Here is a 72,089-nt window from a genome sequence, read left to right as displayed (position 1 = left end):
TACGCAGCAAAGTCAATACACAACTAATACAAATAACGATTTGGTAAAATTTCATTTTCGAAAATAATCTCATCCGTCTATTTGGGGTTTGCTTTCGTTTTGAAATTTGTACTGATAAGAAATTGAAATTGGAAATTAAAAAAAAGAGAAGATTGTCTTCTAAAAAAATTCTTATCAATTCCAACAATTGATTTCTAGGTCATCGGCTTTATGAATTATTTAAATAGGCTTACAAATTATAAAAACAAATATTGAAAATTATTCAAGATCAAAGCGATCTTCTCGGAACTAAATATCAAATGAAAGACGAGACGAAATAGGAATACCCTTTACCATCAGAAAAGAAAATTCTGACAAATATGTATACAAGAAAGGAAAGGTCAAAAGTCGGGCGGGCCGACTATATGCTACGCTACAACAATAACCGCAAAATCGGATGAAGATATATATCGAAGCTATATAAAAATCCGAACAGATCTCCATAAAATTTGGCAGAGGTATTTTCGAGCAGTATCTGATGTCCGATATCAAATACAATTGTTGTGGAGTGCACATTACGCATGTGAGGGTTCTTAACACCAAATAGCTGTATGTGTGGATACACATTCGATCAAGCACCTTCAAGCACTTGTTACCTAGGCACAAAAATTTAAGAATAATTTTGTGGTGGACAAAATACTTGAATATTGGTTTTTCACCATTTTTAATTTGAATACTCTTTGGATTGAGTTGAACTAAATATCAAAAAATGCAAAGTTTAAAGAAAGTCGGTAGATTATTCAGTATTTTAAAAGTGTTATGGTCATTCAAATTGTTGACCTTTTTGCGAGAGATGTTATGAGAAGTACGTGGTACCCATCTAATGTCTGATGAAAGATATACACAAAATTATATAACTCATGTAGCTCTATGACTGAGAATATAAATAATTGTGCGTCGACTTTCGGAATGTCTGGGACAGTTATCACAAAAAGTAAAATGATCTGGGGGGGGGGGGGGGGGGGGGGTTTCCCGAGCACGCTGGAGCTCTGTGGCTTGCTTAGGGAAATTATATCATGTCAAAACCAGTAAAGAAAGTCTTAAAGTCGGGCGGGGCCGACTTTATGAAACCCTACACCACTTTGCTAATTTAGTAGAAATCCGCATAACAATTAAAAGTGTTTATGGGAGAATTCAATCATACACGCTATGATTATAATTTAAAGTTCATAGGACTAAATATGCCGAAGAATTTGTATCTTTTAAATTCGGACTTGTATTGCCAATTTGGTGCAAAATTAATTTGAAATCGAATAAAAATATATATGGGAGCTATATCCAAATCGGAACCGATCTCGATAAAATTTGGCAAAGATATTTCTGGGCTGTATTTGATATGTTTCCGTGAATATCGTTGTTACGGAGTGCATATCACGGCGGTGTGTAACAAATCTAACAAATCGGATGAACAGTATATATTGGAGCTATAGCTATATCTGAACCGATCTTCACCAAATTTGACGTACTAGCTTCTAGACTCAATTCGGTCGTAAGTACAAAATTTCATCCCATTTGGGTAAATATTAGACGTTTGGTGCGCAATCAAAGTTAAATCGGACGAAGTTATATATGGGAGCTATATCCAAATCTGAACCGATCTGGATAAAATTTAGCAAATGTATTTCTGAGCTGCATTTGATATATTTCCCAAAATATTGTGGTTACAGAGTGCATATTACGGCTGTGGAGGACAAAAATAACAAACCGGATGAACAATATATATGGGAGCTACAGCTATATCTGAACCGATTTCGATCAAATTTAACATACTTATTTTCAGGCCTAATTTGGTTGTATGTGCAAAATTCCACACTATTCGGACTGATATTACACGTTTGGTGCACAATAAAAAACAAATCGGACGAAGATATATATGTGAGCTCCAGATACAATAGTCCAACGGATTGGTATCCGCAGATTTTGGTGGCCATTGTGCGCTGAAAAGAAGCGAGGAACCTCATTTTGTAACCATTCTTGAGTGGCGCGTGCTGAGTCCTGTTGGGATGTCCAAGGTCTGCGGCCAAAATGTTTGCGTGCCCAAGACTTTAATACACCCCCCAGAATAGTTTCGCGATAATATTCGGCATTTATACTGATGTCACGGTCAATTAATACAGCGGAGAGCGACCATCGGCTGTTATGGCGGCCCAGAACATCATCATGGCCGGCGCTTGAGTTCTGGTGGCCAACCGAAGGTTCACATTTTCAGCTGATCTTTTTGGCAAGTAACAACAATTATTTTGTTTGTTTACAAACTGCTGGACAACGAATGTTTTCTCAACGGGGAAAACCAGTTTGGGCAGTTCACCACTTTTGGCCAAGCGAAGTAACTCTTTAGTTCTTTTGAGTCTACTTTCTGTCCGTTGCGGTGTAAGTTCTTGCTCTTTTTGGATTTTCAATGGCTTTACCCCGAGCTCATTTTTCAATATTTGGCGAATGGAATATTCTCATATGTTCAGCTCACGAGCCATTTATCGGCCACTGCGACGCGGCGGTTTCGATCAAGTTACTTCCTTACTTTTCGAACCATTTTTGCTGATTTTGCTCTTTTCTTCCGTCCACTTCCTTGACGTCGGGCTACGCTCCCGGTATCACAGTAATGAGCGATGATACGAGACAGAAAATATTTATTCACATTAAATGCTGGAGTGTTCTAACGATAGCCACTTGTTGTTTTCCGGACAAATATAAAGAAATCACACTATCACACATGAATTATATCACGAATAACTTTTTTCTGGAAAGTTCTCACCAAATGCTGTACGCTTGTAAACTATATAATGAGGTGTCACTGGAATAATTTTAACAGCTGTCGGAGGAATAGCTTAGAAATGAGAGCATTCTGACGCTGGTTGAAGTTTTTAACATCACCATGTATTTCTTTTTTAAAACAATTTTTTAAATGACGAACAATGTTTATTTATTTATTTATTATTATTTTTTTTTGCATTTTATCCTTGTTTTGTTAACTTACCATTTTCTTTTTTTTACCAAAAAAAAAAAAAAAAACAAACATTGTGACTTATTTCTTAAAACACTTCGTATCATTTATTTCTTTGCTTTAAATTTAATTACCAAATATTTTACAAGAGTTGGAGGAGGATTTTTCAACAATTTCGAAAAAGAATTAAAATTGAATTATTCAAATCATTGTTTTTTTTCTTCTTATTCTAGAAACAAAACGAAAATGTTTTCATACAAAATTTACATTTAATTGCCATTCGATTGAAATGATGTACAAGTTCTATTTGTTATTTATAATAACATATGTTCTTTTTTTTAATTTTATATGACTATAAAAATATCTATAAGTAAATTACATACGTAGACACATCCACACACCAACAAATATTTTCATGAATATGAAATTAACCACATCATTTAATGAAATTTTATTTTAGCTCTCAATTTTTTTTATTGAATGGGAAATAAAAAATATTCTGGACAGTTGTTTCATAACGAATAAAAAATAATAATATTTGTAACAATATATATATGAAGACATCCATTATCATCTGTACAGACAGTTAACATTTAAATATATATATATATTTTTTAATTTATATATAAAAAAAATTATGTTTGCTAAATGTGACACTTGTCGTTTTACTTTTTTTTTTGTTTGTTACATTTTTTTCTCTATAATTAAATTCTTAAATAATACATATTTAATGAATACTATTTACTTATTTTTGTATTTCTTTTATTATTTAACATGCCTGTGGTTTGCGGCCACAGTTTTTGAATGACAATTATTGTCAGTTTTTGTTATTGAACTACGGGGCTCTTAGTAGTTGAAAAACAAAAATTCAATAATTGTCATTTTTATTTTATTTTTGTTATTTTTGTATTATATTTTTACATCCGCTTAAGGATTTCAAATCAATGTTTGGGAATTAAATAAAAAACCGGATCGAAAGAACACTTTGCTACAAAAATACTTATCAGGTATTCTATAATATGTATCGTCAGGTATCTTTGAAAATGTTCATAAAACCACCAAATACTACAAATCGTGGGATATCTTCTAATGGCGACCACACTTAAACGTGAAGGCAAGTTGGAAAATTTTGGAAAGGATATATTTCATTCATAAAAAAAAACATTTGGGGTGAAAATAGTGAACGAAAAATAAGTAGTTATTTTGACCGAACGGAACTTTTAATATCCTCCAACAATTGGAACTGACACTTGTAAAAATATGTCTATAAGTGCAGAAAACTAAGTATTCGTGCGATATATATTATTTCTGTTATTAGGAGCTTACAATGCCAAATTTAACAAGTTAAAAAGCGACAAGTTCGGCCGGGCTAAACTTTGAATACCCTCCACCATTTGGAACGAATTTGGAAATTTTTAAAAAATAAAATCCGTTAAAAATTCTTTTGAAATCTTAAAAATATTGAATATAGCCGTAATATTGGGTCTCTACGACGTGAAGCTACATATGCTTTGTTTGTCATAAGCCATTACCATATTCAAATTCAAAACTTGAAAGAAACGGTGAATAATGTAGCTAAAAGGATCAAAATACCGTATATAGGGAGGTACCGTTAGATCGGAGCTATACGAAGACCTGAACCGGCACATACAATTTTCTATCACAGGCTGTAACATCCGTTACGAACTTCAAATACGACATCTCAAACAATTTCGGTGAGTATTGTACCTAAAATCGTCAAAATACCGAATATAGGGAGGTACTGATATATGGGTCCCATACGAAGACCTAGACCTGCATAGACAATTTTCTGTCACAGATTGTAGTTCCCATTATGAACTCTCAATGCATAATTTGAAACCACTCCGGTGAATAATGTCGCCAAAATCATCAAAATACTGAATATAATATAAGACTTATATGGACTCTCTTCTAGGGGATAAAGTACTCACAAGGAACTCCTTGAATGAATTTTTAGAAAATTCGATTGAAAATTGTGGCTAAAATCATCAAAATCGTTATATGGGGGCCATACGATATCGTGGACCGATGGAGACCATCTTCAAAATTGACCTGCCTGCTGACAAAAGACAGATCAGTGCAAAATTTAAATCTAAATCGTCTTAGAATTTTACCCTGATCAAGAATATATACTTTGCTGAGTCTAAAATTATTATTTCGATGAGTTACAAACGGAATGACGAATTTAATATACCCTCCATACTAGGTATGGTGGAGGGTATAAAAAACGAATATTGGCAGGTATAGATATATGGACTTGTAGACGAAGACGTAGGCTTGCATATATAATATTCTGTCAGGAAAGATGGTAATTATTGTGAACACCAAATTAAAACTCTGAAATAATTTCGTTCAACAATGTGGCTTAGATTTTCAAAATAACTAATGTAAGGGTATAAGACCCATTTTTAATAACAAAAAATTTATAGACATAAAATATATTCGACCAAAGTTTTATCAACCAACATGATTTCGGTTAGATGTTAGCAATAGACGGATATCATTAAATCGACTTAGATTTTATATAATATACCCTCCTTTCTGTTGTGGAGGGTATACTAAGAAAACGCATTTTCCAAAAAAAAAAAAAAAAAAAATATATATATATATATATATATATATATATATATATATCGAGTTTTTGTCACCCTTGTAACAATAATGGGTTAGTAGGTTGATTTGGAAGTAGTTACAATTACCAAAGGTTAACAAGGAACTCATTATTTGGTAATGGACAATTTTCTCGGTATATGTTGTGTTGTGATCATACATGGCATTGGATGATGTTTACTTCAACCATTTGTTGGTGAGGGCTGTAGCGTATTTAAAAGGTACAGGGTATCCCGGAATAAAGCACACGAAAATCCATGGGTATGAAAGTTTGTTCATGAATAAGTATTTTAAAAACTTGAAATAAATCGAATTGAAAACCAGTAAGGAAATCGGGCGGGCCGACTTTATGATATTCTACACCCTGTAACAAAATCTATATGTTTAACTCTGAATCGATTTTTAGCAAATTTGACAGAGCCTTTTGTACCTCTAGTACCAAATAACAATGCTGTAGAGTGCATGATATGACTTCGATATGAATTATATTAAAATACATTTATTAGAGCAACTGATATAGATATACCGGACTGAGCTTCAACAATTGAAAAAATTCGGTTGAATATGAAAAAATCTATCCAATTTGGGCTGATATTAAATATGCAGCGAGCAATAACCGTAAAATCGGATGAAGATTTATATTGAATGTATATTAAAATCTGAGCAGATCTCGATAAAATTTGGCAGAGATATTTTCGAGATGTATCTGATATCTGGTACCAAAGATCGTTGTTGTAGAGTGCATATTACGAATGTGATGGACTCAACACAAAATCGGATAAATATATCTGAACCGATTTTCACAAAATGTGATGTACTTGCTTCGGGAGGAGATTCAGGTCATTGGAATTGATATTGGCCATTTGGTGCACAATTAACCCGAAATTGATTGAAGATATATATGGGAGCTATATCTAAACTTGAACCTATTCTCACCAATTTCAATAGGGTTCGTTCTTTCTCATCTCAATCGGATAAATAGTGCGACCTTCATTTTGTTCAGAAAAATATATGGACAGACGAACGGACAGACAGACTGACATTCATAAATCGACTCAGAAAGTGATTCTATGAAGATCCTCAAAAATAACTATGGGTCTATCTCGCTTCCTTCTCCATGTTAAAAAACAAATGCACAAAGACATAATACCCTTGCCACTATGTGGTGTAGGGTACAAATATATGTGTATGAGAAAAAACAAACTTTCTTGACTCAATTGTTTAGTAATTCATAGGAATTGAATCAGAGAGATCGGAAAGGGATAACTATATCCTTAGCATAATCACTATTTAACACAATGATTTAAGACCCTTAGCCTTTCTCGACGAAATACGTTTCAGGACATTCGGTGTCAATAAAACCATCTCCCTTATCTGGCTGAATAGGGTAACCAATTTGGCCACAACTTGGTCACAACGTGGCAAATCTCATAGGGAGCAAAGGATGTACCCGCTATAGGTCAACGTTGGCACTGTTATATATTTTTATGCAATTCAGGTAAGGTGTAAAATAGACAATATTGGCCTACTCCTTCTTCCAGAAGTGAAAAGTTTGAATAAAAGTTTACGTACAATGAAAAACCTGTTTCCGATTTTCTCGACATATAGCACATATCCAAATAATAGCCTACACTTGAGCGAGTGACAACAAAGATTCGAAATTTGAAGGAAAAAAATACAAATCTTACATGGTTATATTGAGGTAATACTTAGGTCAAAATTGGATAGAGATAATGTTGGTCCACTCCTTACGCTACCTCGCCCACAAAAGGATTATGGATAATAATTTCCAATACAATTATGGGTATTATGGCCGTTATTTCGGTCATAACCCCCATAATAATGGAAACTTAGTGCAAAACGATTGTGGACATAAACCCCATTGTGGGGTAGGTATTTTTAACCTGATTACGGTAATGTAAATTTTTCTTGGATTAAATACCTGGTTACCCGATTAATCGACTTGAAAATTCGGTTAAAAAATACGGGGTTTATACGGTTCTACAAAACTTCTACAAATGTACAAAATGGATATCATATGAAAGCATATGGAAATACCTGTCTAACAAGTGGTCATATAATAGGGTTGTTTAAACCGGTTGCGAAGTAATACAAGAAAATTTGTATATTTGTACCGGCACTTTTTGAAAAACCTCTAAAATGTCGAAAATGGATCTATTATGGGATATAAATATCTACAAACTACATTATAACCTAAACTCTTGCCTATCTAAAATGGTGTCAAATGTGCCGAGATTAGTGATAAAAATCATGAAATTGAGATTTTCTCCACAAATATTATCTAACCTTTTCTTAACTGGTGTATGTCCAACACCGTCTATGGGATCCATAGTTTTTCTAAACTTTATAACGTTTGTAAACTCAATTTAAGCCTTGTTTTTCTGTCAACGGTCATAGTCCCCATATAGACTATATATGTTTTAAAAGCGGACATAACCCCCCCTTTTTATGGGGGTTATGACAAAAAAGTGGAAATAATCCCCATAACTTCAAGGGGCATTATGTCCGGGAACTGAAAAGTAGAATATATAGGTTCACCCTTTCTAGTAAAGTTTAAAAACGTCAAAAAATCGGATATCTCATATAGACCAAACTTGGTTTGTGGTAATATGTACACGTAAAGACGTAGGTCGTTGTTTTTTGTACCTCCCATATATTGTTATAAATAGCATACGATTTTCTTTAAACTTATATCATTACCATATCATTAGAAACGCAAAAGTTTTAGAAGCACTGTGCAACATTCTTAAGACCATCGCGTGCTAACAATTTCCACCGAATATTTTAAAAAAGGTCGGACCTCAATAAAAGAAAACCCTTAATTGAGGTTTGTGTCGACAGATCCTTTTTTGATTTTATAGCCTTATCTAAACTTGGATAAGCATTGAATATTTCGAATAAATGGTGTATCACTAAAACCAATTGGAATCTTATTTTGACCCCTGGTTGAGAATCTCTGACTTGTTTCGGAAATTATGAAAAATATTATTATTGAAAATTGTGACCCCTTTGTGGGGGGAGTGGGGGTACCAAAAATAGGGGTGGGTCGATTAGAATCATTCATTAGTAAAAAATTTGGGGTAGTGAAACATTTTTGAGTGTTTCGGTTATTAAAATGTTACCCTTTTGTGGGACAGGTATGAGAAGGAGTGGACCAATATATCTAATCTTCACACCAGATCATGTGCTTATAAAAATATTAAGATGTGTTAAATTTGATGAAAATCGGATGGTTATTTCACATTTTTGAAAGACATAGTTATTCAAAGTTTTAACCCGTTATGGACCGATATATCCCATCTTCACATCAGATCTTGGTTTAGTAGCAATATTAGGCCATGTGAAAAATTCGCATTTTATGATAATTTTGGTTATTCAAAAATTTGACCCTTTGTTGAGGAGGTACTTGATGAAGTCGGTCGATATTGTTCATTTTCACACCTTATTAAAATGTTGGGGTTTGCAAAGTATGCCCAAAATCGAATAATCCTTTCTATTTTTTTTTTTTTTAATTTTGTTAAGAGGATACAAGTTTGGCAGAATTGTTGAGGTTTTTAGTTGTTTTCGAAAAAGTCATTGTTTTTGAAATCCGCTCCAAAAATTTCCGTGAAATTTTACTTTGTTAGCCTTTAATAAAATTTAGATAAAAATGTAAAAGAACTTTGATGTCAGCAAAATTTCCAGAAATAATTAATTAATTAATAAGGTTTGAAATGTTTCCCAAGTTTTTAAAACTTACTGCGTTAAAATTTTTTCTCGCTGTTTTATTACCATAAATCACCAAATTTGTAGCACAGTGTCAATTATCAAAACAAAAAATAAATAAAAATACTACTTAAAACAAAACAACTTTTAAAAGCGGATCAATGGCTTATGTTTAATGAATTTTCCATATTACATAAAAATACTGGTTTTTTTGTTTTTAATTTCTTTTTGTTTTGTACAATTATACTTTTTTAACTATTCCTTCAATTATATAATAGATAAATTGCACTTGTTCAAACAAGTTGAGTTGTTTAAATTGTTGTTGTTTTTTTATTTTTGTTTTGTTAATATAATATTAAATAATAATAACGTCCAATTAAATATGACTTAATCATAGCTTATCGGGTATTCACTTTAAGTGATATTTTAGATGCATTCATTGCCAATTAACCTTAAATATTTAAATACTTTTTCATAAATAATTTATTCATTATTTAATTACTAATCTTATTAATTTAATGCATAGAGTCATTCATTTATAATTTTTGTGTAATTAATAAATAAACAATTTAAATTTGTAATTTACATATTTACATTGTGATGTGAAATTAATGACTATAGATTAGCGCACTCATATATGTATGTACTCACACGCATATATATAAATAATGTTAGTTGGAAAAAAAGTTTCAAACCACTTTTGTTGCTCCACAAAAATGTATTGGCAAACAACAAACACAAACCCTAGTTGACAAAAAATAAAAAAAAACTTAAGGCCACTAATTTACCACTAATCGCAATTGAAAATATGTTAAAACTTTTGAGTTATTTTGAAACGATGGTGATGGAGTTTGGGTTTTGAAAATAATAAAAAAACACACTTATACACATATATTAGAGGAGTATTAGATTATGTACAAATACACATACATATATATATATATACACCAAATTATGGGAGCATATTCAATTCATATATATATTAGATATCTGGATATATCTGATGTCTGGGACTAAACAATGATTTGCTTGTCATAGCTTGATGCAGCTCTTCTGAAAAATTGAAACTTTTTTAAGAGGTGGCCGAGGATTGCGCCAAATATTTATCATTAATTACAATAATGGATCAAAACGAAGAAAATAAGGTCATCTCAAAGACTTTTTTGGTGTCTTCCTTTAAGCTCACTATAAATTTTTGAAGTTTGGCCAGGATATTGTACGCATTTTTAATTGAAAATATACAATTATTATATGGAAAGCTGTAATATCTCAAGAATACATATTTTTTAAAGGACAACCTTGTTTTTTGTAGAGAGGACATCAGAGATGATGTGGTGAATTTTTAAAGTCCAACGTAGCAATTAGAATTCAAAGATTATTTTTTTAAATAGGAAACCAGTAAGAACGTCTTAAAGTCGGCGGGTCCGACTTTATGATACCCTACACCACTTTGCTAATTGAGTAGAGCTCCTCATAACAATTAAAAATTTTTATGGGAGAATTCAATCATACAAACTATGATTCTAATTATAATTTAAAGTTCAAAGGTATAAATATGCCGAAGCATTTGTATCTTTTAAATTTGGACTTGTATTGCCCATTTGGTGCACAATTAATTTGAGATCGAATAATGATATATATGGGAGCTATATCCAAATCGGAAGCCATTCCGATAAAATTTGGCAAAGATATTTCTGAGCTGTATTTGATATATTTTCCTGAATATCGTACTTACGGAGTGCATATTACGGCTGTGGGTAACAAATATAACAAATCGGATGAACAGTATATATGGGAGCTATAGCTATATCTGAACCGATCTTCAAATTTGACATACTAGCTTCTAGACTCAATTCGGGCGTATGTGCCAAATTCCATCCCATCTGGGCAAATATTAGACGTTTGGTAAATCGGACGAAGTTATATATGGGAGCTAAATCCAAATCTGAACCGATATCGATAAAATTTAGCAAAGGTATTTCTGAGCTGCATTTGATATATTTCCCCAAATATTGTTGTTCCAGAGTGTATATTACGGCTGCGAAGGACAAAAATAAAAAGTCGGTTGAACATTATATATGGGAGCTATAGCTATATCTGAACTGATTTTTATTAAATTTGGCACACTTTTTTTCAGGCCTAATTTGATTGTATGTGCAAAATTCAATACTATTTGTGCTGATATTACACCTTTGGTGCACAATTAGAGGCAAATCGGACGAATATATATATATGGGAGCTATATCTAAATTTTGACCGATTATCTCCAATTTCAATAGGGTTCGTTCTTGGGCCAAACAAATGACTTGTTCAAAATTTCATCTCAATCGAATAATAAATGCGACGTGGATTTTGTTTATAAAAATACATGGACAGACGGACGGACATGCATAAATCGACTCAGAATGTGATTCTATGCAGATCACCAAAAGGAATCTCTATCTCGTTTCCTTCTCCATGTTACAAACAATGCACAAAGACTTAATACCCTTACCACTATGTGGTGTAGGGTATAAAAAGAACAAGTTAAAATGTATCAGTCGGTTTTGCTGGCAGATATATAACCTCAGCCAATGTTCGATTATTTAAATATATTTTGACTTCTGTTATGAATGGGCCAATATTTTCCATTTCGTATCGGACCAAAATAAATATGATAAAAATATTGCGATGCACCAGGTTTCGACTATATTGGGTACTTCCTTCACTTTATGTGAGATATGAGATAATTCTTAGAAAATTTTCAAATGTGCGTGAGGTACCGATATATTCAACCGAAGTACTCCATTTTCATACTTCATCTAATGCAAATAAAAATAATGGTATGGACAAAATTATAAGAAAATTGAACATTTATATCCAATCTTATGCCAAATCTTAAATCTCTCAAGTTTCTGGCTGAGAGAAATATTTAGATATAGCAAGCTGTAAAGAATCGCAGACTTGTTTCGCAAGTTATGACTCATAAAAAAACAAGAACAATTTGTATTGGGTCTAAAATGGTTAGTATTGAAAATGAGATATATCCGTCTACGTTTTGGTATAGTCCCCATATAACGGTACCTCCTGATATTCGGTTTTTTTATGATTTTTGCCACATTTTTTCACGGATTTGTTTGAAATTTGGTATTTGTAGGTCATAATAGGTTCTAGCATGTATAATTCCATGATTTGGTATAGCCTCCATATAATGGTACCTCCTGATATTCGGTATTTTGATGGTTTTTGTCACATTTTTTCATAATGGGTTCTGGATGTGGTGGCGAAATATTGTATATATAGGTCCACGTTTTGGTATAGCTCCCATATAATGGTACCTCCAGATATTCGGTATTTTGATAATTTTTGCACACATTTCTTCGCGAATTTGTCCAAAAATTGGTATTTGTGTGTTCTAATGGGTTCTTGCTCCGTTGGCGAAACATTGTATGTATAGCGGTACCTCCTGATATTCGATAATTTGATGATTTTTGCCACTTTTTCCTATAAATGTGTCTATAAATTGGTATTTGTTAGTCATAATGGGTTGTTACGTTTCCTTTACCCAAAGGTGAAAGTTATTAAAAGTTCGGCCGAACTTAATGTTTTTTTTTTTTTTAATCCTGAACCCGATGTGGGGGAGGTACCAGAAGGAATGGTCCGATATCTACCATCTTTTTAACAGATCTATCGTTGACAGAATTATTGAGGCGTGCCAAATCTGTATGGAATCGGATGTCAATATCGCGTTATATGAGCTTCATGGATATTCAAAATTTTGAGCCTTTGTGGGAGACGCACTTGATGGAGTAGGCCGATATTATCCATTTTCATACCTGACCTAGCAATAATGCAAATATTAGGATTGGCAAAGTTGGAGCAACATTTGATTATCCTTTTTCTTTCTGTGCAGTAAAATATTTCTTGGAAAATCTTGACCTTGAGTGGGGCGATATTGCCCATCTCCGAACTCGATCTAAGTTTGATAGTAATATTACTATGTTCCAAGTTTGGACCAAATCGGATACTCCCATCATGTGCACCAGCCAAACGGACGAAGGGACATCGCCAGGTACTTAGAGTCGACCTGGCGATGTCCCTTCGTCCTAAAACGGATTTGGTCCCAAGATATTTAGGGTCTAAAACCGTTATTTGGAAGAGGCACGTTTTGGCCGTATCAAATGATATAAAAAAAGAAAACCTCATATTGAGCGAAGGGAGTACCCAATATGTTTCAATTATGACACATCGCAAAATTTAGAGAATACTTGGATCAGGTTTGTAAATGAGCATTATCGGTACACTTACTCCTGTACCTCCCTCGAAAAAAAAACGGAATGAGCTACAATTCTAAAATTTGGATGGAGAGTCATTGATGGAGTATAGGATAGATGTACCAAAGAGTTTTTGGAAATTCGAACTTTAAGGTAATTAAAAGTTCTAAAATAGTTCAATTTATTATTATGGTATGAGAGTCAAAGTTGAAAAATAAGTTTGATACATAAAGGTCGTTTTGGAAATGTGTACTACGTGTGCGAACAGTATTAAACGCTACTACATTTAAGACAGTTTGGTGTTGGGGTACACGGATGAAGCTGGGAGTTTGAAATTGTACGAATAGTACTAAATTATGTATTGGGTGAAGGAATAAAGCTGAAATCCTTAAATTTGAAATCGAGGTCTCTGTTGGTATTTGGAATTGAGATATGGTGGTGTTGGATAATTGCATCGATATTGATGTCTCTGTTGGCATGTAGAATTTAATGAACAATTTTCAAAATAAAAGATTTTAAAAACTTTTTGGTTTAAAATGTAAACAATTTTCTTCAATTCCTTCCGAAAAGGTAATAAATTGAATAATACATAAAACCTTGAAAATTGTAAAATTTAGTATGATGTTTGAAGTTCTGGTTTAAAAAAAATTGACAAACTAACCGAATTGTGCATTTTGAGTATAAAAAGCCTAACACGAACTGTTAGAACGAATCTAAAATTTTATGCTGGACTTTTCGCTGACGAAGTGGCGGGCCTTTGCTAGAATAGAATGAGTGAGTGACTGTCTGATTCATCAACTTCCAGCCGAAAGGACAGAAGCTAGAGTCGTGAAATTTTGCATGTATGTCAATGTTGGTGTGTAGGTGTGAGATAACAAGAAAGTACTCTATATTGTATTATTGGTGTAAAACGATTGCGAAGTTTAAGAATTTTTTTATCTAGGTTTCGATGCAATAAATGAAATCGTTCACGAAAAAAATTTCGTACTCAATGGGCACGAAAGTTAGAAACAGGATACTAAATTTTGTAGTACTGGCCTGGAAAGAGCAGATGTCTGTTTTTGGTATTTAGGGTTGTACAACAAGTAAGAATGCATTAAATTCGATTGGATCAAACTTGGAAAAAGAGAAAAATCCCTAAAAATAAAAGTAAAGGTTCCACTTACATTCTTGTCAGCGATATCGGCTGGTTAAACGTCTTCACAATACCGTAATGTCAATGGTACCGTTTTCTTGCCACAGAGGTTGTTATCTCTTGCAAGTTTTAAATATTGGAATTTAAAAAGATGTAAAAAAAAAACAAACAACGGTTGGGCGAACATTCAATACTCTTCACTATTTGACGTTAATCGAATATTTTTCGCAGAGAAACAACAGACCTACCAAGAATCCCAAATGGCGAGTTTCGCTTATTTAGTTGGAAATTGTGGCAAAAACCTTCAAAGTACCGAAAATCTGGAAGTACCGTTATATGGGGGCTATACCGTCAACCAATATAGCTCATTTGCATTGTATCCTCCATATCATAACCGAAAAATATTTAGATCTAGAGTGGTGTGAATTATTCAGGACAATCTCCTTTTGACAACAGCACTTGCATGATTTCAGCGGAAGTTGCGAGCCTAGATTGCGGGAGGTAGGATTGAAGACCACAAAAACCGGAGGATTTTCTCGAATTCTACATTTTATGGCCTTTATAAGTTTTTCTCGGATTGTAAAGACTAAAAAAAATATTTCTATTCGATTTATGGTAGGCATTTGCTTGATATTATGTTTCCAAATTCCAAATTTTTATTCTCTCCCTTAAAAAAACTGTTGCACGAAATGCTAAGCTGCATTAGTAGGTTTTAGGATCCGACTTTAGCGATATCCAATCCAATTTTCCCTACGAATTACCTTTATTTTCAATATCCAAAAACTGTAGTTTTTTATGATTTCCACTCATATTTTATTACACAAGAGGACACCCAGAAACCCTTTCAGATATTCATATGAATCGGGGATAAAACTAAAATAGTAACACATATATTCTCACTTATTTTTCAAGTGATTTGAAAATATCTCGACTTAAAAGAAATATTAAATTATTTTTTCTAAAATTATTACAAAAATTATTAAATTCGTATTTTTTTCTGTATTGTACACATTGTCGAATAGTATTCAAACAATTACAATTGTTATATATAAAAATCTACATTGTGTTTTCTAATAACAAACAAATACTTATACTTACTTACTTATACATACAGTTACAGTTTTTAATTATAAAATATTTAAATCTAAAATGTACAGCACTTACGTTGGGCGCCATCTTCGAGTCTTGGGGGGAAACGTGTTTATTAAACTTCGACTTTATCCTCGTTGATAATATCCATCACAACAAAATGTTGTGGTTGTTCGCTGCAACGTCTGGATGCAGTTGTGGGAACAGCCCCACCAACTCCTGCCGCATTTGTTGCACCCAGGACATCAATGCTGCCCACACTGCTGCGACTAACAGCATACGATACACTTCCGCCACTGGTGGTAATTGTTGTATTTCCGCTGCGACCACTTAAACTGGTGCTGGCATATTTGCCAGCGCCATGACCTACACCACTACCACCCCCACCATTACCCCCCGCACCCACTGCAATTTCCGTAATACTGCTACAGTAGCTGGAATGCCGTCTCCGTCGTTGCCAACTTTTGCGAAACGGCATTAACAAAAACCTTTACTAGATGACCGTTTCATTGGTATTGGTGCAGGTGCGTGGTCCATTGACAATGGAGTAGCGCGAATGCGGCTCCACCATACGCCCCAGGAAAATCTCCTTGAATGTTTCACGAAATTGCCTCGACATGCCGCAATAAATGCCGAAATTAATCGGATAGCTTACAACCAAAAAGAAATTGGTGAAAGTAATAAAAATATTGGCTATCTCATAGTCCAGAAAATTATTTGTCAGCGACGAAACAATGTGCATGGCTGTGACCACAGCTATGGGGATTTCGACGATTAGGAACACAGTGACGACGACAATTAACATTAGGGTGGTACAGTTGCTTTCGCGCAGTTTCTTACACTCCTTTTTGCGATTTTCACTTATCAGTAATTTTCTTCGCTCCTGGGCTTTGCGCATTGCCCGAAATAGTAGGATGTTGAGGGTGACTAGTATTATACAGGGCAACAAATGGACGAACAGCACCCGAAAGAGAAAGAAGAATGTGTAATAGAGATCTTCACCCACAAACTCTTGCACCCAACGGGCATTGTCGACATGACACACCTCCACCATTTGGCCGTTCCACTCAATTGTCAGCGCCTGATAGCTGCGATCAAATATTCGCGTACTTTGATGTAGAAAGGCAGCTAATGTTATGTAAATGGTGCAGCGTTTCACGCGCGGCATTGTACACCATGTCCGGGCCATGGGAGCGTGACACACATAAATGTATCTGGAATAAGAGGAACATAAAAAACAAACGGGCAATTAATAAAGTGCGGAAAATGAATTTATACTAATTTAAATAAATAAATAGAAGTAGCAGAACTTTAGTTTGTCGATCCAGTAAAAATACAGATCCGGAACATTTAATAATAAATTAAAAAAAATATTTTTAAAATTTAACAAAAAAAACCACAATTATAGTAACATTTAAAAACCATCTCCATATCTCAATTCCAGGTACAAAGAGAGAGCTCAATTTCAAATTTGAGCATTCCAGCCCCATTCCTTTCACCTAATGCCAAATTTAATACCATTTAATACTTTCCGTACAATTATAGTACACATTTCCGAAATCACCACCATATACTAACAACACCACAAACAGTGACATACACAAAAAAATTCAGGATTTCAGCACTATTCCTTCACCCAATGCCAACATTTAGTCCGAATTAGTACTTTTCGTATAATTGTAGTACACATTTTCAAAATCACATTCATATCTCAATTAGGGATACAAACAGAGACCTTAATATAACATTTGAAGATTTCAGTCCTATCCCTTCGCTCAATACAAAATTTAGTACGATTAATTACTTTTCGTACAAATATAGGACGTATCTTCAAACCAGCGCCTATTCTAAAATACAGATACCGTCTGTGATCCAAATATTAAATTTCAGAATTTTATCTCTATCCCTTCACCCAATACCAAATTTAGTACCACATAGTACTTTCTAAACAATTATAGTAAACTTTTCCAAAAATATAACCATAACCTAACCACAGACACTAACAGTGACATCCATATCAAATTTGAGGATTCCAGCCTTATCCATTCACCCAATACCAAATGTTGTACTATTTAGTACTTATCGTACAAATATTGGCCGTATTTTCATACCACCGTCTCATACACAAAACTTTTTTTCTCTGCCCCTTCTTCCAATACCAAATTGGGTACTTCTTAGTACTTTACGTACAATTATAGTACACATTGTTGAAACCACTTCCAAGTGTCCATTCTACACATGAATGGCGAACTTAATATAACGTTTCAGATTTCAATCGCTATCTGTCCACCCAATACAAAACTATACCAAAACAAATAAGCAAAGGCTACAGTCGAGCGGTGCCGACCGTTGAATACCCTACAACACTATAATAAACGATACAGTTTATATAGGCGAGACACTCGAAAGAATTGCACAAGATATTGTGACAAATAATAAAAGAAAACCATCAGGTTTCGTTCTCTAATTTTCGAAAAATAGCAACTTAAACTAATTTGCTCATTTCACAATTTATTGGTAGATGTTGCACGTAAATGGTCTTCATAGATCTGGAACCAATATTTTCCAAAGACCCATAAACTCTCAGAAGTGGCAAAAGATTAACATTTATGATTGGTTTTTGACTAAAACGCATCTATATGAGATACAGATATTTGACTATATTCTTCAACGAAATCAGCGTTAACGAAATAGTCAGAAGTGCGTCTTTCCTGTATTTGTGAATTCCCCAAAAAGTCACTGGAATGGACATTTTCGTATTTTGTCTACAAAAGTTGGCAAACTATTTCACACATTGAATATTTTTCGATGGCCATCCAAAACTGCTTGGCTTTTGCAATGTCCGGTAACCCCCATTCAAATGTGCGTGAGGATCGGGCGATAATTACGACCTGCTGACAATTTTGCAGTTTTTTGGTCCATTTCAACCCCTAAATATATGGCGATCATCTCCAAAAAGAGTTGGCATCTATTCTGACCCTCATCTTATCCCCATGCAAAATTTCGTAAGTATCGGGCCATAAATGCGATCTGTATATGATATCCTGATATCCTAACTACTTAGTTTTGTTAGCTGTAGAAATATTACCAAATGTTTAATTCAAAATGAAAATATGCCAAAAATATTACAAAATTGTAAAAATATGAGAAAATGTTACAAAATCAATATTTTCATCGTTAGAGAGATATTTTTATGCGATTTTTTTAGACGTTTCTTCTTTCCATTCTGAATTAATGAGAACTGTCGAAATCAGTTCAGCCGTTCTCGACATATAAGAGATCTTTCAAGCATATCTTCTTTGATAGACATATATATCTCACATATTTTGCTATATATCCGATTTTTTGGATGTTAACATCAATTTAAAGATCAGAAGTAACCTTGTCATGGTTTTGTGATTTCGCCGGGATTTAAAATATTCACGGTTTAATGAAAAATTTTGAATTTTTTCAACACAAAAGATATGGTCTATTTTACCTGCAAAATATTATCCGATGACCACCCAAATTGGTAGGGTTCTTCCCCGCTCTAAACTCTAGCTACATGCGAAATTCCGCGATTGGTCTATATTTGCGACCTGTATAGCTACTGCAAAATCCGAAATTTTTTCAGTATTTGGTCCATTTTAACCCCTAAAAATTTGGCGATCATCTCCAAAAGAAATAGGCTTCTATTCTGACCCTAACCCCACCTTCGTGAAAAATTTCGTTAGCGACCTGTAGCGTGATTACAAATTAACATGGACAGACGGAGAGACGGACGGACGGACATACATACCTAGATCAACTCAGCTCGTCGAGCTAGGAAGATCCATATATACTTTCCTATGTGGGAAACCAAAATTTCGAGGTGTTACATAAATTCTGGCCTAATCAAACTTATAATACCCTCAACACATAGTGTTGTAGGGTATAAAAAATAGTTATATTTAGTACTTTTCGTGCACTTGTACTTTTCGTGCACTTCCGTGCGCATTTCCAAAACCACCTCATATATATCAAACTTAGTTTCGAACCCTGATTCGCATACCAAAGTTTTTAGCTCTATCCGTTCATGTAATACCAAATTGTACCATTTTAGAAGTTTGGTACCACTTTAGAATTTTTCAAAAACTCTTTGGTACATCTATCCTGCACTGCATCAGCGACTCTCATTCTGAATTTCAGAGTTCTTGCTCATTCCATTGGTCCAACATAAAGTATTACATTTTTAGTAATTTTCGTACCATATTAGTATGAATTTCCAAAAACACACCGAAAAGCCCGGTAAGCGTGTGACAACGTACCAAGACTTACCCTCGCGCAAAATTTCAAGTTTTTAGCTACAGCCATAAAGTTTTTAGCTACAGTCATTCATTTCACTACTCTTTGTGGGGGAGGTACTAGTCGGCGTGGGCCGATATCTATCATCTTAATAGCAGATCTTGTGAAATTTGAAGATAATCGTTTTTTTATGATTGTTTTGTTTATTCAGAATTTTAACCCCTTTTTGAGAGAGGTACCAGAAGAAGTGGTCCGATATATTCCATCTTCACACCAAATCTTGTGTTGATAGAAATGTGGCGAGTTTGAAATAAATCGGATGTTCTTTTTGCGTTTTATGAGCATCATGGCTATTCAAAATGTTGACGCATTGTGGGAAAGGTAGCTAAAGTAGTTGTCTGCTCTATCCGTTCTGCATGCCAGATCTTGTGTTGGTAAAAAATATTGAAATGTGCTAAAATTTGAAGGCAACGGAACTCTTATTTGATAAATTATAACAATTATAATTATTCTAAATTTTGTCATTTGTGTGGGAGGTACTGCATGGAGTGAACCGATATTCTCCATTTTCATACCTGACCTTGCACTGATGTAAATATTTATTTCTCTTTCTATGAGGTAAAATATCTTCTTTAAATATCTTGGCCTTTGGTGGAGAGGAGTGGACCGTTATTGCCCATCTCCGTACTCCCTCTAAGTTTGATAGTAATATTACGTTGTACCTAGTTTGGACCACATCGGACAATTTCTTCAATAGTTATCGTGTCCTCTAGGTAGACAGACAGAAGATCGGATCTTTGGTTAACTAAAAATGTCCTGAAACGAATTTTGTCCAAAGAGACCTGGGGTCTAAATCCATTGTTTCGATGAGGCACGTTTTGGTCATAACAAATGATATATACACTCTGTAGCCATATGGTTGGGAGTTTAGTCAAATGATATATACTCTCTGTAGTTTAAGTGCCACCTTTAGAAGCCTCTACAATATTCAAACAAATTTCTAAAATTCTGTAAAAATCTTCTTTAAAATGTCTCTAATATTGTTAAAAAAATCCACATTTAAATACTTCTAAAATTCTTAAGATATTCACTTCTAACTACCTATAAAATTCATAAAAAATTCCTAGAAAATCGCTAAAATTCTTAAAAAAATTCTCTAAAATTCCTAGAAAATCGCTAGTATTTTTAGAATAACACCGTTTGAATGCCTCTAAAATTCCTAAAAAATCTCTAAAATTCTCAAAAATACACGTTAAATGCCCCTAAAATTCTTCAAAACTCCTCTTAAAATGCCCCCAAATTCTGTAAAATTCGACTTTTAAATGCCTTTAAAGTTCTTCAAAAATCCACGTAAAATGCCCTTAAAATTTTGTAAAAATCGACTTTTAAATGCCTCTAAAGTTCTTCAAAAATCCACGTTTGAATGCCTTTTTTAAATTCTTTTAAAAAAATCCAATTTTAAATGTCTCTAAAATTATTAGAAAATCTCTAAAATTCTTTAAAAAAAATCCACGGTTAAAAGTCTCTAAAGTTATTAGAAAATCTTTCAAATTCTTTAAAAAATTCACCTTTAAATACTTCTAAAATTCTTAAGAAATTCACTTCTAACTGCCTCTAAAATTCTTAAAAAATTCTGTAGTTTAAGTGCCACCTTTAAATGCCTCTACAATTTTCAAACAAATTTCTAAAATTCTGTAAAAATCTTCTTTAAAATGCCTCTTAAATTCTTAGAAAATCTCTAAAATTCTTAAAAAAAAATTCACTTTTAAATACTTCTAAAATTCTTAAGAAATTCACTTCTAACTGCCCATAAAATTCTTAAAAAATTCATAGAAAACCGCTAAAATTCTTAAAAAAAAACTCTAAAATACCAAGAAAATCGCTGGTATTCTTAGAAAAACAAATTCTAAAATTCCTAAAAATCTTTAAAATTCTCAAAAATCCATGTTAAATGCCTCTAAAATTCTTCAAAAATTCACTTTAAATGCCCAAAGAGTCTCTAAAATCCTCGTTTAAATCCCTATAATATACTTAAAAAAATCACTAAAATTCTCTAAAAAATTCAAATCAAAATTTTTTAGCAAATCTCTAAAATTCTTCAAAAAAAAACTAATTTTGAAGGCCTCCATATTCGTTAATATAATGACATTTAAAGACCTAATATCGTCAATCAATCTCTCTGAACAGACTTAAAAAACGTCCCTAGTTTAATAAACTCTACTGACTAAGGTCCAGTAAAATGTGCCGAGTATTCAAAATATAAATTAACCAAATACAGATAATACTTCCTAGGGCACACACACACATACATATATGTGCCATGGCCTATTAACGAATGGACAGGAACACGTAGACCTTTTAACAGTGCCCATGCTCTCTGAAGCATTTACATCCATGTATTCCCTCAGGTTGCTGTTTTTGTGCTGAGTAGTCCAGTTTTCGGTGTACGTGTTGAAATCATTGATTCAGGGCAGCGGGCCTGCAACGATGAAGTTAATATGATTATGAAAATCTAACGGGGTGGGGGAGGTATAAAAAAAAGTAAGGAACATAAAAGCTACTTGCTACTGCTTCTACGGGTGATGGTAATGTATTGAAACAGCTCGAGTTGACCTAATTTATTTCGATTTCGTAGTCGATGGGCGAACGTTGCATATTGAAATTGGCCTCTTATAATGCTATTATTGATATTGAATAAGAAATCAAAATCAATTTGCCACCGAACACGACCTGATGGCCAGAATATATGTATGTATGAGTGCGTGGTTTTATCTTAAGTAGTGTTTGTGCGTGTGGTCTCCGAAAAGGTCTTCAAAGTTGCCACAAATGATTATGGAAATAATAAGATTTTTTTTGTGTCCATCTTTTATTCTGCACCACTTCTAGGACCTCACTTATAAGTTAATAAAGAATGTCAATTTTTATTTTGAGTGTGAAATCATCATTTAAGATTTTCTTTTATACAATTTTGGCAACAAATAACGGAAGAGACGTGTCACGTACTGTTTTTTTTTTTGCCGTGACAAGAGTTTGCCTTGAATACGGAACAAAGAGAACATTTTTTATTTGTCAACGATGTAATGGAAATGTTTGCTAAAAGCAATAATATATTACGTGTCAGGGAAATGAGAGTGCCCATAATTTGATATCAACTTTGAGTGGGTTTTTGTTAGGCATGACTGTGCCCACACAAAGTGTGAAAATACTTTGCCGTTGGTCGGTTTTAAATGCTTTTAGCTTTGGACCAACTTATAACTGGCTACATGTTCCAAAATATATCTTAAATTTTTTTTACTTTCTTCATTTCGATTTTTTTATAGAGAATATCTGAAATCGGACATTATCTTTACAGGGGACATCAAAATGCGGACCACTTTTTTTATACCCTCCACCTTGGAAAGGAGGGTATATTAACTTTGTCATTCCGTTTGTAACATCGTCGTAGACCCCATAAAGTGAATATATTCATAATCAGCATAAAATTCTAAGTCGATTTAACGATGTCCGTTCTTCTGTCTGTCCGTCTGCCTGTCTGTTGAAATCACGATACAGCCCACATTATTTGACGTAGAGCGCCAAAATTTAGTGGAGCAATTTGTATTGTGTCTAGGATGGTTGGTATTGAAAATAATATCCTCGTTTAAATCCCTATAATATACTTAAAAAAATCACTAAAATTCTCTAAAAAATTCAAATCAAAATTTTTTAGCAAATCTCTAAAATTCTTCAAAAAAAAACTAATTTTGAAGGCCTCCATATTCGTTAATATAATGACATTTAAAGACCTAATATCGTCAATCAATCTCTCTGAACAGACTTAAAAAACGTCCCTAGTTTAATAAACTCTACTGACTAAGGTCCAGTAAAATGTGCCGAGTATTCAAAATATAAATTAACCAAATACAGATAATACTTCCTAGGGCACACACACACATACATATATGTGCCATGGCCTATTAACGAATGGACAGGAACACGTAGACCTTTTAACAGTGCCCATGCTCTCTGAAGCATTTACATCCATGTATTCCCTCAGGTTGCTGTTTTTGTGCTGAGTAGTCCAGTTTTCGGTGTACGTGTTGAAATCATTGATTCAGGGCAGCGGGCCTGCAACGATGAAGTTAATATGATTATGAAAATCTAACGGGGTGGGGGAGGTATAAAAAAAAGTAAGGAACATAAAAGCTACTTGCTACTGCTTCTACGGGTGATGGTAATGTATTGAAACAGCTCGAGTTGACCTAATTTATTTCGATTTCGTAGTCGATGGGCGAACGTTGCATATTGAAATTGGCCTCTTATAATGCTATTATTGATATTGAATAAGAAATCAAAATCAATTTGCCACCGAACACGACCTGATGGCCAGAATATATGTATGTATGAGTGCGTGGTTTTATCTTAAGTAGTGTTTGTGCGTGTGGTCTCCGAAAAGGTCTTCAAAGTTGCCACAAATGATTATGGAAATAATAAGATTTTTTTTGTGTCCATCTTTTATTCTGCACCACTTCTAGGACCTCACTTATAAGTTAATAAAGAATGTCAATTTTTATTTTGAGTGTGAAATCATCATTTAAGATTTTCTTTTATACAATTTTGGCAACAAATAACGGAAGAGACGTGTCACGTACTGTTTTTTTTTTTTGCCGTGACAAGAGTTTGCCTTGAATACGGAACAAAGAGAACATTTTTTATTTGTCAACGATGTAATGGAAATGTTTGCTAAAAGCAATAATATATTACGTGTCAGGGAAATGAGAGTGCCCATAATTTGATATCAACTTTGAGTGGGTTTTTGTTAGGCATGACTGTGCCCACACAAAGTGTGAAAATACTTTGCCGTTGGTCGGTTTTAAATGCTTTTAGCTTTGGACCAACTTATAACTGGCTACATGTTCCAAAATATATCTTAAATTTTTTTTACTTTCTTCATTTCGATTTTTTTATAGAGAATATCTGAAATCGGACATTATCTTTACAGGGGACATCAAAATGCGGACCACTTTTTTTATACCCTCCACCTTGGAAAGGAGGGTATATTAACTTTGTCATTCCGTTTGTAACATCGTCGTAGACCCCATAAAGTGAATATATTCATAATCAGCATAAAATTCTAAGTCGATTTAACGATGTCCGTTCTTCTGTCTGTCCGTCTGCCTGTCTGTTGAAATCACGATACAGCCCACATTATTTGACGTAGAGCGCCAAAATTTAGTGGAGCAATTTGTATTGTGTCTAGGATGGTTGGTATTGAAAATGAGGTATATCGGTCCACGTTTTGGTATAGTCCCCATATAACGGTACCTTCCGATATTCGGTATTTTGATGATTAATGCCACATTTTTTCACGGCTTTGTCTGAAAATTGGTATTTGTAGGTCATAACGGGTCCCAGTTCGTGTGACGAAACATTGCTATATAGGTCCACGCTTTGGAATAGTCCCCATATAAAGGTACCTCCCAATATTCGGTATTTTGATTATTTCTCAAAATTGGTATTTGTTGGTCACAATGGGTTCCAGCTCCGGTGGCGAAACATTGCATGTATGGGTCCACGATTTGGTATAGCCCCCATATAACGGTACCTCCCGATATTCGGTATTTTGATAATATTTGGCACATTTTTTCACGAATTTTTCTGAAAATTGGTAGTTGCGGGTCATAATGGGTTCTAGCTCCTTTGGCGAAACACTGTATGTATAGGTCCACGTATGCTGTAAGTTGACTTACTCAATGAGAACTCTGAATACCAATTAATAACCAGTTTCATTAACAAATTTCGTCAAACTTCTAAAAATACCTGGGCCTGCATTTTTAAAACTAAATAAATAACAAGTTAAGTTATGTATACCCTAAGTCTATACATATCTATTCATAAGTCTGCGATAAATATTGTGACGTGTCAGGGTTAGACTACATCGACTACTCCATCCGCTTTATATGATATATGTGTAGGTGCACAACTTGTTTAGTTTGATAAAATGTTTAGTCAAAAATCATGCCTTGTAGTAAATTTTCAGATTTTCAAGGTTCTGTATATTATTCAAAAATTTCAAGGAAATCTGAACTAGCACTGATATAATATTACAACGTTGCCGATTTGGACTATGTCGATTACTTCCTTCATTTTTGAAATTTTTATAATTTTTGGAAAATGTTGGAATATGCGTGAGGTGCCAGATATAGAGGAGCAAGATATTCCACGTCATCTAATACTGATAAAAATAGAAAATAAGAGATGTACATATTCGAACGATATATCCATCTTCACACCAAATTTTGCATTAGAAAAATATTGAAATATATATGGAATTTGAAGAGAAACAGAAGCTCATTTCACATTTTATTAAAAATTTTGACTCGTTTGGGAGAGGTATAAAGGAGTGGACCGATATATCCCATCTTCACACCAGATTTTGTGTTAATAATATGTAGAAAAGCTGTAAAATTGGCGGGCCGCACTTTAAGTACCATATATCATTTGGAAATTTCCAAAAAAAAAAAAAAATAAAATCCATTAAAATTCTGTTAAAATCTTAAATATACTGAATGTAGACATTATATACATATACGACGACGTGGCCCAGCACAGGCAACTTTTGTGATATGCCATTACAACATTCAAATGCGAAAAAAGTCATCAAAATACCGAATAAAGGGAGGCACCGTTATATGGGGGCTATACGAAGACTTGGACCTGTTAAGACAATTTTCTATCTTAGGATGTAGTGTCCATTACCAACTTCAAGTACTAAATTTGAAACAATTTCGTTGAATAATGTCGCTGCATTCATCAAAATACCGGTAGCTGCCGTTTTATAGGGGGGCTATACGAAGGCGTGGACATGCATGGAAAATTTTCTGTTATAGGCTGTAGTATCCATTACGAACTTCAAATAACAAATTTTGGGGGGTCTAAAATGTATATATCGAGGTGTTACCAACGGAATGACAAATTTAATATACACTACATACTATGGTGGACTCTTATTTTGACCTTTTGTGGGAGAGGTACTTGATGGGGTGAACCGATATTGCCCATTTTCGCATTTAACTTAGCACTGATACAAATATTAGGATTTAAAAAAAATTATTTTCTATGAAAATGTTGAGAAAGAGTGGACCGATATTGCCCACCTCCGAACTCCATCTAAGTGTTATAATAATGTTACGATGTACCAAGTTTGGATCAAATCGGATACTCCCTTCGAGAGTTATCGTGCACCAGTCAGTCAGACCGACAGACAGATGGACGGACGGTCGGACACCCTTAAATCGACTCAAATCCAACGGATCCTGAAAAGGATTTGGTCCAAAGAGACCTTGGGTATCAAATGACATATACCCTTTAAGGCTGAGGGTATAAAAATTATACCTTGCGGAAATGGGTAGAAGTGCTGGATGCTCAGTTCGGAATAGAATTGTGAAATACCAACAAAGAGTAGAAACATCGAATTAATAATTCTAAACATAACAATGTTTATATATTCTTGATCAGCGTAAAATTCTATCCGTCCGTCAGTCTGTCCGTATGTCCGTCTGTCAGCAGGCAGGTCAAGTTCGAATAGTCCCCACACAACGGAACCCCCCGATATTCGGTATTTTGATGATTTTAGCCACATATCCCAAAGGATTTGTCTGAAGGGAGTTCTTTCTAAGTACTTTACCCCCTGTAAGATTATTGTCTATAAATGTCCACGATATCGTATATCCTATATATCGATCTTAGCTACATTATTCACTGAAACTGTCTAGAAATGCACGATATCGTATAGCCCACATACAACGATATTCGATATTTTGGCAATTTTAGGTTGTAATCACGCTAGAGTCAAAACGAAAAAAAATTGCCCCGATCAGTCTGTGGTCTGCAGGCAGGTCAAGTTCAAAGATTGGTTATACCGGTCCACGATATCTTATAGCCCCCATACAACGGTACTTATATAGGCCCCATATATCAGTATGTCCCTACATTCGGTATTTTAAAGATTTTAGCGACATTATTCACCGGAATTGTTTAAAACTTGGTTTTTGAAGTTCGTAATGCATACTACAGTCTGAGACAGAAGATTGTCTATGCAGGTCTAAGTCTTCGTATAGCCCCGATATAACGGTACCTCCCGATATTCGGTATTTTGATGATTTTAGCGACATTATTTACCGGAATTGTTTCAAAGTGGGTTTTTGAAGTTCGGAATGGATATTACAGCCTGTGACAGAAGATTGTCTATGCAGGTCTTCGTATAGTCCTGATATAGCGGTACCTCCCTATATCCCGTATATTGACGATTTTAACTACATTATTCACCGGATTATTTTTATACCCTACACCACAAGGTGGTCAGGGTATTATGTCTTTGTGCATTTGTTTGTAACAGGCAAAAGGAAACGAGATAGACCCATAGTTCCTCTTGATGATCTACATGGAATCACATTCTGAGTCGATTTATGCATATCCGTCCGTCCGTCCGTCCGTCTGTCCGCCAGTCCATGTATTTGTGTAAACAAAGTACAGTTCGCATTTATTGCCCTATCCAGATGAAATTTTGCAAAAAATCATTTGTTTGACCCAAGGACGAACCCTATTGAAATTAGAGATAATCGGTCAAAATTTAGATATAGCTCCCATATATATCTTCGTCCGATTTGCCTTTTATTGTGCACCAAACATGTAATATCAGTCCGAATAGTATGGAATTTTGCACGTACAATCAGATTGGACCTGAAAATAAGTATGCCAAATTTCATCGAAATCGGTGTCCTCGGCAGCCATAATATGCACTCTATAACAACAATATTTGGGAAAATATATCAAATACAGCTCAGAAACACATTTGCTAAATTTTATCGAGATCGGTTCAGATTTGGATATAGCTCCCATATATAAAGTCGTCCGATTTACATTTTATTGTGCACCAAACATCTAATATTTGCCCAAATTGGATGAAATTTGGCACTTACGACCGAATCGAGTTAAGAAGCTAGTATGTCAAATTTGGTGAAGATCGGTTCAGATATAGCTATAGCTCCCATATATACTGTTCATCCGATTTGTCATATTTGTTACCTACAGCCGTAATATGCACTCCGTAACAACGATATTCAGGGAAATATATCAAATACAGCTCAGAAAAATATTGGCCGAATTGTATTGAGATCGTTTCCGATTTGGATATAGCTGCCATATATATTTGTATCCGATTTCAAATTAATTGTGCACCAAATGGGCAATACAAATCTGAATTTAAAAGATACAAAAGCTTCGGCATATTTAGTCCTTTGAACTTTAAATTATAATGATAATCATGGCGTGTATGATTGAATTCACCCATAAAAACTTTTAATTGTTATGCGCAGCTCTACTAAATTAGCAAAGCGGTGTAGGGGATCATAAAGTCGGCCCCGCCCGACTTTAAGACTCTATTTACAGGTTTTCAATTTGAATATTGTAATGGCTTATGACAGAAGTTACCTATGCAGGTCCACTTCTTCTTATACTTAACGGTTATTCTCACCAAATGGTGGAGGGTATTCAAGCTTTTTTACTTGTTTAAATAAGCTTTTTGTACTCTTTGTCTCAACCCACTCAATTGCCACTAAATATAACCCAGCAGGAGGCGGAAAACGTGTCGTCAAAATATACCCTCCCATTACAAAGGGAATTAATATTTTCCCCTTTTGATGCCCCAGGAGCCACTTCTTATGAATTCCATCGTTAAACTGATTTTTTTTATTCAATATTTTATTTGCATGCTCATATTTATTCATTAAATAATCCTATTTTCTCTGAACAGAACAAACAAAAAACTGATTGAGTTATAAACAAAGGACATTAAATAAATAATGGCCTTAGGTGTCGGCAATATAAACGAGATTTTCATTTATATCAATTGTGTGTGTGTCTGTGAAAAGTTTTTCGACAAAGTGTCGGTCCTAATTTATTAATCGATTGCCATTATGATTGACATTGCAATAAATCACCATTTCATGTCCAATGATTAGGTTATGGCTTTTACGTGGTGGTCATTTGCCACACGCAAAACTCAATATTGATGGGTGATTATCTGGTCGATTGCTCGAGCCGGCCGAAAAAAAAGAGGCGCGGTGTGTTGGGGGAAAAATTGGTGGCTAAAAGTCTTAAATATTAATTAAAATGTTTTAATAGCCGAACAAAAGATAATCTTTGCACAAAGTGAGGAGACGGGGGTAAAAGCAGGACAAAAATCATTTATTTTTTCAATAATTACAGTAAAGCCTCGAAAGATTACACTGTGCAACATAAAAAAAATAGTAAGCAAAGCTCAGCGGTCGGGTGGGCCGACTTTATGATACTCTACACCACTATGCCCATTTAGTAGAGCTCTTGTAAAAGAAAGGTTTATATTGGGCATTTCTGAGCTCCATGAGATATCTGACACAAAATATGATTATGGATGAATGCATATTCCGAAAGTTGGAGATTTAAACACCAAATCGGATGAAACATATATATGGGAGCAAATATGAAATTCTTGCTTCGATGGTAAATTTGGTTAAAGCGCGAAAATCCATTTGGACTAATATTAGCAATTTGGTGCACAATAAACCTAAAATCGGACGAAGATATATAGGGGAGCTATATCTAAATCTGAACCGATCTTGATAAAATTTGAATCATGTATTGCTGCGCTGAATCTAATATCTGGTACCAAATATCATTTTTATGGGGTGTATATTACGAATGTAAGGAACTTAAAAACCAAAATCGGATGAAACATATATATGGGAGTTATAGCTATATCAGAAGCTATTTTCACCAAATTTTAAGAAATAACTTCTTGAATGAATTTGCTTGGAAGTGAAACATTTCACTCACTTTGGGCTGAAATTATCCATTCAGTGGACAAGAAAACTAAAATCGGACGAAGATATATAGGGGAGCCATATCTAAATCTGAACCGTTTTGATAAAATTTGAATCAGCTGAATTGCTGGGCATTGCTGGGCTGAATCTAATGTCTGGTACTAAATATCATTTTTGTGGGATGTATATTACGAATGTGAGGGATTTAAACACCAATTCGGATGAAACATATATATGTGAGCTATAGCTATATCTGAACCGAATTCCACCAAATTTGAAGCACATGCTTGCTTGTAGGCTGAATTTGGTCGGTTGTAGCAATGGGTGAAAATCGGTCCAAATTTAGATATAGCTCCTATATATATATATATATATATATATATATATATATATATATATATATATATATATATATATATATATATATATATATATATATATATATATATATATATAGGAGCTATATCTAAATTTGGACCGATTTTCACCAATTTCAATAGGGCTCGCCCTTGAGCCAAACACATGTTATTTAGAAAATGTCATCTCAATGGAATAATAAATGCGATAGACAGACAGATAGACGGACGGACGGACGGACGGACGGACGGACGGACGGACATCCAGGAATTCATATATTATTCCATTGTATAGCCAAAAAATATTAACATAAATGTTTTTAAGAAAAATGGAAATATTTCCCAATTCTGTGTAATTTTTTCTACGGACTTTTTTGGAGTTGACGCGTGAAAGTAACATAAAATATGAATTTAGGCAGATGGTGTCAAAAGAAAAAATATTTGACACAAAATCTCATGTCCTCCTTCTAAAATGATGCTTTATAGGGGAAGTAAGGCTTTAACCCTAAATGACTTTAAACATTTATAAATTCCTGGCATTTAGGTAAGATTTAGACTTTTGGCATCTTCAAGAATCTAGGGTAGTATTTTATCACAGATAATTTTGTGAAATAATTGGACTGGCTATGATCTCGTTTAAAGGGAGATTTTAACCATATTTTCAAAAAGGGGTCTATTGGGACGCTTGAGGATTGAAATTAAATTTTCGACCAAGATAACCCTGGATTTTTTTGTCTTCAATATTAACGGAGACACTATATGCCTAAAATCAACGGATACCAAGGAATATTAATCCGAAAATTCCAAAAAGTGTTGAAGAGGGGGGAACCTTCTCCTTCTGTAAAGCGATGTTAACTATAAAACCAGTAAAGAAGTCCTAAAGTCGGGCGGGGCCGACTTTATGATACCCTACACCTCTTTGCTAATTTAGTAGAGCTACGCAAACAATTAAAAGTTTTTAAGGGAGAATTCAATCATACACGCTATGATTATAATTATAATTTAAAGTTCAAAGGACTAATTATGCCGAAGCATTTGTATCTTTTAAATTCGGACTTATATTGCCCATTTGGTGCACAATTAATTTGAAATCGGATAAAAATATATATTTGAGCTATATCCAAATCGGAACCGATCTCTATAAAATTTAGCAAATGTATTTCTGAGCTGTATTTGATATATTTCCCTGAATATCGTTGTTACGAAGTGCATATTACGGCTGTGGGTAACAAATATGACAAATCGGATGAACAGTATATATGGGAACTATAGCTATATCTGAACCGATCTTCACCAAATTTGACATACTAGCTTCTAGACTCAATTCGGTCGTAAGTTTGGTGCACAATCCAAGGTAAATCGGACGAAGTTATATATGGGAGCTATATCCAAATCTGATACGATCTCGATAAAATTTAGCAAATTTATTTCTGAGCTGTATTTGATATATTTCCCCAAATATTGTTGTTACAGAGTGCATATTACGGCTGCGGAGGACAAAAATAACAAATCTGATGAACAATATATATGGGAGCTATAGCTATATCTGAACCGATTTCGATCAAATTTGGCATACTTATTTTCGGGTCCAATCTGATCGTACGTGCAAAATTCCATACTATTCAGACTGATATTACACGTTTGGTGCACAATAAAAGGCAAATCGGACAAAGATATATATGGGAGTTATATCTAAATTTTGACCGATTATCTCCAATTTCAATAGGGTTCGTCCTTGGGGTAAACAAATGATTTGTGCAAAATTTCATCTGGATAGGGCTATAAATGCGAACTGTACTTTGTTTTCAAAAATACATGGACAGAAGGACGGACAGACGGACGGACATGCATAAATCGACTCAGAATGTGATTCTATGCAGATCATCAAAAGGAAATATGTGTTTATCTCGTTTCCTTTTTCCTGTTACAAACAAATGCACAAAGACATAATACCCTGACCGCCTTGTGGTGTAGGGTATAAACACCGGTACACGTGCCAACATTCATTATCTGCTGTAATTATTTTCTGTGTTGCACAGTGTTATTATCAACCGGCATTAATCCTTTAAAGGATACCAAAAGGAGTTTTTACAGGAGGAGAAATAGAGAGGCACATTGAAGGAGCTTCTAAAGGTATGCTAACAGTAGTCCGTATTGATAGCCTTGCTTTGCTCAAGGACGTCTCCTTTGCAGTCTCTGTAAAAATGTTAGGTGAGTTTAAGATAAGGAATCCAAAGATTATCCTCCTGAATGAACATCTATATTTCCCCATACTTGTGCACTCACCTTCGTGTTCAATCCAACCTTTGCTCTCAATCTAATTCAATCTTGTACTTCATTCAATATTTAAAACCCCATTTGAGCAGCACTCTAAAATAATGCACTTTTTACCAAAACAACAACAATAACAACAAAACGTCGAACAATGGCAAATCCCCTTGATGATAACTTAATTTTCCTGCAGTCATGGCGGGCAAAAAAGGCATGGTTCACTTTACAAACGGATGTCGAACATTATTGTTTTGCTTTATTTGTCGATGTTATTGTTTGAAAATCCTTAGAAAAACTTTGTACTTATGCTTTGAAGCATAGAAACGGACATAACGCCTCGCTTCAATATTTGCTACAATGGAGCGTTTCTTCCGTTTGCCCTTCTTTTAGTAACTTTTTGCTGCATCACTAACTTTTTAGGTTTACCTTGCAGACCACACACACACACACAAAAAAATGAACACTTTACTTCTTGAATTTCATTTTGAATAATTGCAACTCTTATAAAATTTCATTGAAGAGTTCGATTGTCTTCAATTTTCACACATCGCAATAATTGTATAAACCCAAATATAGTGCCAAGATGGAATACATTCGTCCACTCCTTCTGGTACATCCCCCACAAAAGGTCGAAATTTTCACAAAAAAATTATATATTTTCTGCAAAGAAAGAGAAGCAATAATCCGATTTTGCTCCAACTTTACAAATCCTAATGTTTGCGTCTGTTCTAGGTCAGGTGCAAAATGAATAATCTATCCACTCCATCCACACTCCATCAAGTCCTTCTGGTACCTCCCCCCTAAGGGTCAAATTTTTGAATAACCAAAACATTTATAAAATCCGAAATAAGCGTCAGGTTCTCTTTATATTTCACATATCCCATTATTTTCACTAACAAAAGATCTGTTGTGAAGATGAGATATATCGGTCCACTTTTTCATAAATTGGATATAAATGTTCGATTTTCTTGTAATATTGCCCATACCAATATTTTTATACTAGATACTAGATGAAGCATAAAAATAGAATGCTTCAATCGACTATATCTGGTAGCCCACGATTTTCTAAAAATTATCATATATGTCATGTAAAGTGACGGAAGTTACCAAAATAGTCCAATCCTGAAACGTCGCAATATTTATATCATATTTATTTAGGTCCGATACGAAATGGCCAATATTGGTCCATTCTTTCGGAACGTACTCCACAAGAGGTTAAACATTTGAATAATCGTAACAGAAGTCAAAATATGTTTACGTAATCGTACATTGGCTGAGGGTATACATCTGTCGGCAAAACTGACTGATACTTTTTAACTTGTTTTTTAACAGATATCAGGTTTACTGTGCACATTTGGGCAATTCTGTCCGGATTCAGTCTAGACGCATCAGGTTTAGAGTCCACCAAGTGGTTAATATCAGCCCAAATTGACTGAATTTTGGCAATTCCAACTGAATTCAGCCCAGAAACAAGTTTCCCAAACTTGGTGAAAATCGGTTCAAATATAGCTACAGCTCTCATATATATGTTTTATCCGATTTGGTTTTAAAGTCCCCTACAAACGTACTATGCACTCCACGACAATAATATTTCATACCGGGCATAAGATGCAGCTCAAAAATACCTCTGCCAAATTTTATCGAGATCGGTTCAGATTTTTATATACCTTCGGTATACATCTGCGTCCGATTATACGGTTATTTCTAACCAAACATGTAATATTAGCCCAAATTGGATAGATTTTTTCATATTTAACCGAATTTTTCCACTTTGCGAAACTCGGTCCGGTATATCTATTACTCCAATAAATATTTTTTTTAATAAAATCATACACTAATTAGGACTGTTATTTGGTACTAGAGGTACAAAACCGTCTATGATTTTTTTTTTTGAAAATCGATTCACAGTTGGATATATTTCCCAAATTGTGACAACTCTAAAGCCATGTACGCATTCAAATAAGGTTCTCTTCAACAATTTTTTTAAAAAATTCCATTTCATATTTCTTGGAATCCTTACATTTTCTGAAATATTGCTGCTGAAAATGCGAAGAATATTTTGGTCGTAAACAAAAGGGGAGTTTTTGGCCCTTTTTATACCCTACACCACAAAGTGGTCAGGGTATTATGTCTTTGTGCATTTGTTTGTAACAGCCAAAAGGAAACGAGATAGACCCATAGTTCCTTTGGATGATCTGCATAGAATCACATTCTGAGTCGATTTATGCATGTCCGTCTGTCCGTATGTCAATGTATTTTTGTAAACAAAGTACAGTTCGCATTTATTGTTCTATCCAGATGAAATTTTGCACAAATCATTTGTTTGGCCCAAGGACGAAACCTATTGAAATTGGAGATAATCGTTCAAAATTCAGATATAGCTCCCATATATATCTTCGTCCGATTTGCTTTTTATTGTGCACCAAACGTGTAATATCAGCCCGAATAGTATGGAATTTTGCACGTACGATCAGATTTGACCTGAAAATAAGTATGCCAAATTTGATCGAAATCGGTTTAGATATAGCTTTAGCTCCCATATATATTGTTCATCCGATTTGTTATTTTTGTCCTCCGCGGCCATAATATGCACTCTGTACCAACAATATTTTGGGAAATATATCAAATACAGCTCAGAAATACATTAGCTAAATTTTATCGAGACCGGTTCAGATTTGGATATAGCTCCCATATATAACTTCGTCTGATTTGCCTTTGATTGTGCACCAAACGTCTAATATTTGTCCAAATTGGATGAAATTTGACACTTACGACCGATTTGAGTCTAGAAGCTAGTATGACAAATTGAGTGATGATCGGTTTAGATATAGCTATGGCTCCCATATATACTCTTCATCCGATTTGTTTTATTTGTTACCCACAGCCGTAATATGCACTCCGTAACAACGATATTCAGGGAAATATATCAAATACAGCTCAGAAATATCTTTGCCAAATTTTATCGAGATTCTTTCAGATTTGGATATAGCTCTCATATATATCTTTATCCGATTTCAAATTAATTGTGCACCAAATGGGCAATACAATTCAGAATTTAAAAGATACAAATGCTTCGGCATATTTAGTCTTTGAACTTTAAATTATAATTATAATCATAGCGTGTATGATTGAATTCTCCCATAAAAACTTTTAATTGTTATGTGGATCTCTACTTAATTAGCAAAGTGGTGTAGGGTATCATAAAGTCGGCCCCGCCCGACTTGATGACTTTTTTTACTGGTTTTAATATGAATTCCTGGCGTTGAAGTAAGATTTAGACTCTTGTTATTATCTAGGACCTACTAAAGAATTTTATGACAGATAATTTGACTATTTTGAGTATCTAAAAAAGGTCCAAAAAGACCATTCTGTTGACTCACTTGAAGGTTTTTAATTTACACTACAATATTCCTCGTATTTTTATCTGCATATTGCCGAAGGAATTATATACCTAAAATGCACGGATTCCGAGGAAATTTTCCAAAAGTGTGTATGTGGAGAAACTTGTCCTTGTTGGTTGCTTTTCGATGGGAACTTTTAAAACTCCGATACACGTGCCTTCTTCTTTAGCCCTTCTTTCATAATATGCTGGATTTTCTCCGTTATTATTGAAAGAATTTAATTTTGTCGCACAGTGAAATTGAAGACTTACAAATTATATTCAAAATACGTTGAGTGAGTTTGTGGAAAAAAAATCTCCAAAAAGCATCATTTAAGATGAAATATGTCAAAGACAAAAATATTCTTCATCAAATTTTACTATAATCCACCACTGTATATCTAAAAAAAGTTGCATCAATGTTCCCAAAAATTAAAAATAGTCCCTTATTCTTTTGGTCAATTTTTCATCGGACTTTTTTCGAATTGACACCAGTTTCATTTTAGGCAGAATATGTCAAAGGAAGAAATATTCTGCACAAAATTTCACTATGAATCTCAGAATAAATCATATATCTAGGTACAATAGGTTTTATGAAAACTATATTCATAATATGCTGGATTTTCCCCGAAACTATTGTAAACAAGTAAGCAAAGGATATAATAGTGCGGGGCCGACCATGTGATACCCTACAACACTACAATATGTTAGAAACCCTCTTATGTCCAAATCCATTTTGGAAGATTTGAAATTATGTCACGGAGCACTGCACAGATATTACCCTTAGCATTTTGTCCAAGGACATTTGCCCAATACTTACGCACTCCGTCGTGCTGTTAGTTGTTGTGGTCCATTTTACGGCTAAATATAATACAATGGTCATCCAAAATGTTAGAATTCTTCCCTGTCCTTCTCAGTCGTGTCGATAGGCTTCAATTGTGTGATCAGGAATTTTTTTCTGTTTTTGGTTCATTTGAACCTCTAAATATTTTGCGATCATCTCCAAAAGCAAGAGGCCCCTCTGTATCTCCAAATTCATACTCATCTATATGATTTGCTTGTCTACGATATTTGGCTATATTCAAGAGCAGATGTTCTCCTTTTGTGTATATTTTGGATTTCGCCTGAAGTTATTTTTAACGTTTCGGTGGAATTGAGATGTTGGTATTTTTTTCACACGAAAGCTCCGCTGCCATAAACTCAAACTTCATGCGAGATTTCGTGTCCTTTCTAATTGTGACTTTTATAACGGTTGCGAAATCAGGAACATTTCTAGAGGTTGGTCAATTTCAAAGCCTAAATATATTGTGGACATCGTTCAAAACAATAGACCTAGCCCTTCTGAGCCCAACCTTACCCTTGTGAAAAATTTCGTGAGGATCGGACCATAATTGCAATCTGTATATAATAACCCCAACTTGTATTGTAAGGTGAACAAATATTACAAAATGTATATTTCAATATTATACGTCAAATTAAAAAAATCGCATGCGATAAAAAATATGAAAAAATAAAAATATGTCACAAAATACTAAAAGTCTATTTTAACGTCATTATTCACAACTTTTTATGCGATTTTTTATACCCCCAGCCATATGGCTACAGAGGGCATATATCATTTAATTCGGTCAAAACGTACCTAGTCGAAATAACGGGTTCAGACCCTAGGTCTCTGTGGACCAAATCCGTTTCAGGACATTTGGAGTCGATCTAGCGATGTCCGTCCGTCCGTCTGTCTGTCTGTCTGGCTGGTGCCCACGATAACTCTCGAAGGGAGTACCCGATTTGGTCCAAACTTTGTACATCGTAATATTTTTGTCAAACTTAGATCGAGTTCGGAGATGGGCAATAACAGTCCACTCCTTCTGGTACATCCCCCACAAAAGGTCGAAATATTCAAAAAATATATTTTCTGCACAGAAAGAGAAATGATGATCTGATTTTGCTCCAAGTATGCAAATCCTAATATTTTTGTCTGTGCTAGGTCAAGTACGAAAATGTACAATATTGGTCCACTCTATCATGTACCCCCCCCACAAAGGGTCAAAATTTTGAATAATAACAACTCTTATAAAATGTGAAATAAGAGTCCGATTGTCTTCAAATTTCACACATCCCAATAATTTTATTAGCGTAATATCTGGTGCGAAGGTGGAATACACCGGTCCACTCCTTCTGGTACCTCCCCCACAAAAGGTCGAAATTTTCAAAAAAAAAAAATATATATATATATCTTCTGCACAGAAAGAGAAAGGATGATCCGATTTTGCCCCATCTTTACAAATCCTAATATTTGTAACAGCGCAAGGTCAGGTGCAAAAATGGACAATATCGGACCACTCCATCAAGTACCTCCCCAACAAAAGGTCGAAATTTGCAAAAAATATATTTTCTGCACAGAAAGGGAAAGGATGATCCGATTTTGCTCCAACTTTTCGAATCCTAATATTTGCGTAGGTGCTAGGTCAGGTGCGAAAATGGACTATATCAGTCCACTCTATCAAGTACCTCCACCACAAAAGGGTCAAAATTTTGAATAATTATAACTCTTATAAAATGTGATGTAAGGAACCAAACGTCTTAAAATTTTACACACCAATATTTCTATAAACCTAAGATCTGGTGTTAACATGGAATATATCGGTCCACTCCTTCTGGTACCTCCCCCACAAAATGTCGACATTTTGAATACCCATGTGGCTCATAAACGCCAAATTAACATCCCATTCCATTTAGACTTGGAACATCTGAATATTTCTATCAACAAAAGATCTGCTATAAAGATGGTATAGATCGAACCATTTCTTCTAGTATCTCCCCCATACATAAGTTTCAAGATTTAAAAAAAAAAACGCTCAAATAAAACGAAATAAGCATCCAACTCTCTGCAAATTTCAAACATATAAAAATTTTTGCTAACACAAGATTTGTATATATCTTCGAACCCCTTCTGGCACCTCACCCACATAGTGTCACAACTTTCAATAATTTTATCTGTTTTTATGATTTCGCATAAAATGCGAAATGGACAATATTGACCCATTCCTTCGGAACCTGCTGCATAGAGGGTCAAACGTTTGAATAATCGTAATACTAGCCAAAACATATTTAAATAATCTAACGTAGGCTGAGGGTATATATCTGTCGGTAATACCGACTGATACTTTTTAACTTGTTAGATGTTATTTTTATATGCCAAAAGGGCATTCTGATTGTTGAGATATAAGTATAACATAACTATAACTAGCTAACATCCCCTTCCTTTGTATATACATTGTATATATATTTCGCTACACATATCCGATATTTTTGCTACCGGTCAGAATTGACCTGTTCGTCTATTTGTGATTTCGCCGGGATTAAAATTATTCGCGGTTTCATGGAAAATTTGGCTTTTATTTAACACAAATGTTATGGTCTATTTCACCCACTAAATATTAGCCGATGACCATCAAAATTGGAAGGCTTCTGCCCAGCCCTAAGCTCTAGCCTCATGCTAACTTCCGCTTCGATTGGTCTATAAATGTGACCTGTAGAGCAACTGCAAAATCAGGAAAATTTTTCAGTTTTTGGTCCATTTCCCCCTAAGTATTATGCGATCATTTTCAATTTCGTGATGATCGGGCCATAATTTCGACCTGTAGCGTGATTACAAGTTAACATGGACAGACGGACGGACATACATAACTAGATCGACTCAGCTCAGCGAGATAGGAAGATCCATATGTACTTTCATATGTGGGAAACCAATGTTTTGAGGTGTGACATAATTTTTGGCCCAATAAATTCAAATTTTATAAAAATTGAATTTTGTCGCACAGTGAAATTCAAATTTTACGAATTATATTCAAGATCCTCGATTTGCTCTTCCCTACGCCATTATTCCCCATTAAAGCTCTTATATATGAATATGAAGAAATTTTCTATAATTATGAACTTTAAATAGCATATTTAAAAATAATTACCAAAAAGTAAAGTCGCAACTAATGAGTTCCGAGTAGACTTTATTTTAATTATAATAGTTTGCTGTTGTTCGATAGTGCTCGACCCCATGCAAGTTTATTATCATCGTGTTCCTTTGCCGAAAGCACAAAATAATTTCATATTTTAAGATCCTTTGTAAATAATTTTCCAGCAGGATTTTGTTTTTAAACTTTGGTTGCCCTTGGCAATGACTGACATTTGGCGGTGCTTGTACTTTAATAATCTGCACATTTTCTTTTTTTTTTTTTTTTGTTGCTTGACCTTGCAGTTTATGTTTTGTACTATTTTTTTGAAAAACGACAACAAGGATAATCACCTCCTTTTTTAAAAACACCCCAGGTGGACAGAATTACACATTTATTGTCCTTATATGCTGATGATGATGATGATGAAAAGTTTACCTACCTTTGTACGGCCAAAGCCAGTGTCAGCCAAATTGAAGCTGTGTGACACATTGCTGGCATTATCTGAAAGAGAAAAAGAAAGAGAAAACAACAATTTCAGAATGAAAGGAAACCAAAACAAAATGCAAGAAAAAGAAAATCTTAACAAATGTGTATAATGGTCATCGCTTTTGTTTTCTTAAAGAATGGCAAGTACAAGTTACTATTTTTGAGAAAACAAAAGACCTGGGATAACAAGAGAGAGAAAATAATATGCAGATGCAGATTTGTTGCATATTTTATGCAACAATTGCAGGAGGGTTTTAATTATTTAAAGAAACAAAAGATAAGGGCTTTTGTTTGCTTGGCACAACATAAACACTTCTGCATAAACTTTTAACAAGAAAATACATTTGTTTACATATTAAATGCTATTATGTAATTGTATTTTTTTTTTTTGAACTGTTATTTATTTATCGCAATTTAATTTAAATGATAAACAAAACAAGTTAAGAAGCATCAGTCGGTTTTGCCGACAGATGTATACCTTAAGTCAATATTCGATTTTTTAAATATATTTTGATTTCTGCAATGATTAATCAAATTGTTGACCCTCTATGGAGTAGGTTCCGAAGGACTGGACCAATATTGTCCATTTCGTATCGGATCTAAATAAATATGATGTAAATGTTGAGACGTGCCAGGACTGGACTATACTTCCTTCACTTTATATGAGATATGTGATAATTTGTAGAAAATGTTACCAGATATAGTCTACCGAAGTATTCCATTTTTATACCCTTGTGGCGGCCGGAAAGTACTCAATAATAATTTACTTTAAAAATATTATTTTTATGTGATCAAGTCATCTTTGATTTTGTATTTTTCTTTTTTCGTCAAGTTAGCCTTGACTTTCAGTTTTTGTATTGGGTGACAACAAAATAATTTTTACTTTTTCGAGATAGTTCTTTTTTGTCTTTTGGAAATTAAACATTAAACTAAAAAATTAAATTGTTGTGGTTTTATTCATACCAACGCCCAACAAATTGGTGACCCCGGACAAAAAAATAAGAACAGCCAATTGAACGGAAATCAGACCTACTAATGTCAACCACCGCTACAAATTCTGGACCATCAATGGAAGTTTCGCGAGTAGCTGTGAAAGCTCCACCATTTTGGCGTTCAGACCCGCTGCTTTGGTTTAAACAAATGGAATCGCAATTCATTATGGCTGGTATTACGCAAGATTCCACAAAATTCCATACCATTGTCGCATCTATTGAAAGCAGTATTTTGGAGAAGGTATCAAACATCATCGTCGATCCTCCTGCGGAAAACATGTACGACACGCTTAAGGAAAAACTTATTAGCAGTTTTTCGGATTCAGAGGAGAAGCGTCTCAAGAAGCTTTTGACTAACGTTGAACTTGGAGACAAGAAGCCTTCAGAGTTATTATCCGAAATGCGGTCTTTGTCTCAAGGTAAGGTTTCAAACGACATTTTGAAGCAGTTGTGGATGCAACGTCTTCCTTCACAAATGAAGGCGATATTGTCAGTTAGTGAAGATAGTCTTGACAAATTATCAACGATGGCCGATAAGATTGCGGATAGCAGTGAATCGGATGTGTGCAGCTTTTCTCCATCGAGCACTCGTTTAGAGGAAATTGAAAAGAAATTGCAAACGCTCTGCACGCAGATAAATTCCTTCAGGAAGTCAAGAAGCCGTAGCAAGTCATCATCATCAAGGAATAGACGGTCAAATTCCGGAAGCAAATCAAAACCTTATTGTTGGTATCATTTCAAATTTGGGGAGAAAGCCAGAAAATGTCTTGCTCCATGCAATTATAAGCCTCCAACTTCGGAAAACTGAATGGTGCACCATCTTTGGTGACGGATGAGTGTACCCCAGATATATGTCGCCTGTTTGTTCGAGACATTAAATCGAAAACCAGGTATTTAGTAGATACAGGGGCAGATTTAACGGTATATCCTGTGTCGCAATCCATGCGAAATCAACCTCCCAGTCAGCTTGTTTTGTATGCCGCAAACCAAACTCCGATTAGGACATATGGTACAAAAACCCTTTCCATAGATTTGGGAATGAATCGATTGTTTAAATGGAACTTCGTAATTGCTGATGTACAAAAACCTATTATTGGATCAGATTTTTTGGGGAAATATGGACTACTTATCGATATTAAGAATAATACTCTTATAGACCCCCACACCAATTCCGTTTGTAACACCTCGAAATATACATTTTAGACCCCCACAAAAAATATATATTCTTGATCAGCATAAAATTGTATGTCGATTTAGCAATGTCCGTCTGTCTGTCTGTGTGTCTGTCTGTGTGTCTGTCTGTCTGTCTGTCTGTCTGTCCGTCTCTCTGTCTGTTGTAATCACGCTATCTTTCGAACAAGTTGAGATAGAAGGCTAAAATTTTGCACACATGTATTTTTCCCAGTAGGCAGGTTAAGTTCGTAAATGGGCCATGTAGGTCCAAGTTATCATATAGCCCCCACATAACGGTACCTCCCAATATGCGGTATTTTGATGATTTTAGCGACATTTTTTACCGGAATTGTTTCAAAATTGGTATTTAAAGTTCGTAATGGATACTACAGCATAACACAGAAAATGGATCATATAGGTCCATGTCTTCGTATAGCCCCCATATAACGCAATCCCCGAAATTCGGTGTTTTGATGCTTTTAGAGACATTATTTACCGTCATATTTGGCATTTGAGGTTCGTAATAGATACTACAGCATAAAACAGAAAATGGACTATGTAGGTCCACGTCTTCGTATAGCCCTCATATAACGGAACCCCCCGATATTCGGCATTTTGATGATTTTAGCGACATATTTCAAATTTGGCATTGGAATTTCGTATTGAATACCACAGCCTATGTGAAAAAGTTGTTTGTGCAGGTCCGCATCTTCAAATACCAACCCTATAACGGTACCCCCCGTTATTCGGTATTTTGATGATTTTAGCGATATTTTTCACGGGAATTGTTTCATATTTGGTATTTGAAGTTCGTAATGAATACTACAGTTTATGACAAAAAATTATCTGTGTAGCTTTACGTCTTCGTATAGCCCTCATATAATGGTACCCCTCGATATTCGGTATCTTGATGGTTTTAGCGACATTATTTACCGGAATTGTTTCAAATTTCGCATTTGAAGTTCGTAATTGATACTAAAGCCTATGACAGAAAATTGACTATGCTGGTCTACGTTTTATAACCCCTATGATACTTCCCTATATTTTTATTTTTTTTTTTAAGTTTCGCATTCGAATATTGTAATAGCTTATGACAAAAGTTGCCTATGCAGGTCAGAGTCGTCGTATTAACCCTAATGTACGGCTACATTCGGTACTTTAAAGATTTTAACAGAATTTTAAACGGATTTTATTTTTTTGAGAATTGGCAAATGTGTACCAAATTGTGGAGGTATTCAAAGTTCGGCCCGGCCGAACTTACATCTTTTTTACTTGATTTTTGAATATTTTCGAATCTTTATACTCTACAACACTATGTGTTGGGGATATTATAAGTTTAATTGGGCCAAAAATTATGTAACACCTCGAAATATTGATTTCCCACATAGGAAAGTATATATAGATCTTCCTATCTCGCCGAGCTAAGTCGATCTAGTTATGTATGTCCGTCCGTCCTTCTGTCCATGTTAATTTGTAATCACTCTTCAGGTCGCAATTATGGCCCGATCTTCACGAAATTTAGAATGGAGGTGGGGATAATGTCAGAATAGGACGCTATTTCTTTTGGTGGTGATCGCATAATATTTAGGGACCAATCGACGCGGAAATTAGCATGAGGCTAGAGCTTAAGGCTGGGCAGAAGAAGACTGTAACATTTGTGTAAAATAAAAGTCAAATTTTCCATTAAACCGCGAATATTTTTGTCCCGGCGAAATCACGAAGAGACAAACAGGTCAATTCTGAATGTTACGTAGATGCCGATAGCAAATATATCGGATTTATATAGCGAAATATATACAATGTATATATACAAAAGGAAGGGATGTTAGCTAGAATGCTTGTATCTCAAGAATGGCAGGACCATTTTGACAATTTTTGTCAATTCAGAATGCCCTCTTAGTTTAAAGGAATAAAATCTAAAAAAATCGCATAAAATATGCCAATAATGATGTTAAAATTGATTTTGTAGTATTTTGTAACATTTTTTATTTTTTTTCATATTTTTTATCGCATGCGATTTTTTCAATTTGACTTATAATATCGAGGTGTACATTTTGTAATATTTGTTCACTTTACAACACGGGCTGGGGCTATTATATACAGATTGCAATTATCATCCGATTCTCACGAAAATTTTCAAAAGGGTAAGGTAGGGCTCAGAAGGGCCAGGCTTGTTGTTTTCCAAGATGTCCGCAATATATTTTGGGGTTGAAATGGACCAACAACTAAAAATATTCCAGCCATTATAAAGGTCACAAATAGAAACCGAAGGACACGAAATCTCGCATGAAGTTAGCAAATAATAAAAATATTATGACCTGTGTAATTTGGAGACCATCGTCCTTCAAAATGTTGAAACATTGAGGGGGAGGTACTTGATGGAGTTTATCGATATTGTCCATTTTCGCACCTGACCTAGCACTGATGTAAATATAAAGATTTGAAGATTATTATAAAGATTTGAAGATTAATCCGAAATCGGATTATCCATTCTCTTTCTGTGCAGTATTTTTTTTTTTTTTTTTGAAAATTTCTACCTTTTTTGTGGGGGATGTATCAAAAGGAGTGGACCAATATTGCCCATATCTGAGATCGATCTAAGTTTGATAATAATATTACGATATACGAAGTTAGGACCAAATCGGATACTCCCATCGAGAATTATAATGCGCACCAACCAGACGGACGGACGGGCATCGCTAGGTCGACTCCAAATTTCCTGAAACGGATTTGGTCCAAAGAGGCCAAGGGTCTTAAAACCTTATTTAGATAAGGCACGTTTTGACCGTATCAAATGATATATACCCTCTCTAGCCATATGAATGAGGGTGTAAAGAGTTCCATTTATAAATGACTAAAAATAGAGTTTAACTACAGAAGACCTTGGAGGCATTTTAGCTGCCTTTGAATCAGTAATAACAACACTTCATGGTCCCCAGATTGCCAGATTCTTATCAGGTACTCACTAATAACTTAACTACTCCATATAAAAATTAGATGTTTAAATAATATATTTACTGCGCCATGGAAATACCTTAACTGACCCAAGTAACACCATAACGTTTTTTATATACAAACACTAACAACACTTAATTTTTCTTTTCTAATAAAATCTAATATTCTCCGATAGAAAAAGCATCACATTTTAAGTTCATAACCTAATTCCGGGAGCTGCTTAATGAGGGTCTTTACAAAAAAAAAAAAAAAAAAAAAAAAATAGTCACTAACAAGATTTAATATTACATCATTAATTTCTCATAATGAGTCCTAAATGCGAAATACGAGTATGTATGTGTGTCTGTCTGTATGTGACGGTACGATAAAAACGTCGTCGTTCTTCTTCCTGTATAGAGGAGCCATAGTGTATGTATGAGTATATACGTTCGTGTACTTTCAATACTAGATCTCATAGTTTTTACTGTTACGTTACAACCAAGGACGAGGACGAGAGAATTTATGGATTTCAGCGGAATATGAAAACAACACACGTCTAAACATGTATGTATGTTTACAACTACAACTGTACAAACATAAACACGCATCCATCGTTTTTTTCATCATTTACAATAGAATCATTGACCTAAATTATGTATACTATTTTGCTCGCTTTCTCGCGCTCTCTTTCGCACCGGGTTCATTGTGAAAGGGTGCTGTTTTGGCAAAATGTAATTGAAATTCTAATTAATTACACAGAGAAAGATAGAGAGAGAGGGAGAGAGAGTGGAAAAAAATGAGTGCAGTTTGGATTATGATGTAATAGCAATTATATTTAAAAGGTCTCCTATGTTTTTATAGGTCCAGGGAGAGGCTCTTAAAAACAAAAGAACTTTTTAAGTTATTTTATTGGTAAAGGAAACGATTTAAAGTATTTGGAAACCAGGCAGTCATTTTATTGAGAAAAGGCATTTTTGAGATCTCTTATGGACAGAATATACAGATGCATAGTAAAAATATTAGAGAACTTCTATTGGTACTTAAGTTACCCTTGATTGGGCCAAAAAGTTTGTAATAATTCAAAATATTGATCCGTCCTTCTGTCCATATTAATTAAATTATTTTCAGGTATAAATTCTATTTCGATCCGAAACAGAATATATGCCTTACAGACTATCGTAGCATATCAAATCAAACAAAGCAAGAATCAACGACCTGACGAAAAGGCTGAAGCTAGAATCTTGAAATTTTGCACGGTATTATGTGAAAGGGTTCAAATTGGTATGAGAAGATTAGAAAGTAATTTTGATATATGAAGGTGGTCTTGGAAATTGTTTTTTATACCCTCCTCCATGGTATGGACGAAATATACATTTTAGACCCCACACAGTATATATATTCTTGATCTGCATAAAATTCTATGTCGATTTAGCAACGTCCGTTCGTCCGTCCGTCTGTGGAAATCACTCTAGCTTCCGAACGAAATGAAGTAAGTTAATAAAAATTTACTCATGTGTGTATTATGTCTGCAGGACTTTTGGTATTGAAAATGCGCCATGTAGGTCCACGTCTTCGTATAGCCCTCATATAACGGTAACTCCCGATATGCGGTATTTTGACGATTTTAGAGTACTATATTTGGTATTGGGTGAAGGGATAGAGATAAAATTCCGAAATTTGATATTTAGATAACTTTTTATCGGAGGTAAAGATTTGGAGGTGGTTTTGGAAATTCTTCACCATAATTGTACGAAAAGTACTAAATAGTACTGAGTTTGGTATAGGGTAAAAGAATATAGTTGAAGTCCTGAAATTTCATATAGACGTTAAATGTGAATTATATTTGCAAGAAAAGTACTGCATGGTACAAATTTTGGTATTGAGTGAAGGAATACATCTAGAATCCTGAAATTTGATTTTGAGCTCTTTGTTGGTATCTGGTGGTGGGTTTGTAAATGCATACAGTAATTGTTCGAAAGTTACTAAGTTTGGTATTGGGTGAAGGGATAGAGCTGGAATCCTAACACTTGATATTGGGGTCTTTGGTTTTGCACAATAACTTCTCGAAAAGTACTAAATGATACAAATTTGTGTGAAGAGCTGAAATTCCGAAATTTGATTGAGGTCACTGTTGGTTTCTGTGGTTAACATACCAAAGTGGTTTTAGAACTGTGCACTATAATTGTACGAAAATTACTAAATGGTACTAAATTTGTAATTTGGGTAAAGTAATAGGGCTGGAATCCTCAAATTTGATATTATGCTGTCTGCTGGTATTAAGACATGGATGTGGTTTTGTTTAAGAGAATCTCAAATTTGAGATCGCCTCTTGCTAGGAATCTATAAAATCGAAAGCTTTTTCAAATTGAACCGTATGACCCTAAAAATAATTAGAATCTCTTGATTTAAGTATATAGTGTATTTGGGCAATATTACTGGTAACAATAAAAAAGCCTAAGTTCTGCCGGGTCGAAATTGAATATCCTCCACTATTTGGAAAGAACTTAAAAAACTTAAACAAGTTAAAAAAGCTGAATACCCTCCACCATTTGGAACGAATGGTTAAAAATTCTGTTAAAATCTTAAAAATACCGAATGTAGCTATTATATTAGGGTCTATACGACGACATGGACCTGCATATACGACGACATGGACCTGCATATACAACGACATGGACCTGGTAAAAATTGTCATAAGCCATTACAATATTCAAATTCGAAACTTAAAAAAATCGGTAATAATGTAGTTAAAATCATCAAAATTCCGAATATCGGGAGGTACCGTTATATGGGGACTAAACGAAGACTTGGACCTGCACAGAAAATCTCCTTTCATAGGCTGTAGCATCCATTACGAACATCAAATTGCAAATTTTAAAGAATTCCAGTTAATAATGTCGCTAAAATCAACAATGTGCCGAATTTCGGGAGGTACCGTTATGTGGGGGCTATACGAAGACAATTTTCTGTCTTAGGCTGTAGTATCCATTTCGAACTTCAAATACCAAATTTTAAACAATTCCGGTAAATAATGGAGCTAAAATCATCAAAATACCGCATATTGGGAGGTACCGTTATGTGGGGGCTATACGAAGACGTGGACCTACATTACCCATTTTCAATACCAAAAGTCCTGCAGACATAACATACATTTGAGTAAAAATTTATCAATCTACTTCAATTCGTTCGGAAGCTAGAGTGATTTCCACAAACGGACGGAAATCGCTAAATCGACATAGAATTTTATGCTGATCAAGAATATATATACTTTGTGGAGCCTATATGTATATGTCGAGGTGTTACAAACGGAATGATAAACTTAATATACGCTCCATAATATGGTGGAGGGTATAAAAAAATCGTAAACAAATGCAAATGGAGGCTATCCGAAGACAAGGACCTGCATAAGCAATATCCATAGGTTGTAGTACCCATTAGTACCTTCAAATTTGATATTAAAACAATTCCGCCGAATAATGTTGGCTTGCATAGACAATTTTCTGTCATAGGTTGAAGTGTACATTACGAACCTGAAATAAGAAATTTTAAAAAATTCCGCTCTATTATGTCGATAAAATCGTAAAAATACCAAATATTGAGAGGTACCGTTACATGGGGGCCATGCGTAAACGTGGACCGACATGGCCATTTACGCAAATTTTTAGATTTCTATCTCAATTCGTTCGAAAGATTGCGTGACGGACGGACATAGCTAAATCGACTTAGAATTTTACGCTGATCAAGAATATATACATATTGTTGGGTCTGACATGAGTATTTCGGGGATCTAAAAACGGAATGACGAATAGCTTGGTGGAGGGTTTGAAAATAGCACTTCTTTTAGGGTCACCCTATTTTAGGTTCTACTATCTCATATTCCTATAAACGCTGATAATTTGTTACACTAATAACGACGCCCCGGGGATTGTAATTTTCATTTTTGCCTAAGTTCATTCAGCTGCCTCGCATGTCAACAAAAATGTAAAAGTCATTGTTTATGTGTGTGTGCATGTATACGTGGGTGTTTGACAATAAATGTTGTAGGCATAGTAAAGTCATTGTCACCAGTTTTTTTGATTATCATCATCGAAAACCATTTGCTAACGATGTCACTGGAAGGAAAAATGAAAGTGTTTTTAACGCACATTCACTCTCAACCCCAATACCCGTTCACCCTTTTTTTTTGCCGGAATATGTGCGCCATGTTTAGGGGCCCGGCTTTGCATGTTTATGTCACGGCGCATATTTTGTGTTTATGTCATAGTCCTTGTCATCTCGCTTGCCAGTCATACTTGCCTCCGGCTTTATAATTTCATTCAAGTGGAATTATCATTTGAACTACTTGCTAATGACACTGTTAGCAGGGCTCCCTCTTCTTTCATTTTTTCTTTCATTTTTTTCACAAAATAATCCGTTATTGATTAATGAGTTATGCTCCTCCATCATCAGCTAGAACATGTAAACAGATTATAAGTATCTCGGTAGCATGTGTTTTTCTTTGAATCTCGCTCATACATTATTATCCTGTGTCCCTATAATGGAAGAAATATTTTCTTTGTTGTGGTATTTGTCCAATAAAGCCTTGATAGTTGCATGAATCATTGCTCCTGCCATTGTTTGGGCGCCATGGCTGAAATGCGTCACTGCAGTGTGTGCGGCCACACTTGTGTTGCATTGTCATCTTATCGCTGATATATTTCAACAATAAGCGTTACAAATAATGGTGCCGTCATGATTCTCATGATATTCATCACAATAGCGAACATTTATCACTGTCAAGCACGCTATGTGCACTGCAAGCGTTGCATGCACCCGCTTGTGGTTAAGAATATTTTGGAGAATTTTAGTTTGGATGATATATAAGGTTTTTTACCCATTTTGAAACTAATTTAAATAATCATTATAGATCTCATAAAAAGTAAATTTAAATTTTCATCCGCATACGATACGCCGATACGATTTATATTCTAAATCTAGTAAAGAAGCGTTAAGCTCGGCTCTACCAACATTTAAAGATCCTACTCCATGCGCTTAAAAGAATCGGTACATCTGAATCTGCCTATGTTAGCGATATCGGTTGGAGAATGCACTTAAATTCTTCAAAGTATCATAAAATGAGCTGTACCGTTTCATGGGGACCATTTACAAAAGGTGGATTTAGTTAGGAAATTTCCTTTTATAGGGAGTGAAAAATCAATGAAAATAAAAAAACGAGGAAGGAAAATGTTTACATTTTACACCAAAAATTATTCCAAATTTTTATACCCTCCACCTTGGAAAGGAGGGTATATTAACTTTGTCATTCCGTTTGTATCATCCTTAAATATTCGTCGTAGACCCCATAAAGTATATATATTCATAATCAGCATAAAATTCTAAGTCGATTTAACGATGTCCGTCTGTCTGTCTGTTCGTCTGTCTACTGTCCGTCTGTCTGTCTGTTGAAATCACGATACAGCCCACATTATCTGACGTAGAGCGCCAAAATTTAGCAGAGCTATTTGCATTGTGTCTAGGATGGTTGGTATAGTCCCCATATAACGGTACCTCCCGATATTCGGTATTTTGATGATTTATGCCACAGTTTTTCACGGATTTGTCTGGAAATTGGTACTTGTAGGTCATAACGGGTCCCTGAGCGTGTGGCAAAACATTGCATGTATAGGTCCACGTTGTGGTATAGCCCCCATATAAAGGTACCTCCCGATATTCGGTATTTTAGTTTTTTTTGCCACATTTATTCACGGATTTGTCTAAAAATTGGTATTTGTGGGTCATAATGGTTTCCAGCTCCGGTGGCGAAACATTGCATGTATGGGTCCATGATTTGGTATAGCCCCCATATAACGGTACCTCCCGATATTCGGTATTTTGATGGTTTTTGTCACATTTTTTCACGGATTTGTCTGAAAATTGGTATTTGTTGGTCATAATGGGTTCCAGCTCCGGTGGCGAAACATTGCATGTATGGGTCCACTGATTTGGTATAGCCCCCATATAATGGTACCTCCCGATATTCGGCAATTTGATGGTTTTTGCCACATTTTTTCACTGATTTGTCTAAAAATTGGTATTTGTGGGTCATAATGGGTCCTAGTTCGTGTGGCGAAACATTGTAATTATAGGTCCACGTTTTGGTGTAGCCCCCATATAACGGTACCTCCCGATATTTGGCATTTTAATGGTTTTTGCCATATTTCTTCTAATGTTTCTTTTACCCTAAGGGGATGTACCAGAAGAAGTTGATTGATATATCCCATCTTCACACCAGATCTTGTGTTAATAAAACCAGTCAGACAAACCAACAAGTCAGACAGACGAAAGAGCATCCCTAGATCGACTCCCAATGTCCTGAAATGGGTTTGTTCTAAAAGGACATAGGGTCTAAAACCGTAAACCGTAAAACTATATAAAGGTACTTTTCGATAGTCGGTATTTCGATTTAATCCATATTTTCCATCGGAATCATTGCATACAATTAATATTTGGCAAACGGCTGAAACTCAAATCGCAAATTGTCTTAAGAGTCAGGATTCTGGAATAATGTCTTTACGCATTGGCAAGGAAACGACATAGACCCATAGTTCCGCTTGGGTATCTCCATAGTCACATTTTCAGTCGATTTAAATAAAATTTTCCACAAATCATTTGTTTGGTCCAGGACGAACCTTGTTGAATTTGGTGAGAATTGGGCCAAATTTAGATAAAGCCCCCATTTGCATCTTCGTCCAATTTCAATCTTTTTGTACGCCATATGTGTAATATTCGTCCAAGTAGGATATATTTCGGCAAATCTGACCGAATAATTTTTACATTTTTTTAATGAAAGCAAAATATGTCGGAAATAACATCAAATTTTAGAATAAGTTTAGATTTGTTCGAGTTGGTCACTAAATATGGTCTCCAAATGGTCAATGAAACCGTCACACGCTCTCCGAATGTTGCTCTGCTGTATTTTGGCTCATTCCCGGCGAAGCGCTTGATCGACACTTTGGTATTTTTAGTGCCAAACTTGCTTTTCAAAATACTCCAGGCATAATAGTCCAACGGATTGGTATCCGGAGATTTTTGAGGCCATTGTGCGCTGGAAATGAAGCGAGGAATCTCATTTTGTAACCATTTTTGGGAGGCGCGTGCTGAGTGCGATGATACTGATTTGGTCTGTGGCCAAAATGTTTGCGTGCCCAAGGCTTCAATACACTCCCAGAATATTTTCGCGATAATATTCGGTATTTATTTTGATGCTATAGTCGATTAATACGAGCGAAGAGCGACCATTGGCTGTTATGGCGGCCCACATCATCGAAGCAACTCTTTGGCTATTTTCTTTCTGTTGCGGTAAGTTTCTTGCACTTTTTGGAATTTTAATGGCTTTACCCCGAGTTCATTTTTCAATATTTGCCGAATGGAATATTGCGATATGTTCAGCTCACGAGCCATTTTTCGGCCACTGCGACGCGGGTTTCGATCAAGTCGCTTCTTTACTTATCGAACCATTTCTTCTGATGTTGCTGTTTTCTTCGGCCCACTTCCATGATGTCGGGCTACGCTACCAGTATCACGGTAACGAGCGATGGTACGAGACACAAAAGAATTATTCACATTTAAATGCTGGAGTGCTCTAACGATAGCCACTTGTGGTTTTCAAGGCAAATATAAAGAAATCACACTGCCACGCTTGAATTCCATCACGAATAACTTATTTTCTGGAAAATTCCCACCGAACCGAACGCTTGTAAACAATATAATGTGCTGCCACTGAAATAATTTTAGCAGCTGTCGGACGAGTGGCTTAGAAATGACAGCAGTCTGAAGTTGGTTGCAGTTTTTTCAACTCACCCTATATTGTTACTATAATTGGTTTTGAAGTCACATTATGCGCTTTATAGCATTGTTATTTGGTACGAGAGGTTAAAACTTCTCCGTCAAATTTGGTGGAAATCCATTCAGAGTTAGATATAATTTCCCATATGTTAATTTCCTCTGATGCCAAATTATAACTGCTCTAAAATTATAATACGGTTTCGAAAAAGATTCTCATAATCTACTTCACATAAATTTGCAATATAAACGTTTATTTCTTATGGGTAGCTCTACTAAAAATGCATAGTGGTATAGGGTAACATGTAGCCGGCTCCCTGACTTTTGACCTTTCTTTACTAAGGTTTTCTACAAAATGTTTTACTTTTATGGGAAAGGTTCCACAAGGAATCTACCGATATTTACCAAAATAAATTTAAGTTTTGCAAAAATATTACGAGAAAGTTATGGTGTGCATCAGTCAATCGAGAAAATGAAAGATCTGATTATTATTTTGACATAATACACGTTATTCAAAGCGGAGAAAATTGTTCCTTGCAGGCAATTTTCTTCATTTCTAAGCTTCCTCTTCTATTCAAATGCCAAAGAACTCAACCATATATGGACGCTATATATACTCACAAATTGGCTATGTTTATGACATTTAATTTATTTATTTATTTTATTCTACTCATAGCCCATCGTCACCCACCAACCATACAATATGGCCTGCTGAGAATTCCAATAACTATAACTGTCTTTGGCTAGTTAGAGCTTCATTGTCTAATGAATGGGCATTGACGAGCGAACGAGCGAGTGACGGAACGAACAGAACACATTTGCCATTTGACGGTGTGAATGGAAAAATAATGTCATCACGTTTTGTGTTGTGCTATGTGTTTTCTCTGCTCTCCTTTTCTGTTGTGTTTGATAAGCAAATAACAAATGTCATTATTTATTGAATATCCTTCTGGCAGCCATTGATGGGAGGGACACAAAAGGCCCTATTTCAATTACATTTAAATATAATTTTATCATAACAAATGATGATGATGATGATGTCGATTATTTATGAGCGATAAATGAAGGGCGTTTTATTGCAATTACAATGACATTATTCGTATTTGCAGGAAAGAAAAAAGCAGAAAAAAGAGTGAAAATAACAAAATAATGGAGATTACTGTCAGGGAAGAAAATATAAAAATAGGAAAAAAAATGCAAAAAGCGAAAACGCTGACCATGGCCTTTAGTGTCGAACACAAAATACACCTGTTCTGCAATGAATGAAATTCCACAGCAGGAGCTAATGGATTTTATGAATTTCTTTGAAAAATATATTTTTGTCCACAAAGGATCCAACAAGGACGACACATGACTTGCAAAATAATTTCGCATTTCCTTTGCCAGCATTTATTGATAATAAATGGAACTTTATTTTCCATCAATTTCAAGGAAATTGCTCGTCCACCCAATACTGCCCAAATAATGTTTCCCTAGCTACAGCGGCTTTAGAGATTATTGGATTTTTTTTAATTTTTATGGATTTCCAAAAAATATATTTTGTTTGCAACAAAAAAGTCCTAGGAACTTATTCTGTGCTTACGAACATAACATAATTTATTTTTTGACTTGGCGCTAAAAAGTTATGTTTGTAAGCAAACAATAAGTTCCCAGGACTTTTTTTGTTCCATACAAAAAAAAAAAAAAAAAAAATATTTGGAAGTCCATAAATATTAAAAAATCCAATAACTTTTAAAGCCGCTGTAGCTAAGGAATACTATCAAAACTGTGACGCACAATGTTGTCGGGTCCTTGTAATTTTGGACAAAAATAGAAATCGTCCCTCAAATTTTTTAAAAACTTGGCGGCACCAGACAAAAAAAAACAATTAAAACCAGTAAAGAAAGTCTTAAAGTCGGGCGGGGCCGACTTTATGATACCCTACACCACTTTCCTAATTTAGTAGAGCTCCGCATAATAATTAAAATACACGAGGAACTATGGGGTTATCTTGTTTCCTTTTGCCTGTTACAAACAAATGCACAAAAACATAATACCCTGACCACCTTGTGGTGTAGGGTATAACCAGTAAGGACCACCTCTGTGCTTCCGTAACAAAAAATGTTTATATTGGGAATTTATGTGAAGTGGATCATACTAACTATGAACCCTTTTTGAATAAGTATCATGGCATTAGAATATTCATAATTTGGAAACTATATCCAACTCTGAATCAATTTTCAAAAAATTTGATGGGGGCTTTTGTAACTCTAGAGCCACTATATGGTAAAATTCAGTTGAATATAAAAAAAAAACTATTAAATTTGAGCTGATATTATATATATATGGTGAACAAAATGCAATGAATAGGTTTATCGAAGCTATATAAAAATCTGAAATGGTTTCGATAAAATTTGGCAGAGGTGTTTTCGATTTGTATCTGATGTCCGGTATAAAATATCTTTTTTGTGGAGTGCATATTACGCATGTGAAGGACTTTAAATAAAATAGGATGGGAGCTATAGCTATTTTCACCAAAATTCGAAGCATTTGTTACCGGGCTAAATTCCTACAAAAGTGCTAAAATTCAGTCCATTCGGGCTGATATAAGCCATTTGGTGCACAAACAAACATATGGACATATATGGAAGCTATATCCTAATCTGACCCGATCTCGATAAAATTAGACAGAGGTATTTTCAGCTTTATTAGTTATCTGGTATCAAATAAAATTCTTGTGGAGTGCATACAATGCATGTGAGGGACTTAAAATCCCAAAAGGGATGACACAAATATACAGGGTGAGATAAAAAAAAACTGTAACAAAGTTCAACGTCATAATTTTTAAATTTTTTTATATTTTATTGAATTAGAGCAAAAAATGTCGGAAATAGCATCAACTTTAACAATAAGTTTAGATTTGTGCGAATTGGTTACCTTTGGCACGAATTATGGCCTTCAAACCGCCAATGTAACCGTCACACGCTGCTCGAATGTTGCTCTGCGCTATTTTGGCCCATTTCCGGCGAAGCTTTTGCTTGAGGTCATTGACACTATGATATTTTTTAGTGCCAACCTCGCTTTCCAAAATACTCCAGACACAATAGTCCAACGGAATTGGTATCCGGAGAATTTGGTGGCCATTGTGCGCTGGAAATGAAACGAGGAACCTCATTTTATAACCATTGGCGCTTGCTGAGTGCGATGGTGCTAAGTCCTGTTGAAATGTCCAAGGTCTGCGGCCACAATGTTAGCGTGCCCAAGGCTTTAATGCACCCTCCAGAATATTTTCGCGTTAATATTCGGCATTTATTCTGATGCCACGATCGATTAATACTAGCGGAGAGCGACCATCGGCTGTTATGGCGGCTCACACCATCACCATGGCCGGAGCTTCAGTTCTGGTGGCCAACCGAAGGTGGACATTTTCAACTGACCTCTTTGGCAAGTAAACACGATCATTTTGTTCGTTTACAAACTGCTGGACAACGAATGTTTTCTCATCGTAGAAAACCAAATTCCACAGTTCACCACATTTGGCTAAGCGAAGCAACTTTTTAGCTCTTTTGAGTCTATTTTCTTTCTGTTGCTGTGCAAGTTCTTGCACTTTTTGGAATTTCAAAGGCTTTACCCAGAGCTTTTTTTTCAATATTTGCCGAATGGAATATTGCGATATGTTCAGCTCACGAGCCATTTTTTGGCCACTGCAAAGCGGATTTCGATCAAGTCTCTTTTTTCACATTTCGAACCATTTCTTGTGATGTTTCTGTTTTCTTCCGTCCACTTCCTTGAAGTCGGGCTACGTTACCAGTACCACAGTAACGAGCGATGGTACGAGATACAAAAGATTTATTCACATTTGAATGCTGGAGTGCTCTAACGATAGCCACTTGTGGTTTTCTAGGCAAATATAAAGAAATCACACTATCACGCTTGAATTCCATTACGAATAACTTTTTTTCTGGAAAATTCCCACAAAAATGCTTTTGTATGCTTGTAAACGATATAATGAGCTGTACCTGGAATAATTTAAACAGCTGTTGGACGAGTGGCTTAGAATGACAGCAGTCTGAAGTTCGTTGCAGTTTTTTCATCTCACCCTGTATATATGGGAGCTTCTGAGCTGAATTCCGTCGGAAGTGCCAAAATTCAGTCTATTTGGGCTGATTTGAATTACAAAAAACTTGAAATCGAATAAAGATACATATGGGAGCTATATCAAAATCTGAACCGATCTAGACAACATTTTAGGCACTTATTTTCTAAGTCCGAACCGATTTTCACCAAATTTTAAGCACTGTCTTCTACTTTCTGAATTAGGTTGGATGTACTAAAATTCAGGTCATATGAACTTATATTGGCCTTTTGGTGCCAAATAACCGAAATCGGTTGAAGATATATGTATGGGAGATATATCTAAATTTGAACCGATTCTCACCAATTTCAGTAGGGTTCGGTTCCTTGGCGAAACAAATGTTTTTTTTTTTTTTTTTGGAAAATTTCATCTCAATTGGATACTAAATGCAACCTGCATTTTCTTCACAAAAATACATGGACAGATAGACGGAGACTGACTTGCATAAATCGAGTAAAAGTAATTCTTCGAGGATTTTCAAAAGTAACTATGGATCTATTTCGCTTCCTTCTACATGTTACAATCAAATGCTCAAAGATATAATAACCTTACCACTGTGTGGTGTAGGGTATAGGAATAATGTAACCGAAACCTGGTTTTGTTTAAAACAATGAAAAAAAGCTGACAGTTCGGCCGGGTCGAACTTTGAATAACCTCCACCATTTGGAACGAATTTGGCAATTCTCAAAAAAAAAATCTTGAATTCCGAATATATTAGGGTCTATACGACGACATGGACTACATAGGTAACATTTGTCATGAGCCATTACAATATTCAAATGCGAAACTTAAAAAAAAATCGGTATCGGGAGGTTTCGTTATATGGGGGCTATACGAAGACGTGAACCGGCACAGAAAATTTTCGGTCTTAGGCTGTAGTATCCATTACGAACATCAAATACCAAATTTGAAAGAATTCCGGTGAATAATGTCGCTAAAAGGATCAAAATACCGAATATCGGGAGGTATCGTTATATGGGGGCTATACGACGACGTGGATTGCCCATTATCAATACCAAAAGTCTTGCAGACATAACATACATTTGAGTGAAATTTTATCAATCTACTTCAATTCTTTCGGAAGTTAGAATGATTTCCACAGACGGACGGACATTGTTAAATCGACATAGAATTTTATGCTGATCAAGAATAAAATACTTTGTGGGGTCTAAAATGTATATTTCGAGGTGTTACAAACGGAATGATAAACTTAATATACCCTCCATACGATGGTGGAGGGTATAAAAACGGGTTATTTTTACAAGTTGTTTCCAATACTGTCTCTTACATTATGTAATTTCTCCTTATATCACTTGATACGACGTGAAGTTCTGCCACGCTTCTGAAGTGGAGTGGAAAATAAGAATTACTATTCCACAATTATACATTTTTCATTTATGAGCTATTATTAATTATTTCCAAGAATTTCACAATTAACGACACAATTGTTGCACCCTTTATATTATGGGGGATAAAAAAAACGCAAATTTGGATCTAATGATTATATTTTTTATACCTAATAATATTTTATTTGTCCAATAAAAAATATAACACTTGTTGCCTTTGTAACTATTTAGCTAAGCCGACCATGGGGCGTATAATTTACATCAACAATAATACGCCTCTAGATAACTCAATTAAAATTCTAATAAACATTTTCATATTCCAGTCACTTTTCTTTGAATTGACTAATTTCACGGCAAGTAAATATGAAAACTGAATTATGTAAATTTTCGAATAACTGGAAGAAATTTAAATGGCACCGAAGTGGAAGTGTAAGTTAGATTGAAAATTTTGTGATTATCTGACAATAATAAACATAGCAAAACAAACAGGGCAGCACAAAACAAGTAAACAATCTAAATTAGATTCATCACTTGACAACCAAACAAATATCTGCCATCTATCAGGCCATTTATTCTCTCACCCGGGAGAAGGAAATTTCCAAGGAAATATTTTTCTTGGATTGTTTTAAATACAAAAATAAATTTGAGATATTTTTTTAATACCCAAAAAAATACTTTTCTTAAGGTCCATCTACCATAAAAAATTAATATTATTATAGAATATTAAGAATGAAAGTCTTAAACTTTTCCACAACACTGAACACACAAAAAAAAAAACGAAAAGAATAAAAACTGGAAAAGTTTTACTCTCCTTGGCCATGGAAACCCCATAACAAAGGAAGAAAAAAAAACTTACCTCATTGAAAATATTGTAGGCCCAACAAAGTGAAACCGGATGCAGTGGTTTATAGTGGTTGCCAAACGAATACATATACCATAGACCAGGAGCCGGAAATATTACCGTTAACATATCACAAATGGCCATACCTGAAAGAAACAGTAAAAAAACAAAAAGGAGAAAAGAATAAAAAATTAAGACGATAAAGGACACATTTAAAGGAAATTGTTAACCTTTTTTTTATAGGAATTGTCAATATTATTTGCACCAAACCAAGCAATATTCATCCATACATATATTCTTCATCTACTTCTCCCTATTCTTCCTCTCTTTGCCACATTCATCGAAGTTGCCAAGGGAAAATGTTCTTTAATTAATTAATATTCTTGGGTTGCAATACCATGCCGAGGACAACGGCAAAAGTTTTAATTAACTTGGGACATTACTCAATATTGGATATGAAATGGAAAAATAAAGAAAGAGAAAAAAAAGTAATGAAAAAGACGATGCTATATTCGGACGAGACGAACTGTGTATCCAGCACTATGGAAAATATTAAATTATAGTCAAATTATCCTGAGATACTTAAGAGATGGTATTCTTATGGATATGGATCTATCTCGCTTCCTTCTCCAATCAAATGCTCAAAGACATAATAACTTTACCACTATGTGGTGTAGGGTATAGGAATAATGTAACCGAAACCTGGTTTTGTTTAAAACAATGAAAAAAGCTGTAAGTTCGGCCGGGCCGAACTTTGAATACCCTCCACCATTTGGAACGAAGTTGTCAATTCTCAAAAACAATCTTGAATTCCGAATATATTAGGGTCTATACGACGACATTGACTGCATAGGTAACATTTGTCATGACAATATTCAAGTGCGAAACTTAAAAAAATCGTATTGAGCATCCGGTCGTAAAAGTATCTTCGATTGAAAAATGCAGCAATAATTTTTAAAACACGCAAATTGGTGTGTGGTTGAGAATATCAGAATGGAACTACTACTGAAAATTTTTTAGAATTTTCCATTTTACGAGAATGGGGTACGAAATTATAAAGATAATTCCCAAAAACAGATATCTTGTTATATATATACATAACTGACCAAAACCAATGCCGAGAAGAAACGGTTGAAGTCAGAATCTTGAAAATTTTTACGAGAATCAGTCACGGTGTGTAGGATGTCAAATAGCTGGGATTCTAGAAATTCGTGAGTGAAAGTACAAAAATTTACTAAAAATTTAATACTTTTGTGTTGGACAAATGGAAGCTAGAATTCCTAGAATTTGGAATAAGAGTCAATGATGGAGTGCATAAATGTACCAAAGGTTTTTTTTTTTTTTTTTTTTTTTTTGGAAATTCGAACTTTAAGATTACCAAAAGTTCTAAAATGATCAAACTTGGCATAATATGAACGGATAGAATTAAAAATTAAAAAAAGTACAGTAAAGAAAGACCGAAGTCGGGTTGGGCTGGACTTTATGATACCCTACACAACTTTTCATATATAGTAGAGCTAGGCATTTCTATGCTATATTTGTTATTTGGCACGAAATATCGTTGTTGTGGAGAGTATTTTTAGGGTGTGAAGGTGTAAAATACAAACTCAGAAGAAACATATATATTGGACATTTAGCTATTTCTTAACCGATTTTCATGAAATTTCATATACTTTCTTCCTGGCAAAATTCGTTAGTTTGTGCCAAAATCCATTTAATTCTGGTTTTAATAAACATTTGGTGACAAATAAACTTGAAATCGAGCAAAGATTTATATGGGAGATCTATCCAAATTTGAGCCGATCTCGATAAAATTTTACTAAATAATTTCTTAGATGTATTCAATTCATTTATCCGAGTATCGTTTTTATAGAGTGTACATTATGGCTGCGGAGGAGAAATTTAATATGTTATACAGGGTAAGATGAAAAAACTGCAACCAAAATCAGACTGTTGTTATTTCCAAGCCACTCGCTCGACATCTGTTAAAATTATTCCAGTGACAGCTTATTATATTATTTACAATCGTACAAAAGCATTTTGGTGAGAATTTTCCAGCAAAAAAGTTATTCGTGATGGAATTCAAGCGTGATAGTGTGATTTCTCTATATTTGGCTGGAAAACCACAAGTGGCTATCGTTAGAGCACTCCAGCATTTAAATGTGAATAAATTTGTTGGGTCTCGTACCATCGCACGTTATCGTGAGACTGGTAGCGTAGCCCGACGACAAGGAATTTGACGGAAAAAACCACAACATCAGCATAAATGGTTAGAAAAGAAAAGAAGCGACTTGATCGAAACCCGCGTCGTAGTGGCCGAAAAATGGCTCGTGAGCTGCACATATCGCAATATTCCATTCGGCAAATATTGAAAAATGAGCTCGGGATTAAGCCATTGAGTTGCTTCGCTTGGCCGAAAGTGGTGAAATGTCGAATTTGGTTTCTTCCGATGAGAAAACATTTGTTGTCTAGCAGTTTGTAAACAAACAAAATTATCGTGTCTACTTGTCAAAGAGGTCAGCTGAAAATTGGCACCTTCGGTTGGCCACCAGAATTCAAGCGTCGGTCATGGTGATGGTGTGCGCCGCCATAACAGCCGATGGTCGCTCTCCGCTCATATTAATCGTCCGTGGCATCAGAATAAATGCTGAATATTATCGCGAAAATATTCTGGAGGGTGTATTAAAGCCTTGGCAAACATGTTGGGCGCAGACCTTGGACATTACAACTGGACTCAGCGCCATCGCACTCAGCACGCGCCACACAGGAATGGTTAAAAAATGAGGTTCCTCGCTTCAATTTCAGCGCACAATGGCCACCAAAATATCCGGGTGCCAATCCGTTGGACTATTGTGTCTGGAGTATTTCGGAAAAAAGTTTGGCGCTAAAAGATTCCAAAGTGTCGATCACCTCAATCAAGCGCTTCGCGGGAAATAGGCCAAAATATCGCAGAGCAACATTTGGGCAGCGTGTGACGGTTTCATTGGGCGTTTGAAGGTCATAATTCGTACCAAAGGTGAGCAATTCGAACAAATCTAAACTTATTTTAAAATTTGATGGTATTTCCTACATTTTTTCTATTTTGATTTGAAATCATAATATATTTAATACAATCGAACATTGGTTCGGGGTATACATCTGTCGACAAAAACGATTGATACTTTTTAACTAGCTTTTTGTTAAATTTCGACCTTTGGTGGGGGTGATACCAGAAGGAGAGGACCGATATTGCCCATCTCCGGAGTCGATCTAAATTTTATAATAATATTACGATGTACCAAGTTTGGACCAAATCGGATACTTCCTGCGAGTGTAATCGTGCGCACCAGCCAGACAGACGGATATGCTGACAGACAGACGGACATCCCTAGATCGACTCCAAATGCCCTGAAACAGAGCTAGGCTCTAAAACCGTCATTTCGATGAGGCAGGTTTTAGATTCAGCCATATGGCTGAGGGTATATTAACCCAAATAGCGAAACCCATGCTATGAATTTATTTGGTAGGACAATGTGGGAGAAACCTTCAAAATATGGAACACCGACGAATATTTGGAGGTGTTGAGGGTATAAAAATCATTTTGTATATGTGCCCAAAAAAATGGGGCAAATATCGTCATTGTCGAACATGTCCCAGATTTGTCACACATATTACAATATGAGAAGTTTGAACTGCATCGATGTCTTACCTATTAAGATTCCTTATAATCATACCCTATATCACTAGTGGTAAGGGTATTATGTTTTTGTGCATTTGTTTGTAACATGGAGAAGAAAACGAGATAGACCCATAGTTCCTTTTGGTGATCAGCATAGATTTACATTTTGAGTCGATTTATGCATGTTCGTCCATCCGTCCATGTATTTTTGTAAACAAAATGAAGGTCGCATTTATTATTCGATTAAGATGAAATTTTTTAAATAACATTTGTTTGGCTCAGGGACGAACCCTATTGAAATTGGTGAAAATCGGCCCAAATTTAGATATAGCTCCCATATATATCTTCATCCGATTTTAGGTTTCTAATATCAGTCCAAATGGTATGAATTTTGCTACATCTGTCCGAATTCAGACTACAAGCATGTACTTCAAATTTGGTGAACATCGGTTGAGATATAGCTATAGCTCCCATATATATCTTCATCCGATATTAGGTTTCTTCTGCACCAAATGGCGAATATCAGTCCAAATGGTGTGAATTTTGCTACATCTGTCCGAATTCAGCCTACCAGCATATGCTTTAAATTTGGTGAAAATCGGTTCGGATATAGCTATAGCTCCCATATATTTGTTCCATTCCAAATTTTTTATTCCCTCACATTCGTAATATGCACTCCACGAGACTGATATTTTGATTTTTTTAGATTTCTTGTGGCTAATAACGGTCCAAATGGTGTAAATTTTGGCACTTCAGACCGAATTTAGTATAGAAATAAGTACTTCAAATTTGGTGCACGATACAGGAATAATATTTGGTACCAGATATCAAATGCAGCCAATATATAGCTGTTTTCAATTTTATGAAGATCGGCTCAGATTACATGGATATAGCCTCCATACATATCATTATTCGATTTCAAGTTTATTGTGCACCAAATAGCTAACATTAGCCCAAATGGAGTGAATTTTCGAAATTCAACCGATTGCTCCCATACAGGGTTGTCCATATTCGACGGACCCATCTGGCAACGTCATAACTTTGACAGAGATGTCACATCGCTTAATGACATACCGCGTTTGAAGCGTCAGTCCAAGCAGATTTTTACCATGAACCAATACACGGCACGCGAGCGCTCTGAAATAGTTGAAATTTACATTCAACAGAAGAAGTCAATTGTGAAAACTCAACGTGCTTTTAAAACATTAAAAAATGTGAGAAGTGCGCCTTCTAAAAACACCATTAAGCGTTTATACGAAAAAATTTCGACTGGTAAGGCTCTTTCTAATCCGAAGAGGCCATATAAAAGTCGACCAAGGCGACCGGCAGAGAATATCGCTGCCGTACGAGCCAGTGTTGAGAGGTCCCAAAGAACATCCCAAAAACGCCGTTCTCAGCAGTTGGGCATGGCTCGGTCCAATTTACAACGGATTATTCGCATTGATTTGCATTTGTTCCCGTACAAAATTCAATTGACGCAAAGAATGTTGCCTGCCGACAAGCCTCGTCGATTGGAATGGGCCCAAAGAGTCATCGAAATGGCCGAAGATGACGAGGAATTTTGGTACAAAATTATCATGTCCGATGAAGCCCATTTCACATTGAATGGGACCGCATATAAGTAAACTTGCCGTTTTTACGCCACTGAAAATACTCACTAGATTCAAGAAGTGCCTCTTCATGACGAAAAAGTCACAGTTTGTTGCGGCGTTAATGCGAAAACGGTCATTGGGCCGTTTTTCTTCCAAAATGATAATGACCATGCTGTTACCATCAATCAGGAGCGTTATCGCGACATGATGACCAATTTTGTAATGCCAATTATTCGTCGAAAGCGTATGAGGCAGTTCTGGTTTCAACAAGACGGCGCTCCACCGCACACAAGTCGCATAACAATCGTTTTTCTGAAGAATTTGTTTCCGGGCCGTTTGATGTCAAAAAGTGGTGATTTGGACAGGCCACCGCGTTCGCCCGATTTGACGCCGCCTGACTTCTTCTTGTGGGGATATTTGAAGTCAAAGGTTTACGTTAACAAGCCAAGGACCGTAGAAGAGCTCAAGGACAACATTCGTGAAGAAATAGCCGCTATTCCGGCCGAAATGTTGGCAAAAACGATAGAAAATGCAGCAAAAAGGGCACAATACGTCATCAACGCCAGAGGCGGCCATTTGAGAGAGATCATATAAAAAAAATGATGTAAACAAATCTATTTGGAACAAATTAAATGATTAACATTGATTAACATTAAAACACATGAGTCCTTCGAATATGGGCAACCCTGTAGATAGATTTAAACGTGAACCAATATGGCCCAAATTTGTCACAGATATTACAATGTGAAGTTTAAACTGCAGGAAAAGCATCGAACCCTCTTAAGATTTCATTCTTCGGTATGTTTGAATATATAAATAACATATTTACTATATAGTCTACCATTACATTTTTCATGCCAACCCCCTTTATATTTAAATCCATGGAAAAATTTCGTACCCTTTAATCTGAACGCCATTCATGTAATCGATACACGAAATAAAAAAAATAATAGCCAAGAAATCGGATATATAGCAAAATAGGTACAGAACATATGTAAAAGAATTTATCTTATTTATTCTGCTTATAAATCAAGAACAATTCCCATCAATTAGGAATGGTCTCTTGCTAGAAAAGGATAAAATCTAAGAAAATCGCGGGATAATATACCAATAAAAAAGTTATATCTATTGTTTCATGTTTTCCATTTCTATCTTTTTTATAGCATGCGATTTTTTCAATTTGACTTACAATTTTGAATTTTAAATTTTCTAAATTTTTACACCCCCCAACTCTACGTTTCGTGTGCAATTATTTTGAATACTTCACAAAACTACGGATTGCGCAAATATTGGTCAAATTCCCCGGGTCAAAAACCTAAGGGTAACCTCTGGCCAGGGTTTTTTTGCATTTTTTCAAAAACTAAATCTTCCAAAATGGATTTGGATATAAAGAGACTTCGTTGTAGGGTATCACATGGTCGGTCCCGCACGACTATAGCCTTTGCTTACTTGTTTTTTTTTTTTTTTTTTTTGCAAAAGACCCTTTGTATGGCAAGCAGCCAATATCTTAAGAAACGTTTATGTCAAAGGTTATTGGCAAGGAGGAGAAGGTATTATTATTATTCCGATATTAAAGTAAAGCTATGCAAAGAGGAAGAAGAACAAAAATCATTCAGTTATCTGTTGAGGATTTTCTGATTGACCCAGAGTTGTTTTGCTATCTTTTGGTGGTGTTGGGTATCTGGCTGGTGGCTTTTGCTGGCTGGCTGTAAAGCCCTCCACTTACAAAGAAATTCAATAAATACTTTCCTTCCACTGTTTGAGAAGTGAGAAGCAACGGAAGCAATTTCACAACCCTCCATTGCGAAGGGGCGGCAACACAAAGCAAAGAGAAGAGCAAACATCATTTCCAATGGCATATCATCATAATTCATTGTGATTTTGATTTGTTCTTTGATTTCATTTCTGGAAGTGCCAATAACAATAATAATAAGTCTGCTGAATGATGAATTCACAGAACATTAATAAATTACATTTCAGTTATGTTTTTTCTTACACCCCGCCCCCCTCATTCACCATCATTTGAGCATTTGGTATCATTGAATAATTTTATTTCATATGGCTAGGAGCAATGACACATTTTAATGGCATCTTAAGCGGAAAGAGGGCTCTTAGTTACTTTCTCCCCAGAGAAATCCCCACCACACCCATGACAATGGTTTTGTGAAGAAACAGCAAATAAATAAGTTCCATTATTGCCATCCTCAACAATTGAGACATCAGTAGCAGCTCATAAGCATCCCGCCCCCAGAGAGTTTTTTTTCGCTAAAAATATATATTTTTCCTTTGTGTATTTTTGTCATCTTCATGAATATTAAAATATTAAGTTGAATTCTCAAATTATTATTATTATTATTGCTGTTCTCTCTGCCTCCAGACTTAATACCCAAAAAGAAGGGTGGTATTTTGAGAGGAAATTAAGGGTAAAAACGTAAAAACGATTTAATTCGGAAGGGTTATAAAGGATTCTAAAATATAACGAACAAGTAAAAAAACATTAAGTTTGGCCGGGCCGAAATTTCAATACCCTCCGACATTGGCTAAAGAAAATATTTTTATATGGATACATGTATCTGAATACAAACATGTTCCACTTTAAACTACAACTATCAGTAAGACCTATAAATACCAATTTTTAGACAAATCAGTGAAAAAATGTGGCAAAAACCATCAAAATATCGACTATCGTGAGATACCGTTATATAGGGGCTATACCAAAAGGAGGACCGATATATTTCATTTTCAATACCAACTATCCTAGACACAATACAAAGTGTTCTGCAAAATTTTGGAGCTCTCCGTCAAATAATGTGGGCTGTATCATGATTTAAACAGACAGACAGACGGACCTCGTTATATCGATATATGGACGGTATAAAAAGGATGAAACTAGAATGCCTTTAAAAGACTCAACAGAAGTAAGCGAAACCCAGTGCCTGCTTGATAACGTATGCCATGAGATTTTTTTTATCAAATTCTAAAATACACAATGGCCATGGCATCGTACATCATTGAAGGTGGTCTGGATTTTTTGGCAAAGGTCCAGCACGATGATGGAAGTTTTCCCAATACCGGATATTTAATTTATCCGGCCCAACAGAATTGTTTTTGACTCACGGCATTTATTGTTATTTTTCGAAGATCAGGTAAATGACATTTGTATTTACCCCCACACAAAGTGTCGATCACCTTAAGTAAGCGTTTCGCCGGGAATGGGCCAAAATACCGCAGAGCCAAATTCGTGCCAAAGATGACCAAATGGAACAAATTTAAACTTATTCTAGAATTTGATGCTATTTCCGAAATTTGTTGCTCTTATTCAACAAAAGTAGGTACGGCCGGTCTGAACTTTGAATACCCTCCACCATTTGGAACGAATTTGGCAATTCTCCAAAACAATAAAATCCTTTAAAAATTCTGTAAAAATCTTAAAAATACCGAATCTAGCTGTTATATTAGGGTATATACGACAACATGGACCTGTATAGATAATATTTGTCATAAGCCATTACAATATTCAAATGCAAAACTTGAAAAAATCGGTGAATAATGTCGCTAAAATCATCAAAATACCGAAGGTACCGTTATATGGGGGCTGTATCAAAACGTGGACCTACATCACATCAATACCCAAAGTCCTGCAGACATAACATATATTTGAGTAAACTTTTATCAATCTACTTCAATTCGTTCGGAAGCTAGAGTGATTTCCACGGACAGGCGGATAGTCGGACGGACATCGTTAAATCGACATAGAATTTTATGGTGATCAAGATTATATATACTTTGTGGGGTCTAGAATAATATATTTCGAGGTATTACAAACTGAATGATAAACTCAATATACCCTCCATACTAAGGTGAAGGATATAAAAATGTTGCAGTTCTTTTATCTCACCCTGTGTAGTATTGACGATTTACAAAGGGACCTCTTTAGTTTGAGGTTTATTTCGCAACATTTAGGATAGAGATTTGAAGGTACAGAAAATAGGTCATATCGGTTCACGTTTTCGAATATTTCCCATGTAAGGATAACTCTAATTTCAAGTTTTTTACGTTCCGGATATTTTTCCATTTAATTTCGCCAAATTTTGGCATTTTGATATTTTATGTAAAAATGCTATTTACAAAATCTTAGCTATATAGGTCGACTTTTTGGCGCAGCACTTAAAATATACTCCCTGGTTTTATTTACACGGGAGGTCTTGGCCACATTTTCCAAATGAATTTTTTAAAACCTTTCAGGCGTCAACTCAAAGAAAGGTCGAGGAAATATAACACAAAATTTGTGGAATATTCTCGACTTCGGCCTGAAAGCGAGAGTCTCAAATTTGATGAAAATCGGTTCAGATGTAGCTCCCATATATCTGAAATAGGATGGATTTTGTTAGGATACACCTCCCAACGAATAATAATTATAAAAATAAATAAATAAAATAGGCATTGGTTCGAGCCCTTAAACCTGGATATTATAACCACTGCACCAAAATGATTGTGTGAATGATTTTAAGTTTTGTCTTTAGATGTGGGCTATAAATCAAAAATATATCAAAAAATTTTAAAATTTTAAAAATTTAATTTTTCTTCCCTATCAAAACAATTTTTAAAAATTTTTTGGAAACTTTAAAACATTACGCTTGAAAACTCGATAAAATAAATAAACAAAATTAAAGATAATCGAAATGCTGTGAATATAAGAAAAATTATCTCAAATTGCTGACACTTGGAGGGTGTATTGTATTTTTCAGCAGAAAAAATTGCAAAAAAGTGAAAACAATGCTAAGGGAGCATTTCAGAAAATATTCAAACAATAAAAGAACAATGCTGATGATAATAGAAATACCAATTTAAAATATTTGTGTATAGATGTTTGAAACTTTTTTTGGTGTTTTTGTTATTTTTTTCTATTTTGTTTTAACAATTTATTTCTGACAATTGACGACATCATCGCTATGTAAAGCTGGCCGATGTTGTTGTTTTTGTTGCAGTTAATTTAATCATTTTATCATGTCTCATGGCCCAAAGCGTTAAAAGAATATCATAATTTGAATATTGTGCTCTTGTTGCTTTAAAATTAAATTTGGAAGAGACGTTGTTTGTTTAGCATTTGAGCTAAAAATTATTTAATTTTTGTGCAAAAAATGGAGATGATTGACTAAAAAAATTTAGATATTGGGAATGGATGCTGGAAGCTGGATCAAAAATTATAAACTGGGTGTATGATGCAAGTAAGTCCACAAAGACTGTGTTGATAGGTGATATGAACCTTTGAGGTTATGTATTGCTAGGATTTAACTGAAATATTTTCTGCAGGCGCAAAAAGAAGTGGGCCAGTCTGATCTATCTTTTAACCTTGTCTTAATGTGATGAAAAATAACAACATATACAAAGTTTCTGTCAAACCGGCTTTTACATTGCTTTTTTGGGAAAATTTTGAAATCTTTGGTGGAGTACTTGACCTAAATTTAATTTAATCAGCCAGCTTGCCAGGTAAATATACAAGCGGACAGGCATGGCTAGGTTCACTTTGTTTTGTCCAGCAATTAATTCGCTTAAAGGAATAATTTTAATCTTTTCTGTAGGCATAATTACTAATTAAATAAACCTGGTTAAAGCTTTGCACATCATTATCTTTATATCAGCTAAGGTTCTGTGTGGTACGTCCTTTGGAAACTGGTCCTCTAAGGATGACCATTTTTAAAATTTTTTACCTTTATAAAAAGCAGTGCAATTGTCCAATTTTATCACTTCTCATATTCCAATATATCTATAGATATATATTACAGTTCTAGGGTCTCTTAAAGAAAACGATAATAGGATTCGATTTGGTTGAAGTGCCGCACATGTCAGGTGCAAAAATTAGCAATATCTGTCTTGTACCTCCTTATTAAGGTGTCAACATTTTGAATTATTACCCTTCTGAACATGTAGAAGACTATTTACTTTCTAAAGACCGAACTTTTAATATTCTTCACTATTTACAAAGTAACACTTTTGAAAAATTTTCTATAAGTTTGGAAATTGGGAAATGTTATGTATTAAAGAAGTTCGTTAAAATGTGGCTAAAATCATTAAAAATCCGAACAGTGGTGAGGTTTCCTCATATTGTCCTGAACGAAAGCGAATACCCATGTAGACAGTTTAGTATTGGAGGGGATAGTACACATTACGAAATCGGCTGGGGCGCACGTTAACTCTCGAAGGGAGTGCCCGTTTGGTCCAAACTTGGTACATCGTAATATATCAAACTTAGATAGA

General features: G+C 34.9%; 4 protein-coding genes across 4 annotated transcripts in view; 1 reads left to right on the top strand and 3 right to left on the bottom strand.

Moving 5' to 3' along the window:
* The window catches only part of LOC131801077 (endothelin-converting enzyme-like 1), a gene marked incomplete at its 3' end in the record, with an annotated part of 2,032 nt that extends 1,935 nt beyond the window's left edge, over nt 1-97 (bottom strand). Inside the window, 1 exon segment of the mRNA XM_059119083.1 lies at nt 1-97. This exon segment is cut by the window's left edge and continues 1,935 nt beyond it. Coding sequence (XP_058975066.1) covers nt 1-73 — 73 coding nt within the window.
* A 16,210-nt stretch (nt 98-16,307) lies between these two features.
* Nucleotides 16,308-42,465, bottom strand: LOC131801039 (sex peptide receptor-like). The gene is made up of 3 exons (XM_059119000.1): nt 42,424-42,465; nt 41,314-41,375; nt 16,308-17,028 (listed from the first exon to the last, which is right to left on the bottom strand). The coding sequence occupies exons 1-3, from the start codon at nt 42,463-42,465 to the stop codon at nt 16,308-16,310; spliced, it is 825 nt and encodes a 274-aa protein (XP_058974983.1).
* Nucleotides 42,466-42,518: 53 nt separating this feature from the next.
* On the top strand, nt 42,519-43,160 carry LOC131801038 (uncharacterized). The gene has a single exon (XM_059118999.1). The coding sequence runs from the start codon at nt 42,519-42,521 to the stop codon at nt 43,158-43,160; it is 642 nt and encodes a 213-aa protein (XP_058974982.1).
* Nucleotides 43,161-59,703: 16,543 nt separating this feature from the next.
* LOC131801037 (uncharacterized) overlaps nt 59,704-72,089 on the bottom strand; it is a 319,586-nt gene continuing 307,200 nt past the window's right edge. Inside the window, exons 5-6 of the mRNA XM_059118997.1 lie at nt 60,597-60,727; nt 59,704-59,736 (exon numbers count right to left, since the gene is read on the bottom strand). Of these exons, the coding sequence (XP_058974980.1) occupies nt 59,704-59,736; nt 60,597-60,727 (164 nt within the window). The remainder of the gene's footprint in view (nt 59,737-60,596; nt 60,728-72,089) is intronic.

Source organism: Musca domestica, unplaced genomic scaffold, assembly GCF_030504385.1.
Source record: "Musca domestica strain aabys unplaced genomic scaffold, Musca_domestica.polishedcontigs.V.1.1 14, whole genome shotgun sequence".
NCBI classification, from domain to species: Eukaryota; Metazoa; Arthropoda; class Insecta; order Diptera; family Muscidae; genus Musca; species Musca domestica.
Note: the sequence above shows the minus strand (reverse complement) of the source record. Positions and strands in the feature narration are given on the sequence as shown.

Excerpts from the sequence above, each read along its gene's own strand:
- LOC131801039 (XM_059119000.1), bottom strand. The coding sequence starts at position 42,465 with ATGGTGGAGCTTTCACAGCTACTCGCGAAACTTCCATTGATG. Across the intron at positions 41,376-42,423 it reads TCGCGAAACTTCCATTGATG|ATAATGCCAGCAATGTGTCA; the intron begins GTCCAGAATTTG and ends TTTCTCTTTCAG. Across the intron at positions 17,029-41,313 it reads CTGGCTTTGGCCGTACAAAG|ATACATTTATGTGTGTCACG; the intron begins GTAGGTAAACTT and ends CTCTTATTCCAG.
- LOC131801038 (XM_059118999.1), top strand. The coding sequence starts at position 42,519 with ATGGCTGGTATTACGCAAGATTCCACAAAATTCCATACCATTGTCGCA.